The 62090-nt window shown below is 39.4% G+C and overlaps 4 protein-coding genes across 10 annotated transcripts; 1 reads left to right on the forward strand and 3 right to left on the reverse strand.

The window, feature by feature from the left end:
• Window positions 1-4844: 4844 nt before the first annotated feature.
• PEX1 (peroxisomal biogenesis factor 1) lies at window positions 4845-28543 on the reverse strand. Of its 2 annotated transcripts, none has more exons than XM_054273931.1 (24): window positions 28415-28543; window positions 26724-26867; window positions 24694-24777; window positions 24337-24451; window positions 23475-24247; window positions 22018-22137; window positions 21176-21299; window positions 20809-20918; window positions 19498-19598; window positions 18759-18891; window positions 18003-18099; window positions 16743-16913; window positions 15329-15483; window positions 13882-14071; window positions 13523-13689; window positions 12616-12750; window positions 11974-12038; window positions 11019-11161; window positions 10838-10941; window positions 9688-9864; window positions 7924-8154; window positions 6269-6466; window positions 5798-5928; window positions 4845-5131 (listed from the first exon to the last, which is right to left on the reverse strand). In XM_054273931.1, exons 1-24 carry the CDS (start codon window positions 28529-28531, stop codon window positions 5047-5049), a joined length of 3870 nt encoding a protein of 1289 aa, XP_054129906.1. In that variant the 5' UTR covers window positions 28532-28543; the 3' UTR covers window positions 4845-5046. The 2 variants fall into 2 exon arrangements, with proteins under 2 accessions (XP_054129906.1, XP_054129905.1); XM_054273930.1 differs by having other exon boundaries at window positions 13523-13692.
• Window positions 28544-28783: 240 nt separating this feature from the next.
• RBM48 (RNA binding motif protein 48) lies at window positions 28784-35106 on the forward strand. Of its 5 annotated transcripts, none has more exons than XM_054274100.1 (6): window positions 28851-28902; window positions 30396-30498; window positions 30743-30933; window positions 31065-31210; window positions 33344-33879; window positions 34863-35074. In XM_054274100.1, exons 2-6 carry the CDS (start codon window positions 30430-30432, stop codon window positions 34944-34946), a joined length of 1026 nt encoding a protein of 341 aa, XP_054130075.1. In that variant the 5' UTR covers window positions 28851-28902; window positions 30396-30429; the 3' UTR covers window positions 34947-35074. The 5 variants fall into 5 exon arrangements, with proteins under 5 accessions (XP_054130073.1, XP_054130075.1, XP_054130071.1 ...); XM_054274097.1 differs by lacking the exon at window positions 28851-28902 and adding an exon at window positions 29793-30284 and having other exon boundaries at window positions 34863-35078; XM_054274098.1 differs by lacking the exon at window positions 30396-30498 and having other exon boundaries at window positions 28784-28902; window positions 34863-35073.
• Window positions 35107-35159: 53 nt separating this feature from the next.
• Window positions 35160-40046, reverse strand: CLXN (calaxin). The gene is made up of 6 exons (XM_054274101.1): window positions 39975-40046; window positions 39589-39744; window positions 38037-38141; window positions 36914-37065; window positions 36001-36105; window positions 35160-35420 (listed from the first exon to the last, which is right to left on the reverse strand). Exons 1-6 carry the CDS (start codon window positions 40030-40032, stop codon window positions 35370-35372), a joined length of 627 nt encoding a protein of 208 aa, XP_054130076.1. The 5' UTR covers window positions 40033-40046; the 3' UTR covers window positions 35160-35369.
• Window positions 40047-42595: 2549 nt separating this feature from the next.
• On the reverse strand, window positions 42596-55804 carry FAM133B (family with sequence similarity 133 member B). Of its 2 annotated transcripts, none has more exons than XM_054274044.1 (11): window positions 55712-55804; window positions 52016-52113; window positions 51226-51304; window positions 48941-49015; window positions 48727-48759; window positions 48264-48332; window positions 47582-47677; window positions 46357-46404; window positions 44614-44709; window positions 44288-44332; window positions 42596-42765 (listed from the first exon to the last, which is right to left on the reverse strand). In XM_054274044.1, exons 1-11 carry the CDS (start codon window positions 55733-55735, stop codon window positions 42679-42681), a joined length of 750 nt encoding a protein of 249 aa, XP_054130019.1. In that variant the 5' UTR covers window positions 55736-55804; the 3' UTR covers window positions 42596-42678. The 2 variants fall into 2 exon arrangements, with proteins under 2 accessions (XP_054130019.1, XP_054130020.1); XM_054274045.1 differs by having other exon boundaries at window positions 42746-42765; window positions 44284-44332.
• Window positions 55805-62090: the final 6286 nt, after the last annotated feature.

The following is a 62090-nucleotide window of genomic DNA, read 5'->3' on the forward strand; positions in this document are numbered from 1 at the left end:
TAGAGGCAGAAGCTGATGTGAGGGAAGCCAAGACCTTTTTCTCCCCAGGATCTGTACAAAAAACAAGTTTCAACATGCTGACTTTAAGTGGGTTTTCCCTGCATCTTTATTTTCTACCTGTCCTTAATGAATGACATTTTGATCTTTTAACAGTGAAGAAAATGTATTTTAGACATTTAGAAAATGAACAGGTTTTTAACTACTAGAAAAATGGCCATTAGAAAATGGGGATAAGACTTAGTTCTTGGCAAACACTAAAACAGTAAACCACCAAATAGCTCCTGTTGTAGCCTTTAAGTATCTAAACAAGGTCACATGAATTTGATCCTCAAGTTATAAAATAACTTCAGCAGTGCTTCGGCAATATACAAGCATTGCAATAAAGTAATACACATTATTAAGAAGTCATTTTATTTCCTGAAATTTGGCAATAATTATGGAAGTGGAGATTAGCACTGAATCTGTAATTAGTTCATCTGAAGGACCCAGTTACCTTCCCAACAGAAAATGGGCATGAAACCATGTGGATGGTTTTAATCCTGCCGGAGCTAATGCTGGAATTATATAAATTTGCACTGATGGCATTTTGTGGGTGCTTCCAAACATTTTGGTTTTTATTCTTTGCTTTTTATTCTACAAAGCTGCTGATCTCTGGAAATAAGGGAAATTTGTCCAACACCTGCATGCCCTTAGTAATTTTTGATGTACCAAATTCCATGTCCACACTGGGTCTCCACAAGCTCCATACTGTGCTGTAGCTGTGCCTGCATAGGTAGTGATCATTCCTGCAGAATCCTAATAGCTGGTTTTGTGTAAACAGTGAAGAACAAGCACATCTTTTTGTACTCAGGAGTCTCAGACTGACTTTGTCCCTGGGATACCAGTCTTCACTAAATCATTTCAACTAATTCAAGCTATTAAAGACTTAAAGACTGATGAGGGACAGCACTGCTGAGAGATGCAAAATCTGCCCTGGTTACCTAATAGCAGCTGACATGACTGTTGTAGAACATTACACAAAGGCCACATATATGAAAGTCTTACAAAAGCCCTGCCTGCTGTTAGAGGATAGAGAGAATTGATTTTTCCCACTTCTTTTCTGTTAATCTAATTTACACTTCTGACCTAAACACCAGCAAACTGATTTAGCATTTCTACTACTACCTGAGCGTCTGGAAGTATTTAATCCTGGACCTCTTTGTTGTATCACTGCAACAGCAGGCTAAACCTTAGTCAACAGATTTCCATTTCACGGTGGTATGTAAGACAGATTGTTACTGTTTGGGCTATTTTAGAAAGGGGAAAGTAATTGAACCTTTAAGCCAAAATTCTCAAGGGGTGGCAGTAAATGGATTATTCCCAAATGATGCCTGTGAGAGACAAGTGAATCCTTACCTGTCAACTGACAGTGACAAATTGTAGTCCAGTCTCCCACCTTTGTTCCACAGGATTAACTCTGCAAATAGCTGATGAACTCATGCAAGAAACTCTGTTCTGCTTCTGGTCTCTTCAAAGTTCCTCCACAGCTTATGGATTTATGATTGTTATCTTAACTTCTTGGAAAGTAGGCTTCACTCCCACCCTACTGCATGAGCTCAGGAGCTATGAAGTAATAAACAAGGAGTCAGATCCTCATGCACTGATACAAAATGCATGGATTTTACTGTTTTTGCAATAATTGGGAGTTAATAAATAAATTAGGCAAGAAGTCAAATTATAAATTACATTAATAAGATTAAAAAGTCAATTATATATTTTAATAATTTTTATATATATCACACACACACACAGTTAACTGGAGTAAAATAGCCTATGAAAAAAATCAAGTTTATGCAATGCTTTTGCTTTGAAATTGTGTTTTAAAATATTTATTTGGTTTCAGGCTGGAGAAATTGACTATGTTTCCTTAATGCCACAAGAGAGGGATGGAGAAACTCCCTGTTTGACATTAAATCCACAGATTGGTCCACACAAAATTTAGACTTGCTTGGTGAACTAAAAGCTAAAGTACATTTCAAACCTAATATAAATGATAAAATTCATGTGGTTTAACCAGGCTGTTAACTGTCATGCTTAAAATATTGTCAAGTAGAGTTCTAGCTGGTGACATCATCTATTGAACAGAAGGCTAAGTAATTTAAGCCTCCACAGATGTTGCTTATCTTTTAAGTTAATTTCAAATGGATTAAGAAATCTTTTCCATTTTTCTCTTTGAAAATAGAACAAAGTTTGATTCCTTAAGAAATCAGACAATCAATGACCTTGTGAAACTTTTCTTATACACCAGAAATACTGTTTCCCAAAGAATAAATGTGATTTATGGCAGAATACCATTAAAAGGATGCAACACACTGGATGAGATTTAATGTGCCCCAATGCCCCCAATTCTTGGAAAAGCAAGTCTGTAAGATTTTCATCATTAAGAATTACCAGATTCCCTCATCATTCAGACATATAAGTTTCTCAGTAGAGTTAATTGCAGCAATTAAACCAGGATTTAACAGAACAGACCTGCCACCTCACTTTTTTTCCCCCCCTGAAACTCTTTTCAGTCAATACTCAGTCTAGAATGGCAGATCACTTTCAAAACATGTAGATTTTTCCAAAGCACTGTTTGAAAAAAATGCCAGCTAACCAGCTGAAAGAAGATAGCTCCAAACATAAAATTCATTTTAAGAAAAATTTTTGAATAGTAGTGGAAACCAAGTTCTATTAAAAAATTTAAAGAACCCCTTGCACACTGGAAACAGGGTTACTGTTTACATCATTTATGTATAACACTGGTTTCTTCAGAAGTCCCTCAACTATAGGGAAAGACTGGTAGGCAGTGGAGGAAAGATCAATGACAGCTGACAATGTTGGTGACAAGTGAAGTGGAAAAAAAAAGCTACCCCAGGTTATCAAACCTTTATAAGGGCTGTACTATATACCCAGATAAACAGACATCATCATTCCTTAAGAGAGGTAGTGACAGGAGAACTAGTGAGGAGGCACAGGATTTGTTCATCTCTAGGTGCTGCTTCACAGAGCTGGTTTAGTTCTTGATTTGATGGAGGAGACTAGAAAACAGATTCAAACATGACACCCATTGCTTGTCAGCCTGTGCTGTCATCATGAGCCACTGCAGCAAAATCCTACTGCCCTACAGAATGTGAGACAAATGTCATCAGTCCCTTTTCTCTTGGAGGGCCTCTCCCTCCCGGGCCTTGTGCAAGAGTCTCTACATGTGATCCTCATTGCATAACACTTGAAGAGAAGGCATTATCCTCCTCTGAGCTACAGGCTTAATGCTCCTTGTATATCAGACTTACAACAGAACTTAACTATGCTTCATTTACATTCTCTTCCAAGGTGAGATGTCAGTGTAACTCAGAATGTAACCAAAGACCACCTAGAAGCAGCAGGTAGTTATTCAGTGACCTCCTTGGATCACGTGAACCTGCCCTCAGCATCACCCAGGTTATGCATGCAGGGGAATGTCTGAATTAACACTGAGCTCATTCACTGGTGAATTTCCTTGCATGGAAGAAGGAGGAAAAACAGAGATTTGGAACTCCGACTTCCTGGGTTTGAAGAACATTTTCCATGACAGTGTAGTATATAATTTTGGTTGAGGACTGATAAGACCTTGGCATATAGCAAACCTTCTTTTTTAACTCTGCAATCTAATTCTTGGCACTGAAACACAGTATTCCAATTAAATGACTCCCAGTGTGAGGACAATACAATAATCCATGGAATTGTCTTTGCTACCATCACAATTACCCTGTGACTGGTCCTTTCAGAGTTAAGTATCAGTGCATTATGAGATCATCAGTACCAGAAACATTAAGTAATTTCCATTTCTAATGAAATTTTGTACAACCATTATCTAGACCTAAATTGAAGAACAGATACTGCTGCTAATTTTGGCTAATCTGGATGTTTTTGTAATATCTGAAGATTTCTTCCAAGTGGAGAAGATGTAATAAACCACAGTGTTCTTTAAACAATTTTGACACAGACAGAGCTGGAAGACCACCTTCTTACAGAGGTTCTGGATGTAGGAAAGAACCCTTGACTGAAAAATCAAAGCCAGTAGGTGAAAGAGTAAGTGAAAACTCCTATTGGTACCTAAAAAAATGCAGGAACTAATCAATAAATTACCTGGGCTCAAGTTTCAAATGCAAGTATTTGAACTGATGATAATATAGTACTTCCTTGGCTTAGAGATGAAGACTATTTTGAAGGGGAAGCAAAATGCTGTCAAAGAGTCAAACAGACTAATGGGAAACGTCTCTAGTTTTCTTTCCTCCTTGTGTTAAGACCTGGTTATCTATGTATCAGTTAAAGAACACAACTCTCTAACAATCTCCACAGAAGGCAAGAGTTGTGAAAAATTTCAGATGTAACATTACAAAGCTTCCAAGCATCCAAAATATTTTTAGCGGTCTCTGGGAAAAAAAAGTAGGGGTAAGAAGGTGCAGGTGCTGTGAAATGCAATTTGGTATTCTTCTGATTAACAAACAGTGGCAGAAAACAAGATGCAAGTACCTTGCTCTGGCTTTTCCAGCTACAGCTGTAAAAGTATATTCTGGAAATATTAGTCTAGTTGCCTGCTAATATATATATGAAGTACCACCCTCATCTATGAAGTACCACCTCTCCAAAGGCCCTTAGAGAATGGCTTTATAGACTATTTCAAAAAATATCCCCCATTAATATTACAGTCTATTTGACCAGATTCTATTTGTTGTGAGGGAGTAAGCAGGGACAGGAAATCATTGTTAGACTGTGTCAAGTAAATTGATAAAAAACAAAGTTTAAAAGTTTATATGATAAAGAAGTGGACAGAACATAACCAATGTTCTCAAAAAATTTAATATCAATCTAAAGGAGGACAATTTTCTTCAAAATAAAATGTGACATGATTTTACAGCATGTTAGTTTAAAAGAAACTTATCTCCAACTGCTGTATTAATAAATCTGTATGAATATAAATAATCTGATTTAATCACATCTGCCATTTCCAGTTGCAGTTTAGCAATTATAAGCAAATACAAATCACTAAGCTAGAGTCATTTTTTGTCCTGGTCTGAATGTTGCGCCAATCTGTACTTTCCTCTTCTTGGGATTCTGAAAATTATCATACCTGGAAATAAACAAAAAAAAAAGACATTAGCAAATTCTTGTGAAATGTGGGTTTTGTGTCTGCCTCTTCAGATGCATATTAATGCACCACAGAACTCCAGATGTTTAAGTAAATGAAAAGTACCTGTCTCCTCAGACCTGGGGACCTGGAGAGTTATCACCCACACACCTAACTCAGAGAACTCTCTGCCCTGCTTCCCTTGGGTTTTTTCCCAGCTTTTGGTCTCCAAGTCCAAGGAGACACATTCTCCTTTTCAGAATGTTTATACTTCTACAGATTACTGTCTCTCCCAAACACAGCAGCTACAAAGATCACTAGAGAGGGCCAAACTCCAGCCATTTGAAAATACAAGGAGCTACTACTAAGTGGAAGCAGGAAAGACCTAGAACCTAAAGATCCTCTTTGCACTGTTATAGCTCTTAAGATAACATCAGAAACATGGTCTGTTATTTCTAGGTCCTACATGAATAAGACAATTCACTGGTAAAATAGTTGCCCTTTCTCACTATGGAACTTAATACTTCTTAAAAAACTGCTGTCAAAAGCTATCAGCTATCTGCTGCCAGTCCCCACATTTATTTAAAACTATTGTGTTTCTGATGTACAAGGAATGTGGTAAGACCACATCTCCACTGAATTCAAAATTAAGAAAAAAAAAATACTTACAGTTCAGTAAAATGCTTCCAGTCATCCTGACTAATGGATGGTCTCATTCCCTGCAGAGCAGTCATCAGGTGAGACTGGGTGATAGTCACAGTGGTCTTGGGAAGCACTGACTGATTAAGGGTGCTGTCCTCCTTGAAAAGAGCCATGAGCAGACAATGAAAAACTTCTACAGAAACACAGTGCCATCAATATCATTAACTATGGAACCTCCCATTACATGTACAGACAAATGCATTAAAAAACAGTCACAACTTTCCCCCCTCCATATTAGGAAATAACAGAAATAACTGTTGAATTACATGAATGCTAACATCTGGCTTATTTTCCTCAAATTAAGTATCATTTATCTTTGCTACTTTCATTACACAGTATTTAATATTATTGCAGAAATTATTTACCGAAATACCAAGAAGTGTGGAAAAACAACAGAAAAGCACTAAGACTAAATAATAATTTTAAAAAGTGCCATACTCCATTCTTGGTTCTGTAATTGGCCTTGCTAGCATTGATTTCTGTCCTCAGGTGCTCTACTTGCTGCTCCTGGTTCTCCAGGGAGCCTTCTTGAGAAGCTGTTCTAAGCATTGCAGGCTGTGAGGATGCAACATCTCTCTGAGTGATGCTGGTGAAGTCGTAAGTCATGGAGTTTGGACCAGAAAAACACAAAGAGCTCTAAATTGATCACAAGAGGAAATACATTAACTCATTATGGACCCAAAAGGAGCAACTCCATTACTAGGAATTAGCCTACAATTCAATATAAGCTTGCCTCCACTGGCAAAAAGAGTATTTTCTCTTTAAAATATATTACATATGAAATTTTTTTAACAGAAAGATTTAAGTTAATATGCCAAAGTGTTTGGGCAAAAGGCCAAATTTGAAAATGAAGGGTTTCACATCTGGAAAATATGTAACTGTTTCTGTAATGGTCCATCTGAAAAAGAATAAAAGTCTGCAAAGTCCATTGCTTTAATTACTTAGGAAAATCAGTGGTTCTGAAATCTGGACGAGTAGCTTTGGAATTTAAATATTCATCACCTCCAAATTCCCTGTGCATTTGATAAGTAACTCCCTTTCTAATTCAACAACTTCAGGAGGTCAAAGTCCTTGTGGGGAATCCTTGCTGAAGAATTTTCACAGTCAGAGGAAAACTAAGTCTTTAAAGTTACATTAATCGAACGCGATCACCCATAATGCAAGACAAAATATACCAAAGCACCTTAGCAGTCAGTAGTTCTCTAATGTCAAAGTTATTTTTGGCTTTAAGAATCAATGCAAGACAGTTTTGAAAACAAGAGACTAAGAACTTTGATTACTACTTGTAGTAACAGTTCTACAACAGATTGAAATTAATTTTGAAAATGAGTTTCCTACAGATCACACACAAACTCTGAAATTGTGTGCTCACTGTAAGGAGCTCAGAGGCAGCAGACCCTGTTTTGCTGACCTGCCAGCCAAGAGATGAGCTGATCACTGTGCAGGTGCTGGGCAGCCAACCTGCACATCCCTACCTGCAAACTGGCCAAAGAACTGCTGCTTTATGTGCAGCATGATGGAACATCAGGAATTCTGCTTAAAGACAATGATAGATGTTAAGGTTTAGTTCTGTTCTTTTTCACAATTCCATGGTCTGACTATTCTATTAATGTACATTTTATTGGGAACCAAAGAAGGTTCATTGATTCTTGAGACTGTAACTTAATTCCAGAAAGCTGGGTTGTCACTCTTTAGCAATAAAACGAAGTTAAAGAAAAAACAACAAACAAACCAACCACCAAAAAGTCAAGAACTGTTTTAGTGTTTGGAAAAGCTTTGGAAGGGAACAAGCCATTTGACCAGAGTGTAAAATCTAACATGAATACAATTTGCTTAATTATAGAGTATTAAGCAGTATTTTGTGATTTTGACTTTAAACTCCTGCAAGGTTGCAGAGAAGTCCATATTCTATTTTCTCAGATCATGTCCTTCCATCCCCTTCCTCACTATGGACTACTAAGTCTAATCTGAAGACAGTCTGAAGGTCAAAGAAACATAATTGTATTTATAAACAGAACCAGGCAAATGGTATGTTTTTCTGCTTCTCAACTAATAATATTTAGAAAATTCAAATAATTAAATGAGTAATTTACCAATTCTGAAGGAGTTCCATTCCCCAGCTCTGATTCATAAGAGCTTCCAAAATAAAGACGATACATGTTGGACCTTGGATCTTCAGGAAGCAAGTCAGACATATCTAAAGAAACAAGAGAGTGCTCTAGCCCTGCTTCTCCATCTGTTGCTGAATCCTCTGAGCCACTGCTGTGGTTTAGAAAAACCATGGAAGAGAGACTGAAGTCACTATCAGAACTAGATCCAAAATCCTGTAACATAAACCAGAACATTACAAGAGTTAAGTCATAACAAACTATAATCAGAAATATATGAAAAGATTTGATATACAGTGCAAATGAGAGCATCAATTTACATTTGACTCTAGTAGTAATCTGTCTTTCTCTAGGAGTATATTTCTAAATATTTTGCTGAGAAAATCTAATACCTTTAAGAATTTTCTGTCTTCATGCTAGAAAAAGTTTCAGGAGGTAATTTTAAGGTTTTATTGTTTCCACTGCCTCACACTCTCAGTAAGAGCAAGCATTGGGAAACTTCATTCATGCCCTGTGTTGTAGAACTGCACCACTTCTGTCTCTACTTTACCTGCCAAGCAAATGAGTAAAATGCTCTAGGAGGGTGAAGTGAGTCTACTTTTATAGCACCTAACTGCTGTACTTGCTTTTAGTCTATAGCCAACTTTAAATGTTGACGTGGAAATCAGAACTGCTGCTTTAAACTGATGCCTGCAAACCTCTCTGATGGTCTCTATCAGTCAAAAATTTCTGAGTGCACTCTACCAAGCAAATAGATGTTATTTTTAAATTATACATGTATCACTGAAGTTCTAATATTTTCCTCCTGCACATCACTGGACTGCCTTGTGTTTTCTCTGTGTGTGCACACCTCGCTGGACACCACTGCTTGAGACAACCACCTCTTCCTGTGATGGATAATCATGAGGTATCAACTACTTACTGATGCTACAAGTGAAGGGAGTGTTAGGGAAGACGCTCTCAATAATAAGAGTCACATCTTCAGAGCCCAATTCCTTGGTATCAGCTAGGGCAAAAAGAATTCAAGAGGGTCTCCTTCATTGTGCACCCCTGACCCAACCCTTTCTTTTAGCCACAGAGTAGTGGAAGCCATGTCTGCTCCTTTCCAGCTAGAACCAGAGGACAGGCATTAAAAATGTGAACACAGGTGGCTGAGCAGAGGCTAAAAGAGGAAGGATCTGCCTTGTGAGTCACATGAAGAGTACAAACCAAGGGTGGAACCCTGTACTTTGGAAGTTCAAGTACCAGCTGCTACCTGGAAGATAAGGCAGAGCTGGCCATTTCAGGTATTGCCTGAAATGTTCTTGCCACTTGTCTCCTGACCTCAGTCAAACTCAATATGCTGGAACAACTCCCCAAAAATCACCAATTTCTCATTTCCTCCATCATCTAAAATGTGCCATCTCAAAACTGAATTTGCTATCTGCTCCTAAGAAACTCAATGTGGGATCCCTCCTGTCAATCCCTCCTCACAACAGTGATGAACACATTTGGGCTTATATATATATATCTACTTAAAAATAAATACCTATCATTAAATGAGAACAACCTTGTGTTTAAGAAGTATTTAAACGAATTCATTACATTAATCTTGTATTTTTCTGCAAACATTTTAAAATGTTAATCCTCTACATAAAAATATAAGGAAATAAAATTTAGCTAAAAATCCCCATTGATACAATGAACTCTTTCAAACATATCAAAATAAAAATAAACAGGAGAGACTTCTTTTATATTAGTTTTATTTACCTGTGTTAAACCTAAATTTAAATTAGTATGGATTGCCTCTAATTGGGCATTGTACAACAAAGCTTTTAGGTCAGCCCCGGTGAACTGTTCAGTTTTTGCTGCTACATCCTGAAAGTCCACATCATTTGCCAAAGACAAGGAATGACTGAGAGCTTTTAAGATTTCATAGCGTGAATTCTGAAAAAAAGGAAAAAAATGTCAGTAAAGCAACCTGTTATTTTCCTTGTCCTGACTGCTAGATGGTGCTTTGGCTCTGTCACCAGCCACTTCCTCTCTGAGGGAGGAAGGATCTTTTTTCAAGAAGATACTGCCTTAATACTAGAAAGATACTAGAATGCAGTACACAGAGAATATATTTCTCCAATGTTTTGAGTCAATATCTGGGATTTTATATCTGAAATACATAAAAATATGAAGGTGAGCTCTGCTCCTCATATGTCCTTTTGTAAAGAAAAGTATGATGAAAGTGAAATGCTTCTGTTTATCTGAATGAACTTACTCTAAACCAGAACTTTAAAACAGAAAAAAAGGGGGGAAAAAAGGGAAAAAAAAAAAGAAAAAAAGAAAAAAAGAAAAAAAGAAAAAAAGAAAAAAAGAAAAAAAGAGAAAAGGAAAAAAAAAAGAAGGCACAGGATGATCATATGTGTTTTGGAATGAAATGATGTGGTGGTATTTATCAAATGTATGATAAATACCAGATAATCCAGAACTAATCTGGAAATAAGTAGCATTAATGTTTTCTCATAAAATGTGGAATCAGGGACACACATTGTACAACCTCTGAGGACTGGCTATGGTTTAAGGAAATGGCAAATCCACTGGATTCATACTTCAAAGTAAGGTGGAGAACATTATACACACTACACTGCATCCAGTTTCTTTCTGCAAATTAGTTCCTTATTTTTAATTTTTTTTTAAATCAGCTAGACCCACAGCATATGACTTGATCCAGAAGACTGTGGTAAACAGCCTTTTCCCAGTTTTATGTGAACACACAGACACTAAAATCAGTGAATTTATTCTGTTGTATAACTGGAGCTGGGAAATCAGCTTTTTCCCAGTTTGAAATGCTACTACATATAAAGAAAAGGAGAATAAAACCCATTAGTCTGGTTTTTTCCTTGCCTCTTATGTGGAATTGTTTCCTCACCTGATCAGGAGGTGGACAGTACAGGCATTTATCCAGTCGACCTGGCCTTAACAAAGCAGGGTCAATCAAATCCGGACGACTGGTAGCAGCTAGCACATAAACTCCTTAGGAAAGTGCAGAAAAATGCCATTAATATCTGCTTAATTTCTGCAAGAAAAGGAGCATACAGGTGAATTGGTACCTTGCAGGCCTTCCACACCATCTAACTGAGTCAACAGCTGGTTAACCACTCTGTCAGTGACTCCTGTGTTGTCGTGGCCTCGGCGAGGAGCAATAGAATCAAACTCATCAAAGAAAACAATACAAGGCTTAGCTGCCTGAGCTCTAAAAGGCAAAAAAATGAGAAATACTTATTTTTCTGTTAAAGTTTCATTCACTGGTAGAATTGCTTAGAAATATTGAAGGTAATTGCTTTTTGCTTCAGAGAACAGTTGTATTTAATGACAGAATAGAAAATCTGCTTTCTGTAAAATTTAGGAGGTTCTGAAAACTGGGCTGCAATAGAATCACTGCTCATTTTTATGACATACTTAGCACTCACTTTATCATTTCTAAGTGCTCAACTGTCATATTAATATACATGAAAGCTCTAAAATTCAATCACTGCAGATGAGTTCCTGGCTTACAGACAGCTAACAAAAAGACTGCTACATGATAAGTTGAGAAGCAGAGGCTATGTAGGATATGTTGGCATCAGGGAGCACTGAGGGCCAGTAAGAGCACATCTGTAAAAAAGAACTACTGGCATTGAAGACTTTAATACCAAGTTTAATATGACCCTAGGTATTGAGTGTGCATTACTACACAGAGTACAGTCAACTGAAGTATTGTCTTCTGGAAACATCTGAAAGGAATTCAGGATGTGTTTTCCAAGATAACTCTATGATGTGAACCAATGCACTGTAGCTGGAGAGAACTGGGAGTTCACCTTCAAAAGCACGTTCCTCACTGTGCAGAAAATGGGCAGTTGTTTAACAATGATGGCCAGGTTGAACCTGCCAAGACACACCCATCTGGTTCAGCACAACTGATTATTTCAGATACTTTTATGACCTGATGCCTCCTAAGACAACAAAATTATTTATTTGTGCTTCAACAAGTGAAATGTATAGCTCACAAATCTTTACAAAACAAACCTGTTAAATATATCTCGAACTGCTTGTTCACTTGCTCCAATGTATTTGCTGAGCAGTTCTGGTCCCTAAAAAGATATAATCAGAAAACAATACTCATGACATGTTTCTTAGTTTTAATTTGTAATCCAACATCAGCATATACTTTGTGTATTAGACTGAATTTTCTTGCAATCAAGACAGTGTCATCTCTGAACAGAAGAGCCAAGGGGTCTAGATAATCCAGAAGAATTTGTCAAGCATTTCAACTTATTTAAAAATATTAATTTCCATTGTTGTACCGTAACAGAACATGTGTTAACGTTATCTCAAGGCAAAGGTTTATACTGTATTTAAAAAATGTTTAAAATATATTGCTCAATTTCATTGTCCAGTAGAATCAAAATCTGGGATCTTTTTACAAAAAAAACGAGAAACTAAGAACACCTAATTAAATTTTATTATTCTGCCTAATGAATAAGTATACAAAAAAAAAAATCTCAGTAATAAAACTGTGAAGTTCCAGGAATCAGATATCCAGAGACTCACTTATATGTTACTTTCTAACTGTGGTATTTTGCCCTCACAAGCACATAGTTTCAGGTATTATGTAAAGTTATTTAACTCAGTTAATAAAATGAATCATTAAGCTTAAACTGTTGCTACCTTGATGCTGATGAAATTCATTCCACTCTCTCTTGCAACCACTCCTGCCAACAGTGTTTTTCCTGTTCCAGGTGCTCCGTACAGCAAAACTCCTGATCTCTGCCGTATGGGCAGGTTTGCAAATAATTCTGGATACTGGAAAAGAGTTTCAATGTGATATATTTTAAAATACGCAAGTATTCTGTAATGTACTGTAACATCATTGGCCAGTGATGATTTTTGTCTAAACAGAATGCATCTGATTTATTATATCCCCAGTATTATCCCAAGAGCTCATTTGGACTGCTTTCAGTTTACCTGGGGCTGAACTAGATTCCTAGGTGTAACAGGTACCTAAAATACAAACAAGTGGGATTTTCTACCAAGCAAAACAGGTGAGAATAGGGATGGACTAAAGCTTTACATTCTCCCTACTAGTAGCTCTAAATTTCTATTTTAATTACTGAATGATATGATCAAATATACCATTCAGTCATTTCTCTGAAGAGTCAATGCTCAGTGGCTCATCTCAACATTCAAGTTTTAAGCAAGGCAGAAAGGCCAAAGTAAAATGAGACTGATGGACTGGCATTCATCTGGAAGAAAATACTCCTCTAGCAAAAGCACTGTAGAAACCAGCTGGAAATGTTGTCTTTACAGAGCCCGATCACAAGCCCTGCAAGCAATACTCCAATACTGCAGAGCAACACTTGCTCTGTAGTAAAGCTCTGCCATTGTCTTTTCTATCTGGAAGAGAGAAGGGGAAGGAGAAAGTGTTTTCCAGTAGCTGAAGACAGTTGAAGATTGGAAAGCTACAAAATCATGCCTGTCATCTTTCTATCCAACACTTTCCAAACCTTAAAAAATAATTCTTCCCTACTAACATTACGTGCAAAATTCAAGTAACTAATTTAAAGGAACTTAGTACCTTTACAGGTAACAGGATGGTATCCCTGAGCATTTGCTTCACATCTTTTAAGCCACCAATCCTGTCCCAGCCAAGGTCTTTAGGTTTATGAAGGTTGACATTTCTCAGAGCTAATGGAGTAAAATCTTTTAGAGCTGTCTGAAAATCCACAGTTGACAGGTTCAAATCTGCTTTAAAAAAACAAAAAAAAATCCTGAAAAAACCCCAAACAAACAGGGGTTGTTGCCAGTAACAAACTCCTTACAATATGTAACTATTAAAGAAACATTAAACATAAAATATAAAACCTGGGGGTTTCTTTCTGCATTCTGGATAACAGAAGTAAGACTATGAATTAAGAGATTTTGTTGCCAACATACCACCATTATCTGATGCATTCTGGTTAGAAGCACAGGTATGAATGGCACGATCCACCAGCATAGTAAAATCTCTAGCAACAAAACCTTCTGTTTCCTTTGCAATACACTGGAGGTCAAGATCAGAGAAGTCCTTTGGATCAGAATTCAGTTTCTTCTTTATTATGGAATACAGCACTTCATATCTTTGCTTCTGAAAAACAGAATTGTGCAGCAAATGTGTATTGAGTTTAGTATATGGAGTTTTTATATGGAGTTTTTTATTTTTTATATGAAGGTCAGGAATTCAAAGAGTAAACAGGTATGACTTACTAAAATTTCCTTAAATATTTGCACAACATCAACCCTTTAAAAAACCAAACCTAAGTAATATAAACAAATGCTAGTGCTTCAGGTGCACTTCAATAAATTCACCCATTTTATAACTATAAATATTCACCTCACCAGAGCCACTTTAAATTCAACAATAATAATGAAACATCCCTCCCTCCTCAGATTCTAGTGTTTTACATCCTTTTTTTCTGTTTCACAGGAAAAAGAATATTTATATTTTTGACAGCATGAGCAAAGAATATGTTTGAGATACAATATATTGTGCTAGATAAAAAAACTTCAAATAATATGGTATCTTTTTGGTATCTTTTGAGATCTTGACTCATCCTTATTTCAGTATTAGTATTAAAAACAACAAAAGCAGACTTGCAGGAAGTGGGAGAAAGTTAAACTGCATCTAACACAGCATACCCTCCTCAGTGGCTTTTAACAGCTGGCCTGTGACTGAAGACACACAGACAGGAACAACTCATGCTAAATACAAACGAGTCATTAGAGGATGAGGGTTTCAAAGTATCTGCTTTCTCCTGCATGAAAGTTAATACTTTTCATTCTTCTCTTTATCCATTTTTTTTAAACTAGACTATGTTCAAAAGTAGAGGAATAGTATTAATATGGGAACAAACCTAAAATTGTCCCATCAAATTAACATTTAGTTTTAATAACAATTTTAAAATGCATGTGCTAGGGACATCCTTATTTCACTGAGCTGTGAAAAACCACACATTTAACTTCATATCTCTAACTTGATGACTTACATGTTTTACAAAGCTGCTCCTTCAGCATCCCCTTGGATGTAACAAGGAGACATGCATATCTCACCTGTGTTAGACAACCTGACTTGTTTCATGTTGAACTGAAACATCCTCTGAATACACCCTTCTCTTACCACTGAAGAGTGGGGCCAACTCTGAGTTTTTACTGGATTACTCTTACTTTTTTTAATTTTATAATGACAGATTCTGAGGTACTTAAGTATCATGAAAGAACTTCTAAGATTTCCAGATTTTTTTTTTCATCTTCAGGTGTAACCTACTATTTTTGCAGCTGTTCCAGCATCATACTTGAGGCTTCTGGGAAGGCAAACAACATTTTAAGCATTTTTATTTGAATTTACCTGATCTGGAGATTGGATACATTTGAAGCACTGAAATACATGAGTTCCTTGTGCTGAAACCAGGGAAGGATGAAGGGAATGTTCAGACTGACTCGTGGCAATTAATGCAATCAAACTCCCCATGGAAATAACTTCTTTCATCAGATCTTTCAAAACTAAACACAGAAGATATTGATCCATGAATTGCAAAAGAACAAAACCCTAACCTGGAGAGCAGCATTAGTACAACAAAATACAACAGCTTTGTAACATATTATTTTTATTCCCATGTTTACAGTTGTTTTTTTAAACGAAAAAATAAAAAAGAAAAAGTGATTCTCTCTAGGACAGCACATTCCATTAAGAAAATGCCATCAGAAGTGCTTTTAAAAAGCTGATTTTGTAATGTCACTGATGGTATCTACTTTTGTGTGCTATTACTCCCTCCATGCAAGCAAAAAAAAAAAAAGTTATAGGAAAAAACCCCAGATCTTAAGGCTAGAAAATAAGCACTCCAAGAGAAAGGTATTACATAAAAGTAAAAAAAAAATTAAGGATGCAAGGTAGATGATCAAGAAAAAAATCTTTAAAACTCTAAAGCTCTGTTGTATGCATTACACCTTTAAGTAAAAGTAATAAGAAAACCAAACAATTCTGCATGTAACTTAGCACATTTTTTAGGAAGAAATTATAGTAAGATTTTCTGAATTTCAGAAGTATTTCAGTAAAAATTATTCTAACTCCCTCAAACTGAGCTTAGAAATGGAAGGCTATGGCTTTATTAATCTTGGTTATTTAGATTTAATTTGCAACTTAGCATTGCCTAGACTTTCAGGAATAAAAGGGAACCATATACAGGATGTCAAACTACAACTGATCATCTTGTTTTTAACATTTGTGATTTGTTACATTGTAAAACAGGACAGAAGTTCTACACTGTATACTAAGTAGGATGATAAAAAAGTTGGTACTCATCTAAAATGAGCCGATTCTCAACATCAGTAAGTATCAAATTGATGTATCACTGTAATTATAAATAATAATTCTGGAAAACAAAAAATCGATTTATCAGAAATGATCAGTTAAAGGTTTAGTTGCAGTTTGTACTCAATTGCAACTATCTGGCTGTATAAGTAATAAAAAAAACAACAGAGAAGCCTCAAGCACTGGCAGTGGTACTGACAACAGGCATTACCAGCAGCAGTGGTGGATGCACATTGGCAAGGACTACCCCAAGACCCACAGTGCATTATTTTGATTCAGCTAGGAATCAACAAATGCCTGCATACCATAATTTGTGAGTCTCTGCCTGAATATCACATGGACCAGAGGCAATAATGATACAGACAGAATTGTTCAGGTAGGACAGTACAACTCAAGTGGTAAGAAATTCTAACTTGCATTATATTTCTATCTAGACAAAGGTAGAACATACCATAAGCAAGTCTATTGCTCTGAACAGTTTCAGGGCTGTTCTCATGCTCGGGTGTAGAAGGTACTCCGACAACGTGATCAAGATCATCCATCAGAAGAATGGATGGCTGTCTCCATGCTGCCTCTAAAAAAGCTTCTTCCACATGTTTCCTTATGTTTACTAATCTTTTTCCTAAAACAAAATACTATTAGAATGACACAAAATATCAGGAAAAAAATCAGAGTGACTACATCTTGCTCACAATGTTTTATTTTGTCTATTTTGACTTCACATCTATAAATCCAGATACCAAGATTAAACCAGAATCAACAATCACTAAAGAAGAGAATCCACACCTTCAATCAAAAAGTATTAAAAGGTTCCACATGTTCTAAAATGAGAATAATCATCTTTATCTAATCCCTGTAGAAGCCCACAAGTTTAATTTCCAGACAGTTAAAACCAGAGAAATATCAGAAGCATTCTAAAAAACTTACTAAAGAATCCTGCAATTGGAAGAATTTTCCAGAGCAAAGGACCTAGCTCATCATCAATCTTTCCCCTTTTCTCTGGTGCAAGGAGCTCCAGCTTAAATTGTGATTTCAGCAAAAAGAATGTAGTGAAGAAATACAAGGGCTCTGTAAGAAAACAGCTGAGTATTTTCTGCCCTTGTAACAGCAAGACTATTTAGAAAAGCCAGTGAAATGCAAGAGCAGAAAAATGCCTCCTTTGTGCTCTTCCATCTTCGCGTAAAATAATTATTTTGAACTCACAAAGCCTAAGGAGTCATCTCATCATCTCTAATCATGAGTGTTAGATGCCTAATGCCAAATGCACTAGATTAGTAAATATGCCACCATAAATCAGCTTTCAGTTGGTCATTTGATCCTTCTTTGGTGCCTGTGTTTTCCTCTCACTGAGTACGGGTATCCTTTAACACTAATGGTTTGTTAACAAAACATTTGCTCCAGCTAGCACAGCTGAAAAAACACAGTTCAATTTTTGCAACTTCTTCCTATTTTGTAACAATTAGAAATTAGCATGGCAAGCATGGTTTGAATTGCTGGTGGTATGTGGGACAGAAACTGATGGAGATGGGAAATAAACTTACAGTAGCTGTATTTTCATCAGACTGTTGAAGATAGTAATTGTGGGGCATCAAACATCCTTGTGAAAACAGCAAAAATGCTAAAAAAATTATTCAGACCAACTATAGTAACTTCATAACTGTGCCTCTATTGTACAGCAAAAATTTGAGATTAAAATAAACTATTGTCATACCTCTTAAAGCTTTACAATCAATTACTTCTACATGAGCATCCAGTCTAGTGAAAGCTTCTTTGCAGACGGCCTTTGCTAATGTTGACTTTCCACTTCCCTACAAAAATAAATGTAGCTAAAGTAAATTGACAGAGGCAACGTGTTTCTGTGTTCTTGTCACAGTATGCACCAGTCAACAAGCTGGGGAAGCTGTACACACACTGGGATTATTCCTCAGTAAAAGTAGTATGTATTCTTCTCTGTATCACTTAGTAGGGACCAAAGCCCTAGAGTGAAACAAAGAAATTCAGAGTGGATACATCCAGTACAGTGTTCTGACTCCACTGAGCTCAGTGGCATATGGTATTAAATAGATCACTGTAAGAGGCAACAGCAAAATAACAGTATCAACTCCACTGCCATTTTATGTTAGAATACAAGAGAAAATATACACTTATTTTTCTTCAAATAATTCAAAGACAAGAGGTGCTTATCATAATATAAACACAAAGTAGATTAATCGCCTACTGAAACTGCATTCTTCAATAAATATATATATATAAATATATATACATGTTTTGAAGATTGCACACAGAGTTGTGAAAATGTTTTACTGAATTATCTCTATTCAGTTCACTGCTCTTTTTTTCAGCTTGCTCTTTATTCCTCAGAACAAAGTATCTTCAGTGCAAAGTATCAAAGAAAACTAATGTCATCCAGTTTGCAACCATGGAAAACAATGTGCAAGGGTTTGCAGGTGAAAGCAGAAGTGAGTACCTTTCCTCCTGTGAGAAGCACCCCTCCACTTCGCAGTCCCACAGCATTAGCAGCCAGCTTTTGGGATAAAGGACGCCCCAGAAGACTGTGGCTTATGTGTTCAAATAAAGATGTGCCTAATTTGTCCACTCCTCTGCAGGGAAAAGGAAACAGTAAATGGCCTACGGTAGCATCAGTGCACACTCAGTAGGCAGAAAAGCTTGCACTATGGGGGAGTTAGAATGCTGACAGACTACCTCAGTTGCCTTTCCCAGCACTGACAGCATGCTACCACAACACTCCAAGCCTCTCATGTCTCCTCTGCCCCATCCCTTCACATTTGCGACACTGTACCGCTGTTTTTTCCCTTGTACTTATGACCACAGCACTCCGCATTTCTCCCCTCAGATGATAATTGCAACAAAACTTTTAGGAACTACAGTTCTCTGAGACCCTTACTTTTAAATGTAGCTGAACAAGTAAACAGGTGGAAGTTACTGGAGGGCATGCATTGGCAGACTGCAACTTAAAAATTTTGTATATTTGAACACCTCAGCTAAAACTACCCCACTGTCCCTTGCTGCTATGTAGAAGTCTGTTCACTCTACTTAGAAAAGCAAAAACTGACACAAGCCAAAAGATGCACAGTTTTGCTTAGATCTGGCATAGTTTCCAAGAAGTCTGCTTTTCCACCAGTGCTATTTTTTTCTAATTCTCATTCCCATTCCCTCCCATGTTTTTTCCCACAAAAATGTCTCACCCTAAATCGCTTAGTTTGTGGTATGGAAGGTTCTTGTCTCTATCAGGCATAGGTGGCTGCTTGTCATCATCAGCTTTTCTACTTAGAGGATGTAAAAGAACCTAAAACAAAGGAGAGTTATGACTTTAGATGAAATATAACTACAGAAGAAGGCTATGGAGTGACCAGCCATTTCTGGACTTGTGCAAAGATAACACTGCATGTATGCTTTGCTGTGCCTGAAAGAAAGGTGCATTGTTGAAGTGGAAGAGATACAAATAATGTATAATGTATAACAAAGTAATTTAATAATGTAAGATTAGATTTTGGGCCAAGAGCTGTTTATAACAGACTGTGCAGCCCACTATCTCTTTCCCTACCTGCAGCTCTCCCCCTGTCCTGCTGGCAGGAGAGCTGATGAGGCAGAATAGTGAACCTGATCAGGAATCTGATTGGATGAAAAGTAACTTGACAAAGCATCTGGCATGAATTTTTCCATCTTGTTCATGAGGGAGCTACCATGGAAAGCTGAGCAGGCAAATAGGGGTTGCAGAGGTTCACAGGTAAGAACAGGCTAGTAGGAGATGTTGACATAGCTATTAAGAAATGCATTTTGCTCTTTCATCTTAGTTTCAGTCACTTGAACAATTTTTAGAAGCCTTCTTATAGTTTAGTACTAGTAAAAGAAAGTTCATTTGATTTTTTTTTAACAGCAATTCTAAATTTTGCAGGCAAGTTCTATTCTAACCAGCCAAAAAAACACTTTTAATTCTCCACTAAAATTCACTGTATGTTTAAAAATTAAGAAAACATTATCCTACTCCTATAATCATAACCCTGAAATAATGGGCAGTGGATCAACTGGAATTACTAATGGAAGCAGTAATTCTCATATTAAATAGAAATATTTATTCTCCTGAGAAATGAAATATGGAAGAAGCAGAAGGCACACAAACTGTACCAGAGAAAAGGCAGGCTGAGTGTGGTAGGTGAGTTACCAAGGGAGAGAACAACTATGTATAAGGATGGTACATATACAAATAAGTGTAAGGATGTTCAAACATGGACAGCACTGACTCTCCTCTCTTTGAACTGATTTTTCTGAGAGTTTGATGTGCAAACTCTTATGACACTCAGTGACAAGCATGGCATGCCTGGAATTTCAGCAGGCCCTCAAGCGACAAAATGACATAGAGGATGCAGATATAACTTTATGAATAGACCGACATTATTTACTTTAAAAGGGAAACTGAAATATATACAAAATGCAATACATTTTAAACAAGTAGAACAATTTAAATTACTTGATACCTGATACTATGTGATATTTACTTGTATATTTGTCTTTTGCAGCAAACTGGGACTCAGTATAAAAATATTCTCAGATTTATTTTCTTCAGTGTGCACGGGATGCGCTGCACTAAGGACAAATTCCTCTATTCCTGTAACAACACAATGAACAACTATTAAAACTCCAAATACATTAAGTTTTTGTTCCTCACAAGATAAGACAGATTAGAATATTGCTATAATAGAATCAAAAATGAAAGACTAAAAAAGATTAATCATTATTAAGGGGTAACTCAAGCTTACACTTTCAGTATGAAGAGGTATCAGTTATGTTAAAAGGTGTACACAGAAATTAACTGGCATACTGGCTAAGTAAATTCCACAGTAGACAGGACAGAATTATCCTTGCCTTCTTTAACAGACAGATGTATACAGTCTGTGCTTGTCATTATCCATGGGTGATCATCAGTAGCGGAATCCTGCAGCCAAGAACTGAATGCACATTTAACATCATCTTCATGTATATCTTTATGCTAAATAGGAAAATGGAAGAAGGTAAATAAAACAAAACCAGGTGTACGTAAGTAAAAATGTTTTCTTCCAATGCATGAGGCATTTGTTTCTCTTATGGCAGCAGAGAGATGGAAGAAGTAAGAGTTTTATTCATTTAGAAAACACCATTTTGCCAGCAAACACCATTTCTATCAACTGCTCTAGGGAAAACATCTGTGCAGCTCCTGCTATGGCCACAGCTGAGTATTAGACCACCTCTAAAGACTTTTCCTTCAGAACACTGATATGAGGGCAACAAAAAACTTCTATTTTTGTTTTACTTATCTGCCTTCCCAGATCCAAGGGCACTGCTCAGATCCCAGGTTTGAAGATATGCACTGATATTGACCTGAGACTTATCTCAGGTGCTCACTACATCCCTCTCTTTCTCATATACCCTTTCCCTATAAAAAGAACCGTGTTTACAGTACATTAATCAAAATACAAATACCAGATAAGCTCTGTTTAAGTAGATCATAGCAATCTATTAACTTAAATTTACATAGTCAAAAGAAAAAACAAGAAATTATACCCCCTGAAAAATCCTTTGGAATTATTTCTATAGAGAACATTATCTAACAAATTAGAACAAATAAACACAATGCCCTCCTTCCCACTCTCCCCCCCCGAGTTTGACTAGAGCAACATTATCAGTTTCCCAATATATGAACAGGTATGTGACCAGTAATATCAACTCACTAAGTTCTGTTTGGGTTGCAGCGTAAGAGATACAGGAATTTTAGGAACAGATTCAACTGACTTAATTCGGACTGTTGAATGTATTTCAATATGTAGTTTTTTCCTCAGACCATCTGCAATCTGAAATATTTAAAATAAAAGCAAAAAAAACCCATTAGAAAGTAAGCTAGTTATAACATTGCATATATAATACTACATCAACTTCTTCACTAATGGAACCTCAAGAGAATTAAGAAGGAATTTATAACATTGACAGTGATATCCAAATTTTACTCTTACATGCACACTTCTAGTTACCTTTTGTCCTATTTGCGAAAGTGCTCAGAACAGCTGACCTTCTACTAACTTAATAAACTTAAAAGCTCAAAAAAGGAGTAGAAGAAATTCTTTAACATTGCAAGAATGCTCTTAGTATAGGAGAAAAACAACAATTTAATTTCATTTGCTGATTAAAATTATTTCTTGCGGGTAGGTAAATATACACAGACCATTACGAGACCAAAACTAAGCACCCCTGCAGGAGAGAGACAGAAAATGCAGCCTCCCTAAATCATACTAGTCAGTTGGCCCTTTTAAGGAAACTCCTTTTTAATCTGTTATTTTAAAACTTACATCAATTTGAAAACATGTCATAAATATTTCTTAACTGTGAGAGACTTTATGATAGCTGGCATTTGGAAAATTGTTATGTCTGTCAAAAGATTTCACAGCAAAGACCACTGCAGGCTCTTGTTCTCATTCTTAATACAGCAATGAGTGAATGGTGAGAATTATATTATGTCAAAATAGTCAAATGGTGATTTGGAGCACATTTCATTTGTTTTTGTTGATCCCACATGTGCTTCCAGGAAAGAAAGAACAGGCAGTAGTTCTATCAGAACAAACTGAAACATCAGTGTCTCCATACCCGGACTTGTGCCACCTGGCAAAACGACATATGAAAACTAAAGCTGGTTATTGGATATTCATCTTCAGTATGTATTTTAAACCCTGTATAAAAGGACTCGCAAACATTATGCAGCACTAGGATACACCATCCCATTACTTTATACTTTGATGACCCCTAGGTCAATGCACATTTCAAAGAGTTAACTGATGAAGAGTCTCATAATAAAGGACTGAATGTACGTAAATAGGTACTTTCTCGTTAATACAATGGCTACCTGCAGCTTGTGAAGAAAGCATTTATTCCCTTCAGAAACGCTGAAGCATTTTCCTCATTTGGTGTAAAAATGCTAAGTGTGCAAAAACCCAGAGCACACCGTACACCTTGGAGCATGATGGTAAGTAATGTAGTCCAGAATGAGTACAAAGCACAGCTCTAGCAAACAGTATTTGGTTCTAGAAAACTCAAGAGATTAACACAAAGCCTACAGCCCAACACCACAGGTTAAGTAGCCAGTTCACAACTATCCAATAGAAAATATTATAAAATAATATGGTGCGCTCAAACTGACCCAAACTCTTCCAACATGCAGGGCTCCCCCATCATGGCCATACTCTATGACACTCTTTAGGTCTTCAAATCCATTCCAAACGATTTGAACAACAGATCCCTCACTGGATGCTTCACCGCTAATAGAATTAGAAGGATTTTTGTCTTGTGTACTAGTCAAATGATTTTGCTTTTCAAGTGGCAGATTTTGTTTTGCTTCTTGATGACGCTGTCTTGGGGAAAGCAGCTCGTTAATTTTCCCATAAGATACTACAGGATTTGGATCCAAATCAACATATTCTAAATTCCATGGAAAAACGTGAACAGCATTGCATTTCAGAAATTCATGAGTGGCGGATACGTTCTGTACGCTGGGAGGCTGGGACTGACACACTCTAAAAATGGAATCCATGTGAATCAAGTTGAGCAGCTTGTCTCTGAAGACGCTCATTTCATTGTTATCACATAAAGTCTTCTGTCTCTGCTCAGATGTATTAGAGAAAATGTTCCCTATGAAATTCCATATATTTGGGAGAACATTTGAGCCAAACGTCATGTTTGCATCAGTCTTACTCTGTTCAAGGGCTCCAGGCTTTAAGTAAGGTTGTTTGGCAAAAGGATCCTTTAATGTTTCTTCTTGTTCCATGCTATTTTTCACAAAATTTTTGAGCAAGATGTCACTTTCTGTGGCAGGTGTGCTGGTGATATTCTCCTCAGGTCCGTGTGTTTTGGGACATACCAGAAGCTCCGTGCATGGCTCTAATCTCCCATATGGGGCTGGTGGCACAAGTGTACCTAAGTATGAGCAAAAGATGCCAATGAATGCATCTACCCCTGCAAAGCAGCTTCCTGGAGGTGCCCCGGGAGACTTGAGCGCTGCTTACCGATTCTGATGTAAACATGGGTGTGCTGCTCAACCCAGACAGGAAAGATGGCTCCTGGAAACACCACTCGAATCTGGTCCAGAAGGTGGCTTTCAAGGGAGGAAGCGTGCAGCTCCTGGGGAAAAGTGACACCACTATAAATTAAATACTGCATATCTTTTTAACATTTGTTTGAATAAAAACCCGTATGTCTCTTTTCAATACACATATTTGAAATATAAAACACAACTAAACTCCACCACATTTAGTATTTCCTTAGAGGTGAAGGGGATGGGGCATTGTGCAAAAAACTGCTTGAGTCAGAATCTCTGTCATCTTGTAAGACAAGAACATGAACAATGGAAGGGGTTTTATTACCAGAATTTCCCAATCATCTGCTGTGAGTGGTTCCACTTCTACTTGCTGACAGGAGGACACATGGGAACAGGGTTCAAGAAAAACCTGGCAAAAGTAACGCCAAAATATTTAACTCCTTATTTTTTATATAAAAGCTCCATCTTTATTTCAACTAGAAAATTGACATCTCCTTCATTGTATGTTTTCACTACTTGGAACACCATCCTAATGACACCAGCTAATTCATAAGCAGAGGAATGCTCAGTGGATGGGAAATGGATCCCAATAGGCTCAGAGACATCAATAAGCAATGAATATTAAAAACATCTAGAGTTTATCAGGTGATAACAAACAATCCATTTTTAATACACCTTGATCACATCACCATCTTTCCATTTTTAAATCTTTATTTTTAAATCCCCAGGATTTTAGAAAATTGGAAAATTAATTCACTTGCACATAAATTTAGAACCAGCTGTAAAAAAAGGGAAAAAGTACAATAGAAAAGCAAGCCCAGCTCCTTAATTAATGGTTTCATAGGAAGCAGCCCCATCTCCATAGAACAGTTTTAGTATCATGTGAATCAGGAGGAATGGTAGAAGCTGTTGTGGCTTAGGTCATTCAGAATGCATTAAATACAGACTTCAAAAGCCAGTTTTTGCCAAAGGTTTCATATGACAAAAAAAGAAATAACACAAAAGCAATTTGCAAACAACATCTTGCAATTAATTTTCAAAGAGATATCACATTTTTTTTCCTGAGATAAAACTAGATACCTGTCCTCTGAGAGAATTACGTTAGGTCACCTTTTGTAAAAGTAACCATCTGTTTTGAAATCCTCTATGTATTTAGCTTGAAGCAATAATTAAGAGGAATATCTTTTCCCCAGCCCAGCAAAAAGAAGATCATACAGCAAACATGTAACTCCTGAATCCAAAACAATGGTGAAACTAATTAATCATGTATTTATTTGATTGTACAGATGATTATTCCCAGCAATACCTGGGTGAGGTTTTCTTAGGTTTCCTTTGTCAATTGCTTTCCTGTTGAAGGCTATTAGTTGCTAGAAATAAAAAGGGTAGATGCCTGGCTTCTCAACTACTAAATTGGAAATTTATGCAGATAGACACATAATTTCTAGAGAAAATATGTTTAAAAAGTAAACAAAGTAACATAATACACTGCTCTGAGTCACACTCTTTGATGTCTTCTATGATGTTGAACAAAATTTTGTACACAAGAGAATAGGCAAATATGAATACACAGCACAATGACACTGTGTAAGGCAGTACTTTTTTATTCTTGTTTGCTTAAGTGTCTACCTAGTTACAGAAAAAGATCCTTTGATTTTGCGATTTTAGTAGTCCCATGTCAGAAAACTCTGCCTCTTGGGCATCTCTAACTTCTGTCAATGAAAGAGTCATTTATGAGAAGTTTAACTGTGTTCAGGAGTAAGAGATGAATGTACAAAGAGTAGAGAAATAGAGAGATAGGGAGATAGACAGATGGAATAGACACATGGGCTAGACAGATAGATAGATAGATAGATAGATAGATAGATAGACAGACAGACAGATACATGCATAAGAGGTGAATACAATTATTCAAAGAGAAAGGGATATATGGTGAAGGGGCGAAAAAGGAATGAAAATTTAAACCCCAAGTAAGTTAAACAAGAATATGCAGAAAGGCAATAGCTATTTTAAAATAACAGGAACTCCAAACCAGATATTCCCATTCCAAATTTTTCAATTGCTTAAAAGTGTATTTTCTTAAAATTAATGTCACTGAAGATAGTTGTTATAGCCCTGCAAAGACATACCCAGAAGCCTATCCTAACATTGTTTAGGCATCTGTTAATGGTTTAATGAGCCAATCTTTTCATGTTCGAGACATTTCATGATAGTTAACTTTTCTCATGGGCAGATGTAAATGAAGAAACTGTCTAAATACATGAAACAAGGTCTTAGCTAACTCATGTTGCATTACCTTTTCACTTCTCTTCCAATATACTCTTTATTTAAATAGAAAACAAAGGTAGCATTTCAAACCTGCTCTCCATCTGTGATGCCAAGTTTCTCTGCCAAATGTCTGTTAATCTCTGCATTATTTTCACCCTGGTGACCTCGATGCCTGGTTTCCATCCAGCTCAAAAATACCGGCTGATGACCACAGGATATTTTCACAGCTTGGCCCTATGAGTTTTAAGGAAAGAAAATAAATTGATATAAAACCAGCTAAGTGAGATGACTATTAGACAACCTAAACCATATTTGATTAGAGAGATCAAAGGAATTAAAGCTATTATCTGGATTTTACACCTTGTTTGCACAGCTCTCACCGTAGAACTGAGTGCTGGTTTAAATTCTTAAACAGCTTTCTATTTTTATGGACTATTTTCAAGTAAGAAAATTAATTCTTTTTCCTTTCTTCTGCATGATGTGGTATCAAAAAATATTTTACAGAAATGTGTAACCGTATGTTTGCATTTTCCAAATGACGAAAATAAATAAACGTACACTTTGATTTCACAAAAATTACAACATTTACATGGTCCCCAAGACTGCTTCTGTGACATATTTAGAATAAGTCAAAAATCACATTAACTCAGACCAAAATTATTTAATCAATCTGTTTCAGAACTGCTCATGTATTTTGATGTCAAACTGAAGAACTCTTCTAATATCTTCTGCAATTAGATTCAGCTTTTGATTCCATTTATCCCCTTTTGAACATTTTTATTAATGAGAAGTATTTAAGGTGCTATTTCTATCACATTTTCTGAGACTCTATCTTTTCATTTAGCAGCTCAGGTTAAACAAAAGCAGGATGCAAAAGGACCATAACAAACAGTGTGCAGAACTACACTGTAAGACTTCAACTGCACTCTTTCTCCTCTCTCCTGACAGCAGATCTGTAAAACACTCAGAAACTGCAGCTGAAATGAAGCTCACATTTAATACTGCATTTCTTCCAATTCCACCAACCTCCTACGACTACCCCAAAGGTGAACGAGCAGGTTTTACACGCCTATGCTGTTTTCCTGTTGTGAAATGCCCTTTTTGGCCTTGAGAGCAGGAGGTTCCCCACGCGAGGGAGGCCTGCTCGGGCCATGGGGGCTGTGCCAGCTCTCCTGAGCTTTGCTTGCATCCTTCTGGGCTCATTCCTGCCCTTTTCCACCCTGTCCTGCTGGCACTCAGCTCTGCGTTCATGGCTCAAGAGGCACACAGTGTCTCTGCTAGAGTTTCCACGCGTGCAATGTTATTTACAGTGTAAGGTGACCCTCCGTCTTCAGCAGGGCTCTGCATGACGGGAGTGCCTTTCTATAGTGACATATACACTTTGCTTGTGTACAGCAAAAACGAGGATTCTGCATGGGTTTGTCAGCACTTCTCCCACCTGAATTAAACATTTACGCATTATTCGCTTAATGCTAGCAAGTTACGGGGAAAGCTGGTATGAAATAGGGAGTGATGATAGAGACGCAGATGCCCACAGTGCCAGACCACGTTGGGGAAGAAAAATTCCCGCGTTTTATTAGGAATTGATGACGATAGGGGGGCACGCAGGAGGCGAGGGAAGGAGGGGTTCCCCGATGTGAGGGGTCCCGGCTGAGTGGTGAGGGAGGGGAGGAGGGCTCCGTATCGCCATGGTGACAGATTGCGGGGGTGCGCTCACGTAATCCTCCCGGCCTGCCGGAGGTGTCCCTGCGCCCAGGCCCCGAGCGGCGCCGCCCCGGTACCTGCTGCAGGCGGAGGAGCGAGGCCAGCGCGGGGGGCAGGTGCAGGAAGCAGTCGCGGGTCCCGCTCAGGACGATGCTGGCGGCGGCGGCTCCCCCGGGGTCGTCACAGCCCCACATGGCCACTGCCACTGCCGGCCGGCCCCGCCGGCGCGCCCGCTCCGCCAGGGCACGGGCCCGCCTACCCGGGGCAGGCGCGAGGGGTAATGCTTCTGTCACCCCCGGGGCAGTGGTACAACCCACTGCCGCCCAATGCGGGCGCGGCATTTCCCCGCTGCCCGCCTCTGATTGGCTCTTTCGCTACGGACCGCGGATCCTCCTCCCCGCCGCACGGAGCGAGCCAATGGGGGCTGCGCGGCGCGGGGGGCGATGGGAAGATGGCGGCCGGCAGCAGCGGCCGCCCGGGCGCTCCGTGCCGGCACCACGCGCAGCTGGGAGCCTGCGAGTCGCGCGCCAAGTACCGCGAGGGGTGGCGGCCGCGCGCCGTGAAGGTGCTGAGGGGAGAGGGGGGGGGCGGTGTCGGGCGGAGCCGCTGCGGGTGAGGGGCTGGGGGCGGCCGGGCCCGCGCTGGGGTCTTCGGGAGGGAGAGAGAGAGAGACAGACAGACAGACAGACAGACAGACAGAGGGGCCCTGGGCCTCGCCTGCTGCGCCGCAGGAGCTTCTCGGTACTGCAGCGGAACTGCGAGACTGGGGTGTCTCTGTGTGCGCTCAGTGTGCAGCGAGCTGTAGCGGCACCTTTAAGGGCTGGCGTGAGAAAGGAAGCCCTTAGTTTGGAAAAGGCCTTTAAGATCATGAAGTCCAACCCGCATCTGTTTCCAACCTCTTGTCAGGGAGTTGCAGAGAGCGATAAGGGCTCCCTGAACCACCTGTTTTCCAAGCAGAGCCCTCGCAGCTCGCTGAGCTGCTCCTCATCAGACCTGTGACCCTCCACCAGCTCCGCTGCCCTTCTCTGGACGTGCTCCGGCACCTCAGTGTCTTGGAGAGAGGCCCTGAGCTGCACCCAGCATTTGAGGTGTGGTCTCACCGGGGCCGGAACAAGGGTTACTGCGTGCCCACACACATAAGGCACATCTCTTTCACTACCACCACCTTCCCGTAAAATGTCAAACCCTCCATACTTCATGAAGTCTCAAAGTCTTCATAAAGTTCTTTTATTCTTCCAAGTGTACACGGTGGGGCAGAGGACAGAGAGCCTTGTGCATCCACAGAGCTCTGGCCAGCACAGCATCTACCCATCACTGGGCACTGGAGGATACATGCAGGAGAAACAGTGTGGATGTCCCAAGTGTGGAAAAAACCTTATTTGAATCTTTTCATCCCGGACAAGAAAGAGGTAGAAGGACAAACCTTCCAAAAAAAAAAAAACAACAAAGAACTGCACAGTGAAAGAATCAGGTTCCTTCAATCCCTTGTTCCCAAAAGAATGTAGCTGGGAGTGTGCTGCTGCCACAAGAAAACTTATGTGACCTGCCTGTGAAGACTTTTTTATAGTGGAAGTTTGAGAGTTGATTTCCCAAGCAGTTTCTGCTTTGTCCAGAATATGTTTTTTTAAGAAGTATGTGTAACTTATGCAGTCTAAATGTTTGTGGCTTGGGTTGTTATTTTTTTTAACAAACTCAGAATAAATTTCCTTTGATCTCAGGGATGAGCTGCCTGGCTGCCTAATGTACATAGTGAGCCATTAGAGTCTGTTATGTGACAGTCACTACACAAAGCAGAAGAGAATGGTTGGTTTGGTTTTGAATCTGCTGGAAGAAGACCTTGTTTCTCTCAGCATCCAGATTTTATCTGTGTCATAAAAATGTATGCTGTTGGATCACCATGGCAAGGAGACAGCTCTGCACACACAGGATTTGCCCCAGGGAATTGTGGTAATTGTTTTTTAACTCCCTGTGTGGAAAAAAGCAGTTTTCCTCACCTGCACAACTTCTTTGCCAGTGAAGAAGACCAATTTTTCAGGGTTTTTTTCTGTATTTTGGCAGTACCTCCTATGAACTGGTTACTAGTACATCTTGCATGGAAGTTGGCCAGAGACATAAGAGATTTTACTCAGCAATTGGCAGTAGTACTCTTACCTTGTGCAAGGTAAAAAGCCAAGTCTCATCTGTGTTTTACTATGCATGAGAGGCACGAGTTCAGCTCTTGCTCAGTGAGGAAGAGGTCCCAAATAACCATGCATTTTACTGCCCTGCAAAACAGAGTACACAGGGGTTTTCAGCATCCTGAGAGGATTTGCAGAAAAACTGAAAACATGGAGAAAATGCGTGCCTTTTGTCATAAAGCAAGAAAGGGAATGTTTTTGATTAGTCTTTGTTTTTATTTTTTTCAGGTTTACACTATCAACTTGGAATCTCGCTATATACTGGTACAAGGAGTTCCTGCATTAGGTGTTATGAAGGAATTAGTGGAACAATTTGCATTATATGGTGCCATTGAGGAATATCATGCTCTAGATGAATATCCAGCAGAGCAGTTTACTGAAGTGTACCTTATAAAATTCAAAAAACTGCAATGTGCAAGGTATTGGATAGGGCAATATCTGCCTCTTGCTGTCTTAATCTTTCACACCTTCTGTGCTTGGCAATGTGTTAAGTTTCTAGAGAGTTGGAGTAAAATCCTCAGTTTTGTTGACAGACTTTAATTCCCTTCAGGGTGGCCAAGAAAAAAATGGATGAACGAAGTTTCTTTGGTAGTTTGCTGCACGTGTGCTATGCTCCAGAATTTGAAACAGTCCAAGAAACCAGAGAGAAGTTGCAGGATAGAAGAAAGTATATAGCAAAAGCAACAAATCAAAGAGGTTTGTGGTTAAATTTCCTATAGAATCCTGACTAAATTTCCTCTAAAATTTTAATGTTCTTCAGAACTGGGTGGGGTTTTGGCTAAAGTGCCTGTTAAAGAAAACACTTTTTACCTACCTCTTTTAAAGCTGCTATAGTGTGTTGATAGTGGCCAGATGCCAGTCACCCACCAAAGCTGCTCACTCATTGCCCTCCACAAACTGGACAGAGGAGAGAAAATTTAACAAATGGTTCATGGGTTGACATAAGAACCAGGAGAGAGATTGCTCATCAAATACCATCAAGGCAAAACAGGCTCTACTTGGAGACATATAAAGTGAATTTATTACTAACAAAATCAGAGCAGGATAATGAGAAGTAAAATAAGCCCTTATAAACACCTTCCTCCCTTCTCAGCTCTACCCCCTACCCCAGCAGTGCAAGGGGACAGTGAATGGGAGTTGTGGTCAGTTCATGACCCATGGCTTCTGCTGCTGCTCAAGGAGAGGAGTCGTTCCCCTGCTGCACCGTGGGGTGGCACAGGAGACAGTTCTCTGTGAACCTCTCCAACGTGAGCTCATCTCATGAGCAGCAGCTTCCTGTGACTGCTGCAGTGTGGGTCCATCCCATGGGGAACAGCTCCCTGTGACTGCTGCAGTGTGAGCCCATCCCATGGGGAACAGCCCTCCCAGGCTGCTGCAGTGTGAGTCCATCCCACGGGAACAGCTCCCTGTGACTGCTGCAGTGTGAGTCCATCCCACGGGAACAGCCCCCTGTGACTGCTGCAGTGTGAGTCCATCCCACGGGAACAGCCCCCTGTGACTGCTGCAGTGTGAGCCCATCCCATGGGAACAGCCCTCCCAGGCTGCTGCAGTGTGGGTCACTCCTCCACGGGGTGCAGCCCTTCAAGGACAGGCTGCTCCAGCCTGGGAGCAGGGCCCCTCTCCAGGATCACAGCCTCCTCCCAGGCATCCCCGTGCCCCTCCTGGGGCTCCTGCAGGGGCTGTGGTGGATCCCTGCATCCCACGGCCTCCATGGGCTGCAGGGGCACGGCTGCTGCCCCCGGCCTGCCCCACGGCCTGAGGGGAATCTCGGCCCCGGCGCCTGGAGCAGCTCCTGCCCCTCCTGCGCTGCCCTCGGGCTCTGCAGGGCCGCTCCTCTCACGTTCTCGCTCTGCTCTTCTCTGGCCGTAGTCACAACTGGGCACCCACTGCTTGTTTATTTTCCTCCTTAAATCTGTTACCACAGAGGTGTTACCGCCATTTCCAATCGGCCTGGCCTTGCCCAGCAGCACATCCATCTTTGGAGCCACCAGGGATTGGCTCTGCTGGACATGTTGGAAGCTTCTGGCAGCTTCTCAAAAAACCCGACCCTGTAGCCCCCCCACTACAGAAAACCAGGCCATGCAAACCCAATACAGATGCATTTTAAGTATGTTTACAGGGAGACATCTCTCAGTATGTAGAGAACTATATCCTTTTCAAATTATTTTTTTTGGCTTTGATTAAGACTAAAATAATGAAATTATTAAGCTTTGATAATTAAGTATTTCCTTCACTTTTTGTTTTCTTTCAAAATGTTACCAGAAATTTAAAGCACTGGCAGGAAATTTGGGATTTCACCCTTGTTCCAGCCTCCTCAGGCATGCCAAAGGGACAGTTTTGGAAGGAATATGACTATACCAAGACCTTAAAAAAAATTCTCCAGCCCACATCTTTGCACTGGGGAAATGTTAAGAATGGACTGTGTTTAGAAAGGCTCCTGCACCACAGAGTTCCCAGTCAGCTCTGAAGGCTGGGCAAGCTGAGGAATAAGCAAATTGCTGAGCACGAGCTTCTCCTTTCTTGTGCTCACATACTTGGCTATCATTATTCATTGTCTGAGGATTTCTAAAGGGAGTAAACCCACTGATTTTTAACATCAAAACACCTGGGTTTTTTAAATGCTATAAACCAGCAAAGGCACTAGACTGGAAAACTGGTTTGAAAGTTGAATTTGTTATATTTGAAACTTAAAAATAATCACAGAAAGGTAGTTGGGAATTAAATATCACTGGTATTTTTTCTGCATTTATATCAAAAGTTTTGTTCTTGGGTGTTAGAACTAATAATTACATGAAATAGTGAAGGTGCTTCTTTTTTGTTGTTTTAAAGATTGCTTTATGTTAAAGAAAGTAGAAGGCCCTAAGAAGACAGCCTCAAATAACTCTGAGCATGACTGCCCATGGAGTACATCAGGATCAAGTATAGCCAGTAACTGGGATCCGTCCTGCTTTACAAGTTCTCCTGGGGTACCCCACAACACAGCATATCCAGCTGGGAATCAGAATCAGAGCCTGTTAACACCTCCACACTATGCTAACAATTGTGCTGAAATTTCTGGGTACTTTGGTGAAAGCACATCTTTAACTCCAAGTGTCCATCCAGGAGTGTGCACTCCACCAGCTTCCTCAGTGCAGCACAGAAAGGTTCCAGCTTGCAATGGAATTGACAGGTTTATGCCTCGTACAACTCACCTGCAAGAACGTAAGAGGAAGAGAGAAGAAGGTAACAAGTTTTCCCTCATTGGAACAAGTGAGGACAATACTGAAGTTGTTATTGGTCCACAACTACCAGAAATACCTAAAGTGGATATGGATGATAAGTCTTTGAATACTTCAGCTACATTAATTCGAAATAAACTGAAAGAGGTATGGGTTCTTAAAGTTCTGATAGATCAAACATAGGTGCTTGTTATACATAAAAATAGTGACTATCTGATAGCTTTATTCAGCATTTACTCATTATCGGTTTATCTGCCACTTAAAGCTAGTGCTCTTACTATTTAACTTCTCCACAATCTAGAATATTGCAGGCAATTCCACTCCAGACCTCTTACACTACACTTGAGAAAGTGTAAATGTCAGTGCATGTTCTTATGTGATTTTTCGTAAACCACTTTTTTTTTCCCCATGTGAAAGCATGATAATTTTGCAGGTAGTCCTCCTCACTCCAGTGTGCTACTTGTATCTGGTTTCTGAAAGGAAAAGAATGGAAGTCAGAGTTCAATGTAATGTTGCTCCAACATTTCTTATGCCATTAAAAGCTGTACAGAATCATTAATTCCATGCTGAGAAGCATGTGCTAAGCTGTGTACCCTTTTATGGAGAATATTAATCAATTAGCAGGTCAGACATTCCTGATACAACATTTCATTAAGATACGAAAATGCTCCCTTGACTGACTAGATTGATTTGAAAGTGTGTGTCTAATAAGTAAGCACCCTTTATATTAAATACCTTCCTAAAATACATGTCAAAATGCATGTTTCTGCTTTTCCTTTGCTTCCTGAAATACCTGAGTTTATAAAGCACATTAAACCTTGCGTAAAAACACCTGGTAGGAAGAAGGGAGATGGCATATATAATACTGTATCACTGACTATCTGAAATCAGTTTGTGTAGTTCAATACAAAAATGGTAGTGCTGAATCTCCTGAGTTTCACATCTCTTGTGTTTAATGCTGCCTTTGGTGTTACTTTCTTCCTCTAGTCAGCAGGAAAATTCAATACAAGTGTGATGATAGTAATAAATGGCTCCCAGTACTCAAATCTTGGAGATGTGGCCTTACTCTAAAATGAGCATTAAAAAAGTAATGGTTACAGGTTACTAAATTTTTTTCTCCTCCAATTTAGGTAGCAGATTCTGTTTCAACATCTATGAAAAAGCCAGAGAGCAGCTCGCCCAAACCAGTTGTAAAGCAGAGAAGACGAATATAGATACTGCTGGCAGCATCTTCCAACAGTCCTTTTGTAAAGAATATAGTTTAAAATATGTATTTTTTTATTTAAAAAATAAAACTTTCTTTATACTGTGTTTCCCAGTGATTCCTTGTTTAAAATGGTGTCAGTTTTGTTACTTGGAATGAAGAAACCAATGTACTGTATTATTGTTGCAGTGTTGTCCTGTGTACCTCATATTGTAACATATTTTATAATATGAACAGAATATATCAATATAACAGAAGAACTCTATTTAGCCAGAGTAACAGAAGTAAATTCATTTATTCAACAGCTTTAACAGCAAAGGAATACTGAAGCTTAGGAGCAACTTGAAATATGACTGTTTTTACTGTATGATGAAGAGTGGCGAAGACCAAGACCCTTTTTAACAGTATTCAGCAGTGGAGTTACAACTTGGAGTTACTTTTTAGGAACCTCCCGGAAAATTTTCTGTTCAAATGACATAGTGCTCTGTTAAAAAAAAACAAAACCCAAAAAACAAAACCAGCAAGTTAATTTTCAGTTAACTAAAGGATTTCTATTTAGTCAGAAAAGGTACTGAACTGAAAGGTATGAACTGAAATGTGTATGCAGTGAAGACCCTCTCTTGCTTTTGAGCTTAGAAAACGTAAATCCATAGCATTAATGGTGTCATCCCTGACAGCCCAGCCAGAATTCAAAGTTGTAGCTGAAGGAGAAATTAAAATTTTAACTGCTCAGCAATAGGGGTATATCACCAAGGAATGATCTGGCATGGAGAGCAAGAAGGCCCAGCTGCAGAATGAGATAAACTGGATGAAAACAGGAATGCTAGAGACTGGGATGCCTGTACAGGACTGAAATTTCCCTTAGTGATGAGATTAATATCTGCAGCATTCTGTTGCAACAACCTGGAGTGGGAGTGCTCAGGGGCCACCTTTGGACAGCAGAACTGGCACTGAGAGGATGAACCCAATATTGGCCTAAGATATCCTGACATTCACAGGATTGGTGCAAGTGTCTGTAAGGAATTGGCTTGTGCAGTTTTTTTTTGAACCCAAGTTTAATGTACCTTTAAGTCAGGCAAACATGGTCCAAAGGCTTCTAAGAGAAGGTTTTCATCTCTGACTGCTTTTTCAAAGTCCGTAAAAGAAAGCTTGCCATCACGATCATGGTCCTGCAAAAGGAAGGGAACACTTCAGCAGAGGATTATTACTTGTAGTTTTGTTTAACAGATGTTTAAAGAACTTGGATTCTATTTTTAGTCAGATTTGCAAATTGGGGGTCGTCAGTTTATGCTCAGAAAAGATTAGAGTGACTTGCCTCCACCTAAGGCAAAGAGGGTGGGATTGAAAAATTGAAAAGATGGGCTTAAATAAAAGGAATTGGGATATAACCCCTGGTTTCAAGTGAAAACTTTTGACCGCCATGATGGGAGGGGAGAGTATATATCTTGATTTGATTAAAATATTGACAGACAATCCCTGGCTGCTCTGATATTCTAGATTAAGCACTGTAAGACAAGCTTCACTTTAATAACCTTGAGTTTAGTAATCTAATAGTATACATACAAATAAATTGGATAAAGACATTTCATGATCAGTTGATAAAACACAAATGTACTTAAAAATGAAGTTACTGCAGATGCCTGTACTGATAGAATAAATGCAGCTTACACTTTTGAGTTTTCCACTTCTGTCTGGGCTTTTGCTTTGACTGTGCATGCACAGATGTATATGCACATACACACATGCTAGTTTATACATAAACTTTATAGTACATTCATGTACTAAATTAATGATTTCATATGAGAATACTGGGCTGGGACTTATTAGACCTGGATTATATTTCTGGCTTTCCTCGGGAGACTTGCAGAATCCCACTGTAAGTAAGACACCTTATTTTGTTACCTCATGGAAAGGTTTTAAGTATCAATTAGTGAATGTTTGAAAGACTCTCAAGTATCACAATAAGTAAGTACTTGCCATTTTCTTCAGTGCTATGTCTACCAAGTCCTTAACTACTTCATCAGGCTCTTCATCTCCTGGTTGTATGAGAAGGCTGTGTTTCAGCATTTCAAACATTTCCTTTTTTGAAATGTATCCATCACCATTCAGGTCATAAATGGCAAAACAGTCTTGAAATACAAATAAATTTCAAGTTGGTTACAAACTACAAACATAGCATTCAAGCTGTTACCTACAGACAAAAATTGTGAACTGTACATTATCAACTGAGCCAAATTTATCGTATATATGCTGAAACATTCCTGGCAAGCACTTGTGACAGACAGCACTGCATCACTATGCACTAGTATCGTCTATGGTGCTTACAGCAGGAATGCCTGTTTTACTGTTTGTGGTTTACTAACACACTGAATTACAACCTGGGCACACATCCTAATGCTGTGACACCCCTGACCCCTTTCCAGATGAATTTATATAATGCAGTAGGATTGCTAATGCTGCAACCTAGGAACTATGGAAACAACATGCTGTCATTCTCCTTTTTCTTTGTTTTTTTTTTCACCCCACATGCCCTATTTTTTCCCCTGCTGCTTAAAATTCTAGAGTTCTTGCTATTTTTTCTCCTCCATCTTTCTCTGTCATTACTGTGGAGGCTCTCATTACCATCTTACAGTTTTTCCATCTGTGCTTCCAACCTGAAGAATTGCTGGAGCTAATGCAACTGCTACTGTGTCCCCACTGTGCCAGTAAATCAATGTTGGCACTGGTCTTGCTTGGCTCAAGACTATTAGTTAGCCAAAACCACACTAGAGATTCATCTGCTTCTTTCTAATTTTGTGTGTGAATACAAAAACATGTATTTTGTTGAAAATGTATGCTGTAGAATAAACTTCGGTTTAAATGCAAGATTTTGTAAGCAAGAAAAAAAGGTGGTGGCTGTGGTAACAGCAGTTTACACAGAAAAAAACTCTCAGAGAAGCCATTTCAGAACTCAGTTTCATTGCATTAAACGATACAGAAGAAAAATTTTCCATTACCAAATACTTTGTAAGAGTAGCTACTAACTTATAACAAAAGCAATGTGTTATTTGTTATGAATTTAATCATTACTACTAAATATTTGCATACAGATCAATCTTACATTTCATCTTCTCTTCCAGTGTCCCCCGAAGTAACGGTGCTAAGCCTTCCACCCATTCCTCCACAGTGATGCGCCCAGTCTTGTCTTTATCAAAAATGATGAACACTAGAAGTGTATCAGACACATTTCAAATGTATATGATAGGGAAACACAAAAAAGCAATGTTCTCTTAAATTCAGTGAAATTATAAATTATCTTAAGATGTTTGTCTGCTTTCACCAAGGTAAGATTACCATTCTTGACTCTAAGATGTAACAATGAAAGGGATTCTGTCCCTCAGTTTACTGATTCTCCACTCCAGAATCCTGCCTGCTAAGATTTTGTCCAATCTGTAACCTTCCTGACTTAAACAAATACAGGAAGTATGCATCCATGCAGATGTAAAGCAAATAAATTTAAAATAAGGGATAATTCTGCATAGAGATTAAGATTTAAATTACTAGTTTTGTCTAGGAAAATCTTGGACAAAGTAATCCTAGAAACAATATATATTAAATCTACAAAGAAAAATAACCTCTTTTCTGTCGTGTAACAAAATATTTTTCTTTTCCATTCTCTAAGCAACTTTCAATCTCACAGCTTCACTATTCATACAGCCTGTAATATCGTAATTCAAAACCAAGGATTTCAAAGCATCCACTAGCATCTGTAATAATTTGTATTTTAGAATATTAATTAGTAGCTTGGCTGAAGGAACATCTCTCCATGCAGAGCCAAGCATTTTTGAATTAGAAGACAATAGGTTTGCTTTTGCAAACTGAAATCAGCTCCTTTTCATGTAAGCATTAAAGTAATTTTTAAGAATGTGTAAAGTAATGTGAAGTATCTTCCAAGACACACTTACCATGCTGCATAAAATTGCAAGAAGTTTTTATTTTATGGCATGTAAGCAGCTCTCCTGCTAGAGACATAGATAAAGTTGAACCAAGGGCTGGCTGTTGGCAGCTCAAGACTGAAAGAAGGGCAGACTCATGCCGGCTCTGCATACTCCTCTAGACACCTCTGCATCAGAGATCATTCCTTCAACTTTCACAGTGACTCCAAACATGTCCCTTGTTACCAATCTGTGAAATCACTGTATCTTCAAGGGGTTATTTGGCTCATTACTCTCACCTCCTTGTACTATCTGCCCAGGCCCTTCAATGCTGTTCACAGAGCCTCCATTCCCAGTTACCCGCTGTTATCAGAATGCTTTCCCGGGACTTCCAGGCCTGAGCTAGAGCTGTCGCCCAGCAGCGACCGCAGCTCCCACTGGGACCACCGGAGAAAAGAGGAAAGTGACACTGCCCTCCTCCGTCACACTACAGAGGCTGCGACACAAACAGCTACAGGGCAGCACAACACCCTCTGGCTGCTCTGCCTCGAACTAGAGCGTGAGCTCTCCAAAACTAAGGGGAAACTGTAACGCATAAAGAAAGAAAAGATGCCATTTTCCCAACAGCTCCTTTGCTGTCCTGGGACGAGACGGCGCTGTTTGGTACGGACGCACTCGTCGGGTCAGCAGCGCCATCCCAACCCCCGCCCGGCGCTCAGCGCTGCGTGCCCGCCTCACCTCGGTCCAGCACCGTGTCATCCGTCATGCCAAAGTAGTTGTACAGCGTGTCTCGGAACACAGTGCGGTCGAAGCCGGCCCCAGCAAACTGGCGACTGGCCTTGGCCACTAGCGTGTCGTAGAGCTTGATCAGACATTCCACTTCGCTTTTGGTAACTGCCCGGTCCAAACACAAGCAAACACAGGTTGTAAGTTAAGCTGGTAAAACACGAGGCAGGCACAGAACACGCCAGGGCCGTGACACCAACAGCACCCCCCGGTCCCAACCGCTGTTCCTAAGGGGGCGCCGGGAAAGCGCCTCCCATGGGAGGCGAACGGGGCCATGCAGGATGAGCACGGGAACACCGGGGGGCGACGGGCGGCTCCTGCAGCCCGGGGAGACTCACAGTGCTTGGCGGATCGGGTCAGCGAGTCCACCAGGAGCTTTCTCCCCTTCGGGCTCATGGCGGCCCGGAGCCGCTCCCGCCGCCGCTGCCCTGGCAACGCGGGGGGGCGGCCGCGGCCTGGCGGTGCCGCTGGGCCGCACGGGCGGGTCGGGCATAAACACACACACGGGCACAACAGAGATCGAGTGCTAACACGCAGTCAAAAAAACTGCAGTCGTAAAAAATAAAAGAATTGCATTTCAAATGTCTAAAAATATTTGTGGGGAAAACCAGCTAAAAGTTATAACTTACAATAGTGCTTGTTCATCTGCTGTCAGAAGGCGAAAATACATTAAACCACTCTAACTGCGACATTGCTCATTTTCTACTTTGTCCCTCTGCTGAAACTTGGAACGTGGGTGTAGGTGCCACCCCAAACCCCCATCACTGTCTCACGACCTCGGCGTGGGCACATGGGAAAAGCTGAAAGGCTGAGAACAGCCTCCACCTTTCCTTCAGGAAAAAGGACATGCAAGAGCCGACTCAACGTATTTGTTAATGTATTGCAAACTGAAGCAGTTCCCTTTCAGTACTAAAGCAGCTTTGTTGGGAACTGACAAAGCCCATAAGCCCCTTAAGTGGCTATACCTTCTTCCCGAGTATGACAGCAGCACTACAAGCCTGCAGATGGGCAGAACAGATAGTTACACTCACACTATTAAATTACACACAATTACATACCAGCTTAGGTATTTGGAAGACTGGGTCTCATTTCCATTTTTATTTCTTTCTGTGGCAGGTGGTTGTGTAAAAGTCAAAAAAGGCATTACACAGGACAGAGCATTTATGCTATGGTTCATTACAGGTTCTTTTACCAAAACTGCAACACCACAATTTAAAACAACCCCAACAAAACTAAACACAAGCCCCAAATCAAACCCCTCTGTTCACTGCATATCACCTTTATTTTAACCTCACTGACAAGAGTGTTTAGAATTGGTAACATCAAGCCCAAGAGTATAAAATAGTTGATGAAAATATTACTATTGTTTAGATGCACATTGCTGCAACTCAATGGCTGTATTTTCCCAAGAACTTGAAGACAATTTCTCTGTACAATGGCAATATGAAATCACCTTTCTTCCTCAGATTTTAGTTATGGTTTGCAGATTAATAATCAATGTCTTGAAAGTCCTGAAATTCTTGGCAACACAACATTTGAAACATTGTATGCAATAGAGGTAAGTTCTAAGTTAGCACCTGTGCAATGGAAAAAAGGGGTAAATCAAAAATACAATCTATATCTGACTACCTGGGATGGATCGGCATTTGTTAAAGGCTAACAGAAGGCCCAGCAATCAGTATTTCAATGGAGGATGTAGTGAGAATTTCACGTAAACTAAAATCAAATGGTTGCTCATGTTTTCTTATGGGCACATTTAATTTAAAAAAGCTTTTTTTCAGTTATCTAAAGCAACTAAACTAAAGTAAAACAACTTTATGAGTTAGGTCAACATTCTGTAGCCCTCAAGTACAAAAATATAAATACAAACTGTTTAAACAGTATCTTTAATGAGATTCTGGCAGTAGTTTTTTTATCTAACAAGACACGTCACATAACAGATCTGCCACTGAACTTGCTCAGAGTAAATCAGCTTCAATATGAAGCTGTTAAGGTATCAAAACCTTGCTTTTTACATGCTAAATAACTTCAGCAAGTGTGCACTTAAACACAGCAATGAACTTAACTATAACTAAATACATACATGAAAATCTGCATGTGAAATGTAATTCATAGAACTGGTTACAACAAATGATTAGCTGCATTTTGTTAATTTAAAAATGGTACAAATCATGCAAAACAATTCTAAAGATAATGCAAAGAAAGCTACCAGTGTTTGCAAGAAGTTTTCAATTAAACCAAAATTACATTAAATGAAATATGCGTATTTACTAGCAAAGGTCTATCGCTATTTTGAAAAAGCAGAGGTAAAATTTTCAGGTTTTGACTGTCAGTTATCTGCAAAATGTCATTGCTCTTGCTTAATGCAGAAGCACATGCTTGGAAGCTCAAAACTGCTCATTCAGAAAAGTCTGCTGGCAATAGCTCTAGCTTCCCAGGAATGCAGAGATGCATGGATTAAAAGTAGCAAAGATTTGCAAGAATCAAAGGCAAAGGCACCCTATTCAGGTAGCCAAGATGGCAGCATTCCCTTTCTCATAAGCATGGAGACGGTAATGGGGCAGATAATACACATTTCTACAAAGGCAGCCTTTTAAATGTTATCATTAATTTTCCATTAGCAGACACCAGCTTGTAATTTATGCATAATATTAACCTGCAGGATGAACTTGGGATTTAATTTGTCCTGATTTACAAATAAAGACTTTGACTAATGCTTTAAAAGACTATTTTTACTATCTAAAAAGTTTAACTCTTATTTTCCAATATTTTACACCTCAGGTGGCCTACCTTCTCATATTGTCTCAAACATCTAACACTGCTTACTGGAATCTTATCAAAGTTGTACCTCGTGTATTAAGCAGCAGGCAATAACAATGGTCTTTCCCAGCACAGCTGCATCTGGCCGGCTACTGAGAGATTAGGAATATTTCTAAAACACAGGAAAACTCATGCAGTTTGGTAAAGTTTGCTGTCATTTCACAGTTTAAGTTTCCTTTAGTCATTGCACTTCTGTTGATAGTCTCCGGTTGTTTTAAAATATTATTCTGAATCTGAATTTGAACCAGCAGTCTTCTTTTTCTTCTTTTTACCATGTTTCTTGTGCTTCTTTCTCTTTTTTGTTTTATCCTAAAAAAAAAAAAACAACCACAAACCAAAGTTATTGTATAATATAACTGCCATCTATTACATTCTGCTAATGCAAAATGAGAACCCAGAAAGGATATCTTTTGAAAGACATTTCAAAAGAGATTTCTACAGAAGCCTATTCAGAAATCACAAAAAGAAATACTTTACCTGGCAGTTTGCACTATTATGAGCAGTCTTCAATTTAAATTTATCTCCACCATGGTATGGCTATTTTACACCTCTGATCACTGTCACTATTACATTTAATATTTTAAATTATTTTCAGAGCATTATAGATTACTGAGAAAGTAATAAGGAAGTGTTGACCAGTAGTGACAGATTTGGGAATAACTAGGATCTTTACAGATTTTAAAGTAAGTGCTTAAGTTCACTGTGTAAAATTAAATAGCTCAACTGCACTTGGCTAGACTATCACTTGTACCTGGTTTAAAATAAAACAATTATGATCTCAGCTGTAAATGTACATACACTCAAATTAACCCTACTGGATTCAGTCCTAAAGGTAGTACACTGATCACTGTAATATGGAAACTCAAAGATGCAATCTTGTCTTTTTGAAAGCAGAATTTCAACTGAAATTCTCAAATGTGGCATTGCATAAACGAAACAATCCGTATTAAAGCTTTGTTCTATACATATTCCTTACACATAAAAATCTTTTATGAAAAGACCAAAAGCAATCACTAGAAATGTTATGGCAAACAGTTCATATGAGTCTGAAAAAACAAGCAAGTTCCACGGAAAAATGTGTACTGAGTATCACTGATACTCCTATGCCTGTATTTTTAGGTGACTAATGTAGACCTTCCCTTTGTCCTATCTCATGTGGACAACTGAGATGCCTGATAAGGAACACTGCTGCTGACAGGGGAGACAGATACAAAGACATCTCAAGTGGGCATTTAGGATCCCAAACCCACTATACTCCTAACTGAGGAACCTCAGGTACACGTGCTAAATCTGGATTCCGTATAAATCACTGCTGAACCTTCCTCTCGCTTTCACCAATGGATACAAAGAAAAAATACTGAGAAAAGTAGCCAATTGCTGGCAGCATTTTTTCTGGTTGGGAGAAGAGTTATAATGATATAGATGCTGCAGCAAGTTTGTCCTAAGGCCCTTTCCATGGTGGCAGAGAAGGCTTAGCAAGGAATTACACACAATGCTAATGAAGGAACAGCCATGATGTCTGTCTGTGTGGCAAATTGCTCCCCTGTTTGATACCACACAGCTATTAGTAGTTCTAAGCCGCTGATACAGAATAAAATATGTTCTACAGTGTTAAAGTTGTATAAATCTAAAATCACATATAGGTAAAAGAGTGGCAAATTCTTCTTTAATTCAACAACAGAGAAAGTGACTTCGGCAAGTAAATAGAGAAACTTTTAATTTAGATGTAACAGAAGACTATTTGTATTTGTGAAAAATATGAAACTGGAAATTGACCAAGTACAGAGTATTTATATCCTAAAACTACAGAATGAGTAAGAGGGATACTTGCTGTTTTCTCTTTTTCGTCATTGCTTTTCTTCTTTTTCGCTTGCACCTAAAGAAAATGAAACCAAATGTAGTATCCATAAAAAGTTGATTCTCAAGAAAATTAATTCAAAATTACTTGCAGGTGATAGAAGCTAGACTAAACAATCCTTAGAAGTTTATTTTAAAAGGAAAAATACAAACAACTTTGAGTGCACTGCACTCTTCAATTCACTTGTACAGTGCAGAACACTTTCAACAATGTATTAAATCTAAGCTAGTTCATTGATTTGCTCATGAATCACTAAGCTACAAACACTGTAACATCTGAAACTGAGGATTCACACTGACCTCCTCTGTCTGGTCCGATTCAGATACAGATTCTGACGATAAAGGAGCATCACCACGATCTGCTTTCTTCCTTTTCCTGTGGTGATTTTTACCGTCCTACACAAAATAATACATTTGTGAGTCAAGTCAGACTTTTCACATTTTATAAAACTTATGCTTAAAATATAAGATTGAAATATCACCTCTAAGTTGTGAAATATTTTAAAATATTATTGACATTAAACTAATTCCATCACCATCCTCAAATTACCATACCAAACTGTTAAAATCGACTTTTAGTGAAAATAATAATTTTCTGGATATTCCTTTTCCTTGTTACCTAGATCCAGCAACTGTCTAAAAGCAAGAAGAATAATAACAATCTCTTATTTTAAATAATAACACATGGAGGAGTAAGCATTGGAAAACAAAACATTTCACCACTTTTAAGTAACTAGTAACTGAAGATGTCTCAATATATAATAAAAACACTTTAGCTTCAGACTCTTGCTTTGTTCATGAAAGAAAAATTTACCTCTGTATTTGTGTTGAACCAGAACAAGCTGTCCCTGCTAGCTGTACTTTCAACACATCATATTTCACTCCAGTGCATTTAAAAGATAAGTTTTTCAAAATCCTGATGCTATGTGAGATTGTTCTGATGAGCTACTTATCTGTTCCCTGCACTTCTCCTTTGCTCTGGACAAGGCAATGTGTTCCTGAGACTGAAGGTACTTTCTCTCACTCAGTTTCTAAGACCAGAAACTTCTGAAAAAATCTCATGATCAAGTACAGGATGCAGCCCATCTGACACATGGGGCATCTGCAGGTAGGGGAAGAAAGACCTCTAGTCCCCAAGTGCCCTTTCATTTCAGAGGATGTGTGAAAGTAGGGCTACAGTAAGGGACCATGGTAGATACTTGGTCTTCAAACAGAAGCCATTCAAAAGGATGAGATGGGAAATGAACACTGTAAAATAGAAGCAGGAGCAAGGGGGGAAATCAGTACATTTGCCTTAGGCAATGGAGATTTTGTACATCCACATCAATACTATTGACCACAGCAGGAGAGGCCAGCGTGGTAAGAAAGAAAGGTAACTGGAGAGAAAGACTAGAGTGGACTCTGAAAGCATTTTTGGTTTATCCACAGTGTACAAATAACTAAAACTGATGTCAATAGATTGTTTATATTAAAGCTAATGGATGAGTGTACAAAATGGTGTGGTGGTGGGTAGGAAAGAGGATTTTCATGCTTAGAAAAATGACAGAATAAGGTAATTTTTCTTAAGTTAATATATTTTTCTTCTCTTTGAAGCTGTCATGAGTATACTATCTATAATTATTACTACATTTAGATAAAGAGGTTCTCTGCTTATATTTCTAAATTTACAATAGCAAGTCAATAACCTACCAGATGTGCCACTGAAAATATAATCACACACATTTTTGGCTCAATGTGACAGCTAAAGATAAGCCCCAAAACACTAAGGATGCAGCTGATCTGCTATAGCAGATTAGATACAGTTCTACTTTACCTTTGTAACAAGAACAGATCCAGTGGTTTTCATACAATAATTACTAAACCAGGAACTGAATCCAACTAAACCTCTACTTCAAATTGGGTGCACTGAATACCTTCTGACTGTGTGGGTTTGGACAGAAAATTTCCACAGATGTAAAGTGAGGCATTCAATATTAAAAAAAGAAATATCTATTATGTATGCAACATGCAGTTCTGATTGAAAGATTTGAAGAATAAAAATACCTTCTCTTTTTCACAGTCTTCCTTTGACCTCTTCTTTTTTGTGCTATCCTAAATAGAAAGGACAACAAATCACAACAAAATCATTTCATGAAAAAAGAAGAAATCTCCAAACAGTCTGACCAATAGTCTTTTTATGTCTGTTGAAGGTAATTCAAGATTCTTGCTACCTTGCAGTTGACTGAAGAATAATAGAAAAAGCGTAATTTTGATGCAGCTGCTAATCTCCTGATCCAGTAGCATGAGAAGGTCTGTATGGAATGAGGTAACAGCATCCTTGCAGGACACTTAGAGAAGCCTCTGGGAACCAGCTGTCACTGCTGTACCCATGTATAACATGTAACAGTTGGGAATCTTTTTTCATTTTCCATGTCCATCTCTGTTGATCAGACCAGGTTAAGCCGGTGTTTTCCCAGAATTTTTTGCAGTAAGGACATCTCTGGGTCTCTTTACATAGCAGAAGTTTTTAACCTCCCATTAGCACAAATTCATTCAGGTGTCCGCAAACAGTCATTTGTTACAATTTATATCCCACCAAATTAAGTATTCCAGTGAAAGCCTGCGATAAAGTCTACACAAAGAATCTTAAAAACTCACTGTGTTAATATTTAAGCAAGAAGTACAGTAACTATGCACTGTAATACAGAAAAATGCTAACATAACAGAACAAGCTGCCTTGTATATTTTCACCTTTTTGTTCATTCAGTAAGCCCATGTATCTACATTGCTATACTTCAGAAAAGGAAAAAGAAAACTTCAATTCAATATGCATTTGGGAAAGGCTCAGCTGTCCAACAGGAAAGTACTTAGATATTTAGAAAGGCAATGTTCTGGCCACTGCTATCCAGCAATACCTGCATTTTCAGATATGGTATTCAATTACATTCCATATTCAGAAGACATTTTAAGTATTAATTAATTATAAAAACTAATTATTTGAGCAGCAAAAAAGCTGCTTATGTCTGGATTCAGAAAAATGACTACAAATCGCTGGAATAAAGCCCATTCATTTTCTAAAGATCCAATTACTTCCACTAGGCATGTGGCCAGTGGAGGCAAATTCCACACGGCATGTGGGAGATACAAGGGCAGCTCAAGCCCTGTGAGAACACATGGCTCTAAACGTGGAAGATGAAAATCCATATCAATATGCTAAAGTCAGAAATCTTTATGGTTTTATAACACCAACCAAGAAAACTTTCCAAGAGCAGCACATCTGCATATTTACCTTGCTGTCTGACTCAGATTCTGAAGTTGTGCTTGCTGAAGATTTCCGTGAGGAGCGATACTTCTTCTTCCTTCTTTTCTTCCCTTGCTTTTTATCCTATCCATAAATATTGTAAAAAAAGAAGGAAAAACACAAACTTGAATTTATTCTCACTAGAATTAAAGGTTTACATTAAATGTAAAGAAAAGGAAACATCAAATTCCTACACGTTACAATGTTCTCATGAGGAATAAAAATTGATTCTTTTCATGGAGGACCTTCATGACTCTTCTGCATTGAATAAATGTAAACTAGTGAAAAATCCAGATTTTCTAGATTCTGTTTATTATTGAGATGTATGTGCAGAATCTGATTATCTGTAACGAAGATTTTTGCTAGAAAGTAAAAATGGTATTTTTGCATTTTATTGATTAGATAGGGGATTCTATTAGAAAAGCAATTCAGTGTTAAAATGGATCCAGTTTACAAGCCAGGATGCAAAAATCTGTAGTGTTCATACAGAAACTATTAACCAGATACATATGTCTAAAATTAATTCCTTTATTATATATACCAATTTCATAAAAACTAAATGGTTTTATCCAAATCAGCCCCTCAAAATATTCTAAAACATATTATCAAAATCTCTGTTAAATAAACCTCATGAACAACACATGATAGATTCCAGTAGGTTAGCTCTTACCTCATCTTCTGAATCAGATGAACTGCTGGAAGAATCAGAGCTTGATGAAGAAGAGGAAGATGAAGACAACTTGACCAAATACAACAAAAAGTGAAGCTTGTGAGATGCAGCATTTTGTCTGGCAAATACTCAAAAGCCTATCCAAACACTCCCTTTAAAATGTCTTCATTTTCAAAGCATAACCAATACAATTTTACTTCTGGGAAGCTGGTCTTACATAGATTTTTCTTAAATAAACTTCTAAACCATTTCTAATGTTTTCCTTTTAATAATATCTATTTAATGCCCTTTTTCTCCCTTTAATTTTCCTTGTACCAAATATATGCAAACCCTTTTTAATAAAATTTAATTTATTATCTAAAATAAAAAATACAGCTATACTTTCTCTTTCCAGGAAAACTTAAATGACATACAGGAACAACCCCAAAGCAAAAAAGCACAGAAAACTGAAAATTTTGCTCACCCTATTAGACTTCTTCTTTTCCTTTTTCTTTTTCTTAAAAATAGAACAAAACAAATGTTACTTTAGCATAATTTTATTTTTGCATGTATTTAGGTTTATGAACTTTGATGCTGGCTTTTAAAATGCATTCATGAAATTCTGTAAATTTCAATTGGCAGCATTGGTGATAAATCCAGTCCCAAACACAGAATGTATACAACTGAAAACAACTTACCTCTTTTTTTTTGGAGGAGCTTTCATTTCCACCCAGTAATTTCTCCCTGTGTTTTTCCAGTTCTTTCCTCCAATTCTGAAAACAAACCCAAACAGAAACAGTAATGGGAGGGTCATTCCTGAGCAGTATTTTTTAAGCTCTCCTCTACCTGACATTATAATTTTAATAAAACCCATTTTTTAACCAAAAAAAAAAAAAACCCACAAACCAAAACAATATATAATGTAAATTAAAGCTGTAATACACTTGATTTTACAGAAGATTATTATTTAGCAAAATACAGTGCTAATGTTAACACAATGTTCAAGTTATTTGGCTTTAGGAGATTGCCATTTATCTTGAAGGTCATCAATTACGGAATTTTTGCTTTTGTATCACAGTCTTCTTGTAAGAGCACTTTAGAAAATCAGGGTACCCTACCAGAAAAACTGTGATTTTCTATTAGTTCTAAAAATCACCTGAAACAAAACTTCATGACAACTTCTCCTGGCCCTTCTTTAACATATGGGTGTCTCTGGTGTGTATTCTGGGCCTTGTTGGTGTCAGCAATAATTTCATCAAATTACTATACACATCTTCATAGAAACACTCTTATTTGTTAGGCCAAGCACACCAAATGAATGAAGAAAAATCTCTCACTCCTCCTTTTCAGTTCCCCACCTGGTCTCTAGGTTTACCTAAAATGTCTCCTCTTAAAGAGCTCTGAAATATCCAATTGCCCCCATGAAATTCAAAGGCTGCTAGGTTCAATCTCACTGTCAGACACATCATGTGCTCCCTTTATTACTCTGATCCTCACAATGCAGCTGTATGGGTACTGTATTGGCAAACAACAATGATCCACATGTTGTGCTGAGGGGACAGAAATATCAGGAGTCAAGTAACTTGTGCAACGCAGGATGATACAGAGACCCCCACATCAGCACACTGTGAATTAGCTGAACAGAGCTGCTGAGGGACTGGCAGATGAGCCAGGAAGCAGTGCTGTGTGTAATGTGGTGTAATGTGCTTCCATGGACCAAGGCAGCATCTGTGGGTTGTGTACTTTGATATACCAGGTACCCAGAGCTCTCTGAGGGGGCTCTCACAACAGCCTGTGCTTCATTATTTTAAAGACTGTGCTAGTGTTATGTTCTAAACAGAAATGTCTGACAGCTGTCAGACAACTCCCCCAAACAGGGGAGACAGCAGCTCATTCAGAGACTTGTGATCTTTTCAGGCATTCAGAGATTTGTTCTTAGGAGCTTCAGGAATAACTCATGGCCATTTCATGATTCTGTGCATCCCATACTCAAGGTCTGGTAGCTTCTCTGCATGCCAGTTTCACTCATTTCACATTAAGCAAAGATAAAATCAGGAAAGGAATATTATGGAGTACTAAACCGAACTCACCAAGCTAGAACTCAGAGTGCAAAACAACTGATCCTCCCAGAACAGCACCCCATGGCCCTCCACATCCTGGTACAACTTCTCAGGCAAAGAGATACAGCAAGAGTACTATGGGTACTATGCCCTTCCAGTAACAGAGGAGGAGCGTAATCTACTTCAGCCAGAAACTTACACACCATGATGAAGAAGATTACTGAAGCTTATCTCAAGATACCAGGACCCAAGAAGGAACAGAAACAAAATAAATTCATTGTATACTAATTTCTCCCTTGTATACAACAGGAGTTACATGTGAAACTTTCTATACTGTGATCTTCAGTAAGCAAAAAACACAAACATTAGAACAGCTGCATTTATATCAGGAAACCAGCACATGTTGTAATCAGCTTAGGATGAGAGAAAAACAAGTGCTTCATAGTCCTATCTGACTGAAAGCCATTCTTTGTGCCTTCTCCCATAATAATATTACATGTATATTCCTTGCCAAAGACATCTGTTTCCAGTAATGTGCTTTTTTTCACTGTACTTGGATTCTGTGACCTTAAGCAAGTGAATATTGGCACAACAGACTTTGGATTATCATACCTGAAAATGCACTGTTTAATTTATTGATATAAGCACATGCATTTGTATAAATATATTTACATTTGGGACAAGGTCAGGTTTTATTCACCAGCAATCTAAAAAATGTTTTATATAGTTTTTTCTCTGAACTGAATGTAGCTCTTCACTGGTTAAGTTGTAAACTCAATTTCCAACATAAATGAAACAAAACAGTTACTCATTAGAAGCTCAAGAGAAGTGAAATATTATGGCTACTTGATATTGTAAATAATAACAGAAGTAGCATGTTAGATAAAAAGAATCATGTATTAAAAGCTAATAACATTACCAACCTCATTCATCTTTTCTTCAAACTCAGCCAAAGCCCTGGATCCTTTCTTTTTCTTTTCTAGTTGCTCTTTCACTTCTTCCCTGTATGAAAAAGATGATAGATCACAATTTTGAATTTAAAATTAAATTTTTAATTTAACAATTAAAAATACCTTTTAAAATGTCTAACTTTTCTGTAGTTTTTTTTTTTTTGAAGTTTAGCCTTGGTTGAACTTCCAAGAGAAGAATGAAAGCATCTTAGATGTTACACATATGGTAACCTAACCCTAATAACTTAAGTACGGTTGTTAAATCCCTCCAAAAGATCTAAAGCTAACTTTGCAATTAGGTAAATTGTTCTCTAATGTCTCATGAGGGCAGGCAAAGGGATTGAACATAAAGTAAGTTGATAATATCTCAAAGTGATGGTTTTGTTGGGTAGGGTAAACTGGATTCTAAGAATATACCAGCAAAATGGTTCTTTTAGAGATTAATTTGTTTACAAATTAAATATATCTACAAGGTTTAGGTATTACAATTTGAGCAAGAGGTAAAATGACATTTTCCTCTTCTGAGAAACTGTTGCAAAAATATAGACAAATGAGAAATATACATTTCAAAATTATATTCTATTATTTTTAAAAGAGGAGGTTGAATACATGTTTAGAAAAGAACAGCTTGGCCAGCACAAGAAATCTTTTACAATCTATTACTGGATATTCTGGGAAAGAGGTAGGCACCAGTGACATTTCAGTAAGAAGGAACAAATCTTTTACTGAAGAGGTCAAAAGGTAGACAGGCAGTGCCACTTACCATGTTGGTCTTGGCCTGTTCAAGTAGTCTTGTATTGTTGGTCCTGAATTTGGGGCAGGACCTCGTGCCCTGGCCATAGCTATGGGATTCATATAAGCCTTGAATATGAAACAACAAAAAGAAATACCAAATTCATCAGTTACACTAGGATACCAATATACCTTGTTCTTCACATAAACTTTCTATCACTCCTTGAAAAAAAATTCTGACTTGTTTCTAAGAATATAAAAGATTTAGCTAAACTAAGTTTATTCAGTCTGGCAGAAAGACTTAGGCAAGTGCTTTCAGTTGGAGTCATACTGTGGTAGAAAGAACTGATCCCCAAAAAGACCATGTTCCTTCCAACAATTCCCTTCCTTAAGCAATGCTTTTGTAAACAAGAATAGTATCGTGTTTTCTGAAATACTCTTCCTAAGGGATATAGAAAATGTAATTAAATTTCAGCTCTCTCTCTCTGAGACAACTGATCTTATGCCTTTAAAGTTCTGTTCAAAATTGCTGACAGGAGACACTAAATTCTGCATGAAATTTCTTTCACCAAAACAAGCAAGCAGTGGTACTTTGATACAATTATACATGTATCAAAATTCTGTGAGGTATGGTTATTTAAAAGGAGGAAAGAAGTCAAAAAACCCAAACATACATAATCCAAATGTTATGAGGTATTCCATCTTTCAAACCTATGAATCCTCTCTGTGTTACAAAAGATTAAATTAAAATTTAGAATTCATAGTCCACCTCACCAGTTAATGGAAAAACTTCAATTTTTTTTTTATGTTAGCAATATTGTTTTCATGTGAAAAGGAGGTACATGCACCCCCTTATCTCATTTATTTTTACCACTATGTCATCCCAACACTCTACTTCTGCAGAACATAACACACACTGTTCTTACTGTTCAGTCTGGAGACAAGGAAAAAGATCAAATAGCAAAAAAAAAGACTTGCTTTGGTTGCCCAATCTGAGACAATTTTTAGAGTACATTTTGTAGATCCAAAGCAAAGATTTGGCCATCTGTGTAGCTCTCACATGTCCAACACTGCTTTTTATCAGGCATTCAGAAACCACCATGCATCCCAAGTGAGCATTTGTGAAAGCTGTCAGAAGCAGCAGCGGCTGCCTCCCCTCCTGCTGCTCCCACGGCAGCAGCAGTGACCGCAGCAATGCTGAGTTTCTGGGCTGGACTGCAAGCAGGCTGCCGGCCTTCAGCTCTTGGGGACGTGTTTGGTCCTGGAAGAGGCACTCCAGGCTCTGCCTGGGATGAGGCATCTGGCTGCAAGGAAGCACTGCCCACACAAGTTTAGCTCAGATCCACCAGCTGGACCACTCTGAAGCAATCCAAGGAGTCAGAATTTCAAGTAGAACATTTTGAGACTCAACTTGACTGTGCAACTCTAAGGGGACATTTACTGCCATTTCTTGGGGCTTTGCTTTGTTGCTTTAATTCACACAAAAAGGCTAACTCACATGGCAAATAAACAAGGAGGTGTGCCAATTGAAACAAGCAGCAGATGGAAGTATGCACTCAAGTAGTTACAACACTTAGAAAATCATTCACATGACAAATCTAAAAATGAATAATTGAGTTCAGCTTTGAGTGGAAAAGGAGCTCCTTTAGGAATGCAGGACAGCACTATCTGAACACTGTTTTCACTAAAGAAAATGAAAGTTTAAATGCATTAAATCCACTTGAAACTTGGTTTACTCCAGTGAGCACACTGACTTTTGGTTACCATTCAAAAATTTGTATCTGAGAGTTCTTCTTTAGCAATTATTTTCAAAAGAATGAGGTCTCTTGCTGCTCCTTAATAAAAATAAGCTACTTTCCTACCTGAGCTAACAAGTCATGAATACCTCACCACTTCCCAACAAAACTCTTTACCTCCACAAGAGGCTATAGCTGTCAAATGCTGATTTTCTACTTGCTCAAACTGCCCCTGGATAACTGGCTAGGAAGCATCCTCCTTTCATTGGCTTTCTTTAACTTTACCATAGCACTTAATGACTGTGTACTGCTCTATAGTCCAGGATTAGGAAATTTATGTCTTAAGACATGTTCTTACAGTTTGAACCAGGTTTGTTTACGAAGAATTACTTCAACAATAAACATTCTTGAAAAGTATTTACACTACTTTGCCAAACTGCATGTCAGTAGTCAGAAGGAGCATGGAAATGCACCCTCAATAAAGAAAGGGATTGTCTGTACATCCATTTTCATCTTTTGGTAGTTTGCTCAAGCAGGTATTAACCAAGGTATTTGCTGCATAGCTTCCTTGCTCATGGGAAAGGTAAGTCACCTTCTGTCAGGCAAGGTTCTCTGGGCAAGCAGTGCTATTGCTGCCTTGCAAGTACCCTGCAGATGTGCAAAAATCATGTTTATTTTCCATCTCCAGAAAGTCAAAAATGATGGTGTATTTAAGAAGGGACATGGCAGAGAATAACAGTAGAAATCTTTATGATCATACATGAGGAGCAAAGGGTCCTATATTATAACTTGTCTGTAGTATGTATTACGCCATGACAGCATAATAAACCTTATATAGGAACATAAAGATTTGCTGACATTGGTATATCCCAGCTGTCCCATTAAAGGAAAATTAAGAGTAAATAAATACACACCTGAAAACCTTACAGGACACTTCAACCATAGATCCACTCTTGAAAGCAAATACACTGTCAGCTCTTTCTTAGTTGACTCAATTTTTTTGATAGGTCAACAAAGCCATAAAAGGGACTTTGCCATGTATCTATACAATATCTGAGTCCTTCATGTCTATTACTATACTATTCCACCAAGGTTTGCAAAGATGTGAATGGATCTGAGTACGAACTCATAGCATATACAAGAAAGAAACAAAGAAAAGGGAAAAAAATTAAAGTATTATGATTTGTGTTTAGTTTTAAAATTCAGCAGCAAACTTACAATGTGTAAGTGGTTACGATAGGGGAAAGGCTAACTGGTACAAAAACGTTTAAAGAAAAATAGAAGGATGAATGTGTTTCGGTTATGTATGAACTGAGGCTCTGCAGTCAGGTGCGTAGAAGCACATTTTTTGCCTGCTGAGCGCTGGCTCCCGAGGCAGCAGAGGGCTGCGTAAAGCTCAATTTCAGATCTCTCAGGTACAGCTCAACGCCAAGTTTAAGGAAATGCGACTTAGCTAGGATCAGAGCTACTTCAGTGACTGCTGCAACTCCCATTGGGAACATTTTATTTTTGTACGGACCAGGCCAGCATCCTAATCACCTTCCCTCGACAGATCACAAAGCGGGCGTCAGTCACGATGCCGCAGGATTTGACAAGGCAATCAGAGCTTCTGCCAGGGAGCCTCGAGCACGTGCCGAGGGAGGGACAACCCACCCACAGGGGGCTCCGGCAGGTCCCGGGGCGCCCCGGGCCGGGCGGGGCGAGGCGCAGGGCACGGCCCGCCTTTGTCGCCCCAAGCGCGGCCGGTCCCTGCTCCCGGCGCCGCGTACCCAGCCGGCCCCCGGCAGCCTCCGGGCTGCCCCGCCGGCACCGGGCCGCTCCTGTTCCCCGCGGCGGCCCCTCCTGCCCCTCCCGACGGTCGGAGCGCGGCGGCGGCCGGGCGGGCCCGCCCGGGCCGAGGCAGCGCCCGGCTCCCCACGGCCTCCACGCCGGGGCCCGCCCGGAGGTACCGCGGCTGCGGCGGAGCCCGGCCGGGCTGCCGCGTTACTCACCACACGGTTATCCCGCTTCCCCATGGCGCCGCCGTGACCCCGCGCCGCCGCCCGCCGCCGCCTCGGCCCAGCCCAGGGCCCTTCTCCGCGCCCGGGAAGCCGCGGCCCCTCTCGGCCGCGGAGCTGCGGGAGCGGCGGGAGCGGCGATGGCGGCGGCCACACAGCGCCGCCTGCCGGGGCCGCGCGCCTCCGCGCCGGGCCGGCCCCTCGCTGCCAGCGCCCGCCCCGCTCCGCCCTGCGCTGCCCCGGCGGGGCTGGCGGGCCGCGGCCGTAGCGCGGGGAGCCGGCGGGAGGAAGGGGAGGGGAGGGCAGCGGAGTTTTACCGCAGGGCTTCGGATGGCCCGGTGGCTGTGGAGGGGAGACACAGAGTCGCAAAATGGGACAGGTTGGAAGGGCCGCAGTGAGTCGTCTGGCCCAACCTCCCTCATTAAGCAGGGTCGTCTTAGAGCACATGACAGCGGATTGTGTCCAGACGGTTCTTGAATATCTCCAGTGAGGGAGACTCCACACCCTCTCTGGACAATGTGTTCCAGTGCTCGGTCACCTGCACAGGAAAGAAGTTCTTGCTTATAATCAGGAGAAACTTCTGTGCATCAGTTTCTGTCCATTGCCTCTTTTCCTATTGCTTGGAACCACTGAGAGGAGCCTGGATTCATCCTCTCGGCACCCCCGTCTCAGATATTTAAACACATTAATGAGGTCCTCTTCTCAAGTATCTTCTTGAGGCTAAATAGGTCCAGCTCCCTCAGCCTTTTCTCCTAAGAGGGATGCTCTTGTCCCTTCACATCTTTGTAGCCCTTCGCTGGACCCGCTCCAGGAGCTCCACGTCCCCCTTCTGCCGAGGAGCCGCCGGCGGGGCGAGCGCGGGACAGCCTTGGAAAGGGGAGCCCTGCAATGTAAACGCTCAATTGTGTCCTGGGGCTCTCTCTGGAATCTGCCTCCCAAGAGAGGGCAGGATTTCGTAGTGAGAGGTTTGTCTCTTGATCCATCTGGTGGTCAGTTACGGAGGGAACCGCTTTTCCTTTTGCCTTCCGTAGATGCATAGACTAAGGTATTAGGAAATACCAGCCCGTCCTGACATAGGATGGGGCCCTATTTCTGCAGGAGGGGGGAAATAAGAAAAAGAGAGGAAAACCGAAGTGTGTACTCATCCCTCGTTAGCCATCTGCACTGCAAAATAAAGCACTGTAATATCGGCAGGGTTAATATTACATTAGGTTAATGGAAGTGCTAAGACAAGCCCGGGAGTTATTGGGATCTATTAACTGATCTATTAACTCAGAATTTCAAATGTCCTTTTCTCAAAGCATTACCATTAAAAATTACTGCATGTTATCACAGCTTTGTAAAAATGGAGAAAAGTAATCACATGTTAATATGTTAATCATAGCAAGCACAAATGAGTTTTGTTACTGAAATAGCTGTCTTCATACTTGGGAAGAGCTGGAAAAATTGGTGAGCCCACAGGAATTTGTGATACAAAATTGCTTAGTAAAACCAAGAGCAGCCTGTGAGGAAGTAGAAGAAAACTAAGAAAGTGACTGTACTTGATTTGCAAGTAAAATTTGTTCAGTTGCAAATTTAATTTAGTGCTCAAAATTGCAATATAGTGCATAAGGGAAATTTTATTCCTCAGAAAACAGCTGATATGTTCTAAAACAAGGATGGCTACTTTTTCTACACCAGGCAGAATTTCTCCCTGAGCTGCCCTGCAATGCTGGAGAAATGCATTGAAAACTAAAGAAATAAATTGCATTAAAATACACAGAAGATAAGGAGTATTACTAAATCTATTATAATATCCTTTTTATGAAGCATGGAGAAGTCCTTGCCCCAAATGCATGTTCAGATTTGGACCATTCTGGTGTTACCCGTTTCAGGTGGTTGCCCCATGGCACTGCACACGTGTAGGCTGTCCCAGTGCTGTGGCAGCCCTGGGAGGCTCAAGGATGGCTCAGGTTTGGAGCAGAGCTGTCTGTCTGTCTGTCTGTCCCCATAGTGGCACAGCAATCAGGCTCTGGGACTCTGGGGGCTTCACTCAGCTGAAGCAGGGGAGGTAATGCCTGGGCTGCATCAAATCTGCCATGACAGAATGACTCTTCAGAAATGTTTTGACCAAAGTTGAGCTAAGAGAGTTAATTCATGACATGCTTTGTGCTGTGAGGCTTTGAGCCTGGTGCCTGGGAAATAGAAAGATTTGCCATGGCAGGAAAGCAGGGGTGCAAGGTCTCTCCCTATGCAGGCACTGGGGAGGAGGGAGTCCTCTGCTAGGCACTCCACAGTATTTTAATTAGATCCCAATTAGCTTTTCTTCCCTGGGCTGGGAAGGCTTGAAAGTCCAGCCAGACAAACCAGATTTCTAAAAATGGATGAAAATACTTAGGGAAAGGACTTCTGAGTGCTAGGAGACTAAAAGATGATCTTGTTTATCAAAGGGATGGGAGGTGGAGGAGCAACACAACTGATGAGTTCAAAATGAGAACTCACATAGATACTGTAAAAAACTTACTTTCCCTTTTCAGTAAATGGCAGGCAAATGATAGACAAAGACAATGCATTTAAAATTATTTTTAAATGAACATTTGTTTCTATGGTGCTATCAGATGTGACACCTAGTATCATTAGATAATTTTGAGTCAAAGAGTGAAATAACTTTTATGTGGGTAATGGGAAGAGTAACATTTATACTTTTTCCTACCTTAGCATTTTGCTTACAGGATTTTTTTTTTTTTTTACTATAATTTTCTTTTCCATAATTGGGTCTTAGGAACTCACCTTCTCACAGATGAGGGCCAGAAAGAAAATTCCCATATGAAGAATTTGTTCCATAATTGTCAAGACTGCTGGATTTTCTTCTGTGGTGTCTTGCTGTGAGCACTCTCAGAGATAAAGCACCAGACAGTATCCAGATCCCTATAGTAGCTTTTATGTAATGTTATGTATTTCCATTATTTTCCCTTTTTTTTTTCACAATTAACTGTGGCTAATTTGGGTATTTGTGACTCTGGCTTCACTGCAGTTCACTTTGTGCCTGTCCCTGGCTGGACTGCTGCTCATAATCTTACAATGTGCTTAAAGACAAATTCAGAATGTCACATAATGTAAAGGTAGCTTTTCATTTGTCTGTGTTGCACCTGCAGTTTATGTAACTAATGGTTAGTTTCATGGTTCCTTCAGGTTTCCAAGGGCAGCACAAGGTTTTGATTCTAAGTTAAAAATTCTTTGAGCTTTAGGGTTTGATCAGCTTTGCAGTCATTTCTGTCCCTGTGTCAGCTTTCATCCACCAGCTGACATGTCATTGAATGCTTGAGCTGATAGTTTTTAGATTCCTGGATCTGGTAGCTGTTGGAGGCCACATTAGTAGAAGATACTTCTTCTATACTGCTCTAAAGAGAACTTAATGAACTTTACAATCAGCTGAAGCTGTTTTTAAGGTGTTTCGATGAGGATTTTTGGGTTGAAGTAAAATCAGAAAAAGTGTACCTTGTTTTGGAGCCTGGTAAGTCATTTTGTGTTTCACTCAAAACATACACTTTTACAATTTCTATATACCCAGAAATGTTACTAGTCATATTTATAGTTGTGTTGATTTGGCATAGACTGATTTCTGGTAGTGGGGGGGTCACTGAAGTGGCTTCTGTGAGACCCTGCTAGAAGCTTCCACTATGTCCAAGAGAGCCAATCTCTGATGGCTCTGAAGGTGGATATGCTGCTGGCCCAATGAGAGAGGCTGGTAATGCCTCTGTGATGATATATTTAAGAAGAAAATCAAAACAGGGCTGGGTAGTTTTTTCCCAGGGATGGTGAAGTCTGCTGCTGGGGCCATCTCAGTGAGCCTTGTGTGCCTGGTCACCCCAGGCCAGCTGTGCTGCAGACAAAGGGGCACAAAGGGAGACGTTAAATGGTGCCAGCGCTGTGGCGGGTGGCAGGGCCGCCTGGCTGGCAGTGAAAACACAGTGAGGAACTCTCTGGCACAGAACCCAGGCGAGATCGACCTCTCAGCATTGCAGGATCCTGCAGGAATCTTTGAACTGGCAGAACTTGTTGGCAGTGGTACCTACGGGCAGCAGTTTTTCTTCTAGTCAGAGAAGATGAGGAAGTGAGGACATGTGAGTGAAAACAACATGGTGGCACCAAGGTCAGAGGAAGAAGAAGGGGAGGAGGTGCTCCCAGCGCTGGAGCCAAGATTCCACAGCAGGCCCTGGTGAGGACCATGGTGACACAGGCTGTTCTGCATCCCATCAGGTTCATGGGGGATGCAGAAATCCACTCAGCCCATGAGATAAACACTCACACCAGAGTGGGTGGAGGCCAGAGAAAGTTGTGATCCAGTGGGAGACTCAAATGGAGAGAGAGGGTCCCTGCTACCAGAGATAGAGAGAGAGGACCCTTGCTTCTAAACTAGAACAGCCTATCCTTAGAGGACTGCACCCTGGGGACATGTGACCCACACCACAATAGTTTGGAAAAGACTCTTTGTCTGTGGGAGGGAGTCATGTTGCAACAGTTTTGGGAAGATTGCTGTCTGTGAGATTGGAGCCATGTTGGAGAAGTTCACAGAGAACTGTCTCCCACAGTAATGCCTTAAGCTTTAGCTTTCATATTTTCCAGATTCTCTACTGCATTAGTATATAACTCTGAACTTCATATAATGTGTTAACAAATTCTCCTCACAGTTTAGTTAGACAAAACAATCCTTTTCCAGCCTGAGAACCAAAGACACAATTGCACCTTCAGGCCTAAAAAGTATAAACAACAGCAAATTGAGGAGAGCAATCTGGGAGGACGGGACTTCTTAACTTGGTGCTGTAACTGGACAATTAACTCCAATATGTAAATGGACCAAAATGTACAAAAGTGTGAAAATGTGTGATCGGTCGTCCATCTTGAGTGTAGCCTTGGGGAGGCTCTTGTACTGCCCAAGGTGTATCCTTTGAAGGCCTTTCTAATAAATACCCACTTTATTCCTTTAACACTATCTAGCCTCTGTTCCAGGCAGCCTCTCAAGGCGTCAGTGGGAGGGAACTGATGGCATAGCAGTGGAATGACTTCTCTCCCTGAGTGAACAGAAGAGGATCTCTGCTGACAAACTGACCAAACCCCCGCGGCCCTGTCTCCCTGCGCTGTCGGTGGGAAGGAGGGAGGGATGGGGGAGAAAAAAGGTGGTTTAAAGGCTTATTTTGCTTCTCATTATCCTCCTCTGATTCTGTTAATAATAAATCTACCTTATACCTTTAAATATGAACCTGTTTTGCCCTTGGAGTGTTTTCTCCCAGTCATTATCTCAACTCATGAACACTTAGTCTTTTTTTTCCCCTCTCCTCTGCCCAACTGTAGCCGAAGAGGGTAAGCAAATGGCTTTTGTGGGTGCCTGGCATTTGGCCAGTGTCAAACCACAAGAATAACCAATCAAGAAAAAACAGTCAATCAATAAAGTGTGCTCAGCTCTTTAAAAGATGAAGATGAAAATAGCAGAATCTAAAGGAATACAAAAATACCATGCACATTTAGCACAACAGTTGGATCAAATAACGTTTGGGAAAAATAGTGCATTTCATGGACAAATGAGAGCCATTATAGCTGAATTAAAGCACAATTTCCCTACACCAAAACAAAGATTTCAGTAAAAACAGATCAGTGCTAAATCATACAGCATCCCCAGCAACTGCAGCAATGTTTTGCTTTTGAAAGAAAAAATAAACTCTTAGATTATAATTTTTTTAAAATGGAATTCATCATACGTAAGCAAAATACCTAGGAATGAATAATTGTGATAAAGGAGGGTAGATTTTTATAAAATTGGTATATAGTAAGGTGCTGGAAAGGGTGTGCATGTGCTTATGTTTCTGTGTCTGGTTGTGTGTGTTTGCTGATTTTCTAGAATACACAGGGTATTGAGAAAAACACTTGGAAACAAAAACTAGAAACCAACATTGCTAATTTTCTGTATTTAATATACAATACTTACTGCATTTGTATTCATTTTACATTTTTAGATAAAAGAAAAATATAGCTAGAAGGGTGAAGCAGTTTTAAATACAAAACTAATTTTTTGCCTTTTTACTTTTCAATAATTTGGGAACTAAAGAGAACTAGACACTGTGAAAATTTTTATTATATTGATTTTCATACTGAACCCTCAGCACCCAACAATAAATACACAACTTTGCTTTTCTTGCACTGCCAGCAGCAAAACGTTCAGTTCCAAAGGACTGTAATTCTGATATAATACATTATTGATAACTTTCTGTGTGCCTTAATTTAATTCTGCTGTATTGACACATTAGTTTTGCAGTCAACCATCTTTACAAACTTGTAAAAGCTAAAGAATATGTTAATACGGTAAGGTGCATGCTCTGATGAACTTCAATGCAGTCAA

The sequence above is a fragment of the Melozone crissalis genome, unplaced genomic scaffold, assembly GCF_028551555.1.
Source record: "Melozone crissalis strain CALT ecotype California unplaced genomic scaffold, PUWL_Pcris_2 ptg000016l_1, whole genome shotgun sequence".
Lineage (NCBI taxonomy): Eukaryota > Metazoa > Chordata > Aves > Passeriformes > Passerellidae > Melozone > Melozone crissalis.

Excerpts from the sequence above, each read along its gene's own strand:
- PEX1 (XM_054273930.1), bottom strand. The coding sequence starts at position 28,531 with ATGTGGGGCTGTGACGACCCCGGGGGAGCCGCCGCCGCCAGCATCGTC. Across the intron at positions 24,452-24,693 it reads CAGATGATTGGGAAATTCTG|GAGCTGCACGCTTCCTCCCT; the intron begins GTAATAAAACCC and ends ACTTTTCCCCAG. Across the intron at positions 21,300-22,017 it reads TGCAACCCAAACAGAACTTA|CATAAAGATATACATGAAGA; the intron begins GTGAGTTGATAT and ends TTTCCTATTTAG.
- RBM48 (XM_054274096.1), top strand. The coding sequence starts at position 30,530 with ATGCATGAGAGGCACGAGTTCAGCTCTTGCTCAGTGAGGAAGAGGTCC. Across the intron at positions 30,934-31,064 it reads AAAAAACTGCAATGTGCAAG|GGTGGCCAAGAAAAAAATGG; the intron begins GTATTGGATAGG and ends AATTCCCTTCAG. Across the intron at positions 31,211-33,343 it reads AAAAGCAACAAATCAAAGAG|ATTGCTTTATGTTAAAGAAA; the intron begins GTTTGTGGTTAA and ends GTTGTTTTAAAG.
- CLXN (XM_054274101.1), bottom strand. The coding sequence starts at position 40,032 with ATGAGCCCGAAGGGGAGAAAGCTCCTGGTGGACTCGCTGACCCGATCC. Across the intron at positions 39,745-39,974 it reads GACCCGATCCGCCAAGCACT|TTACCAAAAGCGAAGTGGAA; the intron begins GTGAGTCTCCCC and ends TGGACCGGGCAG. Across the intron at positions 35,421-36,000 it reads CATGTTTGCCTGACTTAAAG|AGCACTATGTCATTTGAACA; the intron begins GTACATTAAACT and ends TTTTTTTAACAG.
- FAM133B (XM_054274044.1), bottom strand. The coding sequence starts at position 55,735 with ATGGGGAAGCGGGATAACCGTGTG. Across the intron at positions 49,016-51,225 it reads TTGAAGAAAAGATGAATGAG|AATTGGAGGAAAGAACTGGA; the intron begins GTTGGTAATGTT and ends GTTTGTTTTCAG. Across the intron at positions 48,760-48,940 it reads GCTCCTCCAAAAAAAAAGAG|AAAAAGAAAAAGGAAAAGAA; the intron begins GTAAGTTGTTTT and ends TCTATTTTTAAG.